Below are 70607 nucleotides of genomic sequence, written 5' to 3' on the forward strand. Positions count from 1 at the left end.
TAACTAAAAGAAGGATGTCCCAATCGACGATGCCACAACCAGATTTGCTTTTGTTTGTTATCAAAGGGATGTGTCACGCTGTTAGCCATGCCGGGACTGAAGTCATCGACATAATATAGCCCCCCTCTCTTAGTACCACGACCAAGAATCTCCTTATTGTGAATATCCTGAAGCAAACAAAAACTCGGGTAAATGAGTACACAACAATTCAATTGTTCAGTAAGCTGACTAACTGACAATAATTTAGTGGATAAAGATGGAACAAGTAAAGTATTAGACAGTGTGAGAGAGGATGAGAGTGCAACAGTGCCAGCCCCTGTCACAGGATAAGTAACACCATTGGCATTTGTAATACAGGTTCGTCGAGGTTGTGTAGTATTCAGAAAATCATCAGGATCAAACGTCATATGATCAGTTGCACCGGAATCAATTATCCAGCTCATGGAATCAATCTTATCGGAAGTATGGAATCCATAACCAGTACCATTACTGGTCATATTGCATTGTCCTCGATCTATAAGAGTAGCCCACCAATTGGGGTAGCCATGCGATTTAAAACAAGTCTCGCAAGTGTGTCGTGGATCACCACAATATGCGCAATCTAGTCCATGTGTCGGGGTCGTTAGTCTAGAAGTCATAATTTGTGCAGCGGAAGATGCATAGGATACTGGTTGAGTAGGAATTGGGATCGGAATCTGAGCCTGAGTCGGGGCCGGAGTCGGAGTCGAAATTGGGATCAGGGTCTGAATCAGAGACAAATTCGGGTTTGGGGTCATCATCGGAGTGGGGGTCGGGGTCGTCTTCGGAGTCGGGGTCGGGGTCGGGGTCGTCGTCGTCATAGTCGGGGTTGGGGTCGGGGTCGTCGTCGTCATAGTCGGGGTCGGGGTCGTCGTCGTCATAGTCAGGGTCGGGGTCGGGGTCGTCAAAAAAGGATCCTGATTCTGGATCGGGTTCAGGGTCAAAGTCTGCATCTGTAGGAGCGGAGCCATCTGGGCACTCAACTCAATGATGGTTGGTGGAGAATGAGAGAAGGAGTCGGTGGTGCTACCTCCATGAGGGTTGAAAAAATCATCAACCCCCATAGCAGCGGCGGGGGTTTGAAACTAGAGTCAGCAATTCCAAGATCGCCGCTCTGATACCATGCTAAAATATGAAAACTATGAGAGAATATTTGTTTGTGGGAATTTTCTGTGTATTCTTCTCCTTGTAGGAGGTCATATTTATAATACAACGAAACCTGAATGGGCAAGTAAATAATAAATTCCTAAATCTATTTGCAGTAGGAAATCAGGAATTAAAGTAAATCAATTACAATTATAATAGGAATTCTTAGTGTGTAAGGAAAGTAAGTCAATATCCACAAGTCACGCCAACAATACGCACCTAAAGATATATCCAAATCGATCAATGTGAACTGTTATATCACGAGCAGGCTTGCTATTTAATGTGTCTGGGCCTTGGCTGACAACTTCCTGGTTGTTGACAGCATTAATTCAGTATCATCACCCACAGAAGAATTTATATGTACACTTTCTTCTGGAAATTAATTACACATAACGACGGGCAAGCACAACGCCTCCAAAGCCCTCTTAGCATGGTCAGGTGGAAGTTCAGTAATGACCTTGCTGCAGAAAAGAGTTCAGTAGATGTACTCAGATCATCAACAGCACGGTACTAGATTGATCACGCAACGTCAGAAGATGCAGAAGATATAGTTTACCTTAAGGCTTCAACTAGATGCAACGAATCCTCAGCTGAACCATCCATGACAGATGAACTATAAGTATTAAAAATACATTACCTGTCTGAAGTACTTGAAGATGTTGAGGTAGTTTTAGAAGCCTATCCATAACCTGTTCAAACAAAAAATAAAAAACCCCAAAAAAGTGAGCATTATTAGATCATACCTTGGGAATTACTTCATTCTCAAATACTATATATCTTCTTTGAAAAGGATCACTCCTTCAAAGAAGATATATCAATCCTTGAATATTTCAGACGGTGCTTTTCAAGCCTGAACATTACTAGTATTAAAGAACTGGCTCAAGCTTTGGCCTCTCATTCTCCTTATGAAGTTCCAATATCTACCATTAAGATTAGACATCTGCATTGCCAGAATGCCAGGTCAGTTCTAAGTTCTGACTATTGATCAACTCCTTGCAGGTATACCCTTTAAATAGAATATTTAAAACGTATAGCCGCGCGGCTATACCCTATAAATAGAATATTTTAAACGTATAACCGTGCGGCTATACTATATAAATATAATATTTTAACAGTATAAAAAATTTTACGGTATAGCCGCGCGGCTATACTCTATAAATAGAATATTACAGTATAGCCGCGCGGCTGTACGTTACGAATTAATTTTTTTTACAGTATATCCGTACGGCTATACTCTATAAATAGAATATTTTAACAGTATCGCCGGTCAGCAATACTCTTTGAGTAGAAAGTTTTCAAAGTATGGCCACGCGGCTATACGCTATAAACAGAATATTTTAAAATTATAGATGAGCTGTTATACTTTGTAAATTTTTAACAGTATAGCCGGTCAGCTATACTCTTTAAATATAAGATTTTAACGGTATAGCCGCGCGGCTAGACTATTTAAATTAGAAAACAGGCATGTCTCGCACATCTTTCTTGTGGTTGTGACAGATTAGTGCAATAGAAGAATGTCCAAATGTAATGTAATGTGGTATTTCATTGCTTCCTCCATTAAGTTGGAGTTCAGTTGTAGGACAATTATTAACCATTTTCCCATAAACAAATCTATATACTATAAATAGAATATTTAAAAGTATAGCCGCGCGGCTATACCGTATTATGATAAGTGAGGAAATTAGTTCTCAAATTTTTTTGGTAGCCATTTTATTTATGTGACAAAAGGTATGAAAGAATCATTTCTTGGGAAAACCAGTAAATATAAGATTGATACAAACAGCAACAAAGCTAAACTATTAATAATCATGAGAACAATAATGATAACAAGTCTCTGGTAGTACGTATATTACATTCAGAATACAACATAAGCAAAAACACTTACTAGGAAAACAAGTGCATCAAGGATCTTGATTGAATGATGAATTTCAAACTCTCTCACAGATAGATATACAGTAAACATAAATAATGTGGACACAAAACAAAAACAAATAATGTGTGGAAAGGTTGTGCTTCACCTGGCCAGATTTCAATTAGGCTCAAACATCCTGGCCAGATTTCAATTAGCTTTACACGGTCGAATTCTGATCAGAAACATAACAACTGTGACTTCCATGATCGATTGCATTTATATACATGCTAAAGAACATGAACAAGTTGATATGTTGAATTGGAATGCAATGCTCAGCAAGCTTTCCTTCTTTTGAAGAAGTAAATCATAATTTAGATGAACGGCTAGATAGAGCATGACTAACGAGCTCCCTCCTCAAGATCTTTCCTGCTGGAGATTTTGGAATGGAGTTGATAAATGATACATGTCGAATCTTCTTGTAGGGTACAACCTGCAATAAGAAACCAACTTCAATGTGATGGCCTGTAACTTACAACTTCAAGAGAACTGGAACTTTGGAAGTATGGATGTTAATTATAAAAAGAATTTTGTAAGTATTCAGGAGCATACTTGTTTTGCAACAAAATCCATAACTGCAGCCTCATTGATATTGCTTCCAGGCTTTCTAACTACATAGGCCATGGGAATCTACCCTGCTTCAGAAACGCCAACGGGCAGAAATCAGAACTAGTATACCTTGAGGAGGTAAACAGATAAATGAAATATACTGCAAATTCTTTCAGAAACTATGATCTTCTACCATGTAACCATGACACTAACTATGCAAGAAAGTGGAGGCAAAAAACCAGATTTCTCATAAAGGCAAACTTATCGGCAAAATATCCGTCAAAATTTTCTTCAATGATCTCATAAGTTCTTGAATTTTTTTTGTTTTCCTATGGGCCAGTTTCTTTTCCCAGCTAAATACTTCTAAAAAATGTCAAAAGTGACAAATAAGAGATTAAAGTCGTCAATTGATAGATTGATGCCATAGAGCATGGAAAGAAACTAGCTTTTCACAAGCAAAGAATGTCATAGTATTAGTCTACTAGATACATACGGAATCACAGCAACATCGACAATGTCTGGATGGGATTGAAGTATAGGTTCCAACTCAGCTGGGGGTACCTGCAATTTGTTCCAGACATAGGGAGACCAAACAACACATTACTCAAATGGACTGATCAAATACTTATACAACCATCTTTGTTATGAGTTTAACTCTCAAAGGATCTCTCTTGCAATCACCAGATAGGCCTTGTACTTGATCAATTCCTTTAACCTGTCAACAATGTAGAGGAACCCCTCATCATCAAAGAAACAAAGATCACCGGTCTTCAACCACCCGTCTGAGTCCAAGGTCTCAGCAGTTGCCTTGTTAACAGTATAGCCGCGCGGCGATACTCGGTAAATAAAATATTTTAACATTATAGCCGAACGGCTAGACTCGGTAAATATATAACCGCTCGGCTATACCCTATACACGAACATTTAAAGAGTATAGCCGTCCGGATATACTCTATAAATATATACGAATTTGTTTAAGAAATATTACCATATATATTCCAATTACATGTTTCTTCCGTTTTTGTTTTTACCTTTCTCTTATTTGCAAAACGTTTGCTGGCACTTGTTAATTTACGCATTTCAGACTAGTTGTCTTGATCATCAATGGCAATTTCAGCTCTCTCTCCCTCTCTCTCTGTCTCTAGATGTAATTTTAGAACTAAAAATTTGGGAAAGAAAAATTATATTTAGAAAGACAACATAAGTACAGAAAAATCATATGCTTTTGGTTTTGGATCCATACATGAAGCAACAACTCTAGTGAAAAGAGAAACTCCAGGGGACCTGTCCCTTCAACCGGTGCAAAATGGAATCACAATCTGCGTTGTTTGGAGTGCTCCCGTCAACAGATTCTAACACAAAATGGCTACGTTTTTCAAGGGGTGATTTCCTTGACAGGTATCACAGTTGAATCACATAACGAAACACACTGAATTCAATATATAAGTTTAGCAAACCCTCTATAGTAGCTTTAATGAATTCAGATTAACATTTTAGAAGAGGGGTCAGTGAGTGAACTCACAGCCTACTTGCATCTGCACAGAGACTTCATTGTCCCAAGCACGACTTCACCAGAAACATTCAAAACACGGATTAGAATAAGGAAAGGAGATTAAGATATATTCAGCAAGTAATGTATTATGTAGTGTAGGAACAACACTAACAGATCAAATATGGCTTTAAATATTGGCCAAAGTCTTTGGATTGCATCTGCCACTGCTTCTGCATGATTAACATATCTGGAATTGATATTTACTAGCATGTTTAGCACATCCCAACAAAATAAAAAGAAATTGATCATACCTGTCTGAAGTAGTTGAGGATTTTGAGGTAGTAAAATTCGAATTGATGTAGAAAAGAAATTTGGACAACATCGTACCTTGGGCATTACTTCAGCTGCGACTGCTTAAACATAACTTGATATAGCCCGGATACCGCACAGCTAAATAGAATATTTAAAAAATATAGCGGTGCGGTTAGACTATAAAATTGGGATATACAAAATTATGATGTCACTGCTGTATTAGCTATAATAAATAATGGAAACAAGTTGTTCCCAATAATCAATGAGTGTGAGACAACCACGAGAATAGATAGATAAACTTTCCTACCAAAGTAGTTAACACATCCAGCAAGATGAAAAACTTGTGCTAAATGCAGAATCTTGAACAAGGTTTGATAATTGATACAGAATGAGTCAAAGGGAGAAACTGACAGTAAATTGTAGTAAAAGTTCTGTTAATTTAAGTTTCAGGTTCTGTTTTCAACTAAAATTCATTTTTACATAACCTCAACTAGCCAATACATACAATTACATCAACTCAACTATCTGCATCAAATTTTTATCCCCCAACAGTAGAATTACTCAGGTGGAAACATGAAGCTCACAAGCATAAAATGAAAAGGAAAGAAATTAAATAAGGGAGGTATGGGTATATATTGCCAAACTCACATTGATCTTCTGTATATATTCATCACGATACTGAAGCTTATGACCATGATACCTATCCACCAAGAAGAACCTCCGTATGCCATACTTTTAGGTTGTAAGAAATACAAACAAGACAAAATGGCAGTCACTAAGAGAATATTTAACGATACTCGTATACATTTAAAGGGTATAGCCGCGCGGCTCGACTCTAGAAATAGAATATTTTAAAAGTCTAGCCGGTCGGCTATACGCCATAAATAGAATATTTTAACAGTTTCGCCGGGCGGCTATACTCTATAAATAGAATATTATATTTAAAGATATTCGTATACATTTCAAGGGTATAGCCGAGCGGCTCGACTCTAGAAATAGAATATTTTAAAAGTACAGCCGCGCGGCTATACTCCATAAATATAATATTTTAACAGTACCGCCGCACGGCTATACTCTATAAATAGAATATTTAACAGTATGTTCGAACGGCTATTAAATAGAATATTTATCGAGTATCGCCGCCCGGCTATACTCTTTGACTAGAATATTTTAAACGGTATAGCCGAGCGGCGATACTATATAAATGGAATATTTTAAGAGTATAGCCAGGCGGCTATACGCTGTAAATATAATATTTTAACAGTATAGCCGCGCGGCGATACCCTTTAAATTATACGAAAAACTTGTAGGCTTCTATTTCTCTCAGTTCACCTGAAGACTTCGCCAAAAATTGAATGTCATGGAGGCGATATAGTTAGTACTAGTGGGCGTGAAGCAACTTCCAATAATGCATGTACAATCAACATTGATTCATCTGAACCTGAATACCAACTAATAAAAACAAATATATCAGAAACAGTTCAAGAGATGAAGTTCAAAATATTGTAGAAGTTTCTAGAACTGTATAAGCATTCAACATTTAATTTCTTGAACGGTTTCTGATTTATATAAACAATATTTAAATAGTCTAGCCGAGCGGCTATACGCAATGTATAGGAATTCTTTAAGAATTATTTTCATATTCCAATTACGTGTTTCTTCCGTTTTTGTTTTTTCATTTCTTTTGTTTGCAAAATGTGAGGTGAAAATTTAAAAATTCAAAAAAGGTGTTATGTTTTGAATCTGTTGCTAATTGAGTTTTTCCTTTTTTTTTTTTGGTAAAAAATATATTTGACAATCCCACATCTGAAGACACCGGGTATGAATTATATACTTGCTTTTTATAAAAAAAAGGATTTTATGGACAAAAGATTTTCTCAGCCCTATAAGGTATTGAGTGGTGAATTTGCTGAAGCTTCATGGCCAAGCTTGATTGCTTGATCCTCATATCAATGGGCTTTACCTTCCTTTTGTGCATTGGGCTACGATATAACTTGTAGGTGGCTCCATCCATATCACACCGAGTAGAATTCTATAAGCGCTCGCTATAGAATGATTCATTAAATTGAAAATAAGGGGTTCAGAAAACTGAAAATATGTTTGGTAACATATTTTGATTTCAGTTTTCATAAAAGTGAAATCTAGTTGTCAAAATCACCCTTATTTTTCAAAACAACTTGAAAGTGTTTTTTGTTTTTTGTTTTTTGCGTTATTTTTTCATTCACTAATTTTACATCACCGCACATGAAATGCACTCCAGTTACCAAAATTCGATATTTGGAATTAACTTAGACATGGCCACTCAATTCCTACGTTCAGCCACGGGACCTCCAAATCCAAAATTCACCCAATCTAATTCTAAAAAATTCATCAAAAAATACAACAAATTCTTTGTAACATGCACTTCTTGACTATTATTGATGATGCTTAAGTATATTATTAATGGAAGATAAAACCAGAAAACAACTCAACACTTCTTGGCAAATGCTAAACTCAAGCTGAATTTGTTTATAGAAGAGAAAAATAATTTAAACATTGCCAAGCTTAATTAATCATTTAATTGCCATACTAGTCTGAGTCGTTGAGATGCCTACTAGTTCTCTTTTGTTGCCTTTTTTTTTCTTTGGAAAGATGGTGAATTGACTAATTGGCATGTTGTAGCATGTACCAACTTTGACTGGGACCATAATTTCTTATCAAATACGCTACTAAATTTAGTCCCCCCCACCTCAAAATATTAGGACTAGATTACGAGTAGATTAAGACCTACATGGAGTGGTTAAAAATAGATATTAATAAATTAAAACAACTTTAAAATCTCATGATACATAATAATTTTGGTCTACGTAGTTGATTAATAAGAAATAGGATATCGAATTTAAGACCTCTTTCTACGTAGTCGGTCGTTATACCTACATGGAGTGGTTAAAAATAGATATTAATAAATCAAAACAACTTTAAAATCTCATGATACATAATAATTTTGGTCTACGTAGTTGATTAATAAGAAATAGGATATCGAATTTAAGACCTCTTTCTATGTAGTCGGTCGTTATAGTTTGTAGTTTTAATTTTTGTAATTTAACACATATGTAATTTACTAATTGTTGTAATATAACGATAACAGTTTAATTTATTTGTTTTTATTTTTGAATGGAGTTGGTATGAGGAGGGGACACGTATGAAAGGTAACACTAAGTAAATTACATATTTTAAATCGGAAAAATTAAAGCTTAAGAAGCAAAACCAAAATTTCAGCATATTTACTAGACAATTAATTGTCTCCATTTTGGGCCAATTCCAATTATACAGACTTAGCACTTGATGATCGGATATCTGACTGTGAAAGAAGAAAAACTATTTACTAGGGGGGCTAATGGTACTTTTGGACCACGGAGGCCAGGGTCAAGTCAAGTTCTCTATAGTCTTTACTTTTAAGAGATATTTAGTGATATACCCATTTCTAGCACTAATATTATAAATAAATCCTACACAATTGAATTTCTATAAACAAACCAAAAAAAAAACCAAAAAATGATAGCTGGCCTTATTGAATTTAATATTGATTATTAAATTACTTTGATGCCCTATTGAGTGTTTTGGGTATTTTTATGAGATTTTGGGGTTGGGTTTATTTTAAGAAATTGATGGCAGTTTTGTAATTTATAAGAAGTTAAAACTTTTTTGTTATGTTGTAAATGAGCTTTGGGTGTGTTTCTAAAGTCCATTTCATATATGGTATTTTTATAATTTGGGCCCCATATTGGGTATAATAGTGAATCTCCCAACTTTTAATTGGTTGGGCATGGTCAAAGTCTCAGAGCTCAAATGTCTTTCTGGGCCTAGTCATAGTATAGCCCATAAATAGGGCATATGCTATCCTCAACGACAACAGAAATACTTTCTTGTAACGGAAATAACACTGTTTTGCTATCATAAGTCAATAATGCAAGGGTAAACAGCTGAAAACCCACCTAAACTATAATGCTTGTCAAAATATCCACCCTGAATTGTTTTTTCAGCCAATTTAACCATCAGACTATTTTAAATGGTCAATTTACCCCCTACTGTTAGTTTCCATGTAGTTTTATCCAATTTTCTGTCTAAATGTCACATGTTAGGCACGTAATTCACTGTTTAATTAAAATTTAATTTTTTAAAGTTTAAAATAATAAAATGTTTAAAATTACAAAACTGAAAGAAAAAAAAAAACAAAACAAAACAAAACAAAAGGGAAGGCAATCAATGTCTTCCCCAGCCCATTCCTCCCAAGACTCTGTCTTCAATCCCACATCCACAAGGGTTTTCGAGTGAATGCCAATGGTTGGTTCGTGTAAATAAACATATAATCAGAATCAATATATGGTTTCATCTTCATAAGACCTACTTGTTCTTGATTGGGTCAATGGGATTTAGGGATTGCATTTCAGTGTTTAGGTATTCGGAGACTGGATGATTTTTATGGGTGATTGGGTTGTTTTTATTTGATTGTTGGTGTTGGCTGGTACTGCCCCCGTGCACTGGCTCAAGATGTAGACAGCGACACGTGAGAGGGATATGAGGTCGACGAACGTTGCGGCTAAGGTGACAACGGGATTGATGTGGCCACCGGAAATGGAATCAGATTCTTAAAAGAAAGTGAGAGGGAGAGAAGAATAAGAAGGAAAAATGAGAGAGAGAGAGAGAGAGAGAGAGAGAGAGAGAGAGGCATATATTAATTTCAAGTCGTGAGGGTTTAGGTATTCAATCCCGCCGCTAACTCTGATTCGATCCAGGTATTCAATCCCGCTGCTGACTCAAGTGCCCCAGCTTGAAATGGTCCCAAACCTCCTGTTCTACTTACAGACCGAAAAAGAATCTGAGAGAAGTGAGTCATCATTCCCAAGCTCCTTGATTGAGTATTCTAAAAAGAACAAAGAAATGATTTTACATTTTTTACAGGCCAAGATGAGGTCGATGAAGAGATGATGATCGCCATGGCTGACAAGGTGGCTGTCGATAGGGTATGGGGGATGGGGTGGGGAAGACGTTGATTGCTAGGGTTTTTTTAATTTTTTATTTTGTTGCTTTTTTAGTTTTTAAAGATTTAATTATTTTTAATGGAAAATTGGATGAAACTACATGGAAACTAACGGCAGGGAGTAAATTGACCATTTAAAATAGTCTGATGGTTAAATTGGCTGAAAAAATAATTCATGCTGAACATTTCGACAAGCGTTATAGTTCAGAGGGGTTTTTGGCAGTTTACCCTATTATTGCATATATAGAAAAAAGTTATCATGTGTGTCATTACATTATTGGCTGAGGATAGCAAAAAGTGTTATCCCTATTGCATGAAAGTCTTTCTCCAACGACATGCCTCTAACAAATCCTCCTATTATGTTTAAGAATAAGAAATTGCATTCATTCATAAAGTTGAACTGTTGGCTATTTATTTACTTGAAACTGGGAAGTCATAAATCAGGAAAGTCGTGAATAGAGAAGAGAATGAATTGGTAAGGGATCAACTATTACGGATTGTAATGTAGAATTCGTATAATTTTTTTTATTTCTTAGGCCATCCTCGATGGGGACCTTAAACAGGGCTCAACTTTGTGCAGAAAGACATCACCAATGGAAGATATTTAGGGCTCTATATCATAAAGTCTCACTGAAGCTGTCTTTAAATCTGTGGACTCTGATAGAGCCCCTAGAGCCCAAGTGGATCCCATATTTTGAAAAATTGCAGCATGCATCATGCTTTGTTTTATGTTTTATTTTATTTTATTTATTTATTAAAATGTTTTTTTTTCTAAAAGGCTTTGTCTACCCCTTTTGTTTTTTGTTTCATTTTTTCTTTTTCTTTTTTTGGTTTGATATTTCCTTCTCTCTCTCTTCTTTTTTTTTTTTTTGCTTTTTTCTTTCAATTATTATAATTTACCTTTAGTATTACTTTAACATCCCGCCCAAAAAATTAATTAATTTCCCTATTTTTTAAAGCAAACCTTTAAGGTTTCTTAGTGGTTTAGGGTTGACTTTTTGCTTCGGACTGGTTTTGGAAAATTTCTCGGTTCCATACGTAGTGCTCAAGCTTATGAGTTCGTAAACACGTAGTGGGCCCAAATTAGTTAAAACGAAAACGTTTTGATTTACGGAAGTGTAGTGGCATAATCGTGAATTTTTCGATGTTGGAATTTAAAACCCAGCTGGCCAATCAGATTTTAGCACCTCTCTCTCTCTCTCTCTCTCTCTCTCTCTCTCTCTCTCGTGTGAACAGTGGCAACGCCACTTCCAGTCACTTTTCCATTGTTGTCTGGCCACGGTTGGCGGTACAATCTTCACAACAATTGTTCCCCTCTTCCTCCTCCACAAAACCCATCCAAAATCCACCCTTGAAACCCAGTAGATAGCCGGGATTTTGGATCCAAAAACACAACCCAAAATAGTATTGTCGCCGGAAATTGCAGCGGCTACGCTAGCTGTATTCAGCCACCATCGACCTCCATTTTTGTCCCAAAACACTCATATCCTTCTTCAAAACCAAACCCGTAACCTTGTCGGATTGCTCAAATCAAAGTTGGAAAATTCCTAGGTTTCCGGAGAGAAAAAACCGATCGTTCGAGACCTTTAATGGCCAAATCGATCTTCGACACATGTATGAAACTTACTCCCCTTGTTGAGCTTGATCATTTGGTATAAGGCTTGATCGGCAGTTTGGAGTTTTCTGGTCACCGAAAATTTTCTCAAGCCACCCACCACTACGGGCGACACGTGGGCCACCTAATGATGGCCCATTTTGTCCTATAATTCTACCCTTGTCGTCCCGAGCACGATGGTATGTTCGGATTGGTGAGACTTCATTGTTTGACCAACGATCGAAGTTTCGCCTATTAGGTACCGTTTGTTCAGGAACTAACGAACCGATCCTTTAGGGTTTCACACACTTGGGGTTTCGGGAAAACTAGAATTCACTCTTAAGTCTGGTTTGGAACTATTGTTTTACTAATGGTTGATATCTTTCAAATAGGTTCGTAGACGCCATGTACCGCTTCGGATGCACCTAATCAGGGTTGAGCACACTTGGACCCACGGTGAGTGGACATTTGTTTTATAAATAATTTTCTTGCTATGATGATTTTATTAAATGATTTACTTATGGTTTTTACTTTCCAAATATATTATTTATGATTTATTATTCGATTTTGGTTTGAAATGATTATAAATGTTTATGTATGTTGTTAAATAACGTTAGTTTGGAAAGTTGAGAATGGTTTGAGAACTAGAATTGAGAAAGGATTTGGGAATTAGTTTTATGACACGTTCAAGAAAGGTTTTCAAATCCACCATAGGTACCTTAGCTGTTGCCTTTGGAAATATTGTTTCATCTTTCGGAATATTGGTTGCCTTCAGATGTTATGATGTCTACGGACATCCCAGTTGCCTTCGAAAATTTAAAATGTCTTCGGACTACTTGGTTGCCTTCGGATGAGTCTACGCATGTATGACATTGCCCCATGAGTCTCGGGGACACCCAAACTGTGTAGTGCTAGGATTTGCGTTTCGAGTTGACCTCATGTCCCCCGATTATGCTAGAATTTGCGTCTCAGGCTGACCTAGTATCCCCCGATTCTACTAGGATGTGCCACACATGTGGAGTGGTTAGTTCCACATATGTAGTACTTGGATTTGATGGATTACTATTGGAATTGACGGATTATATGGGGTACACCTAGGTGGAAAGTATTTTCAGTTTTGAGTTTTTTTTTAATTGAATTTGATGATTTTATCTCAGATTGTTTAAATTTTAGTTTTAATGTTCATTGTTGATTTATCTTTTCATGAGTTATGTATTTATGAAATCTGCCAGGTGTCGGATAGGCACATGGCTCGTAACGAGTTCCAAGGGGGAACTCGGGGCAGGTCCTATCAATTACTACTTCAATTTTTCTATGTTTCTTTTATTTTTTTAAATTATAAATTGGGTAGAAATGTTGATTTTTGATTTTTTTTTTAAAAATTGTAATTTACCTTTAGAATTACTACTCCAAATTTTGAATTTTTTTGTCCATTAAAAAAAACTAACATAAACATAAACATACAATAAAACAAACTAAGTTAATAACAACAAAAATTAACACGTAAAACATCATAAAAGCATTCATATAGAGCATCTGATGTAGAGCCCTCCGTTGTGGGAAAGATACTTTTAGAGCCCGGAATATTTCAACGGAGCTCTAAATGGGTCTCTATCCACCATTTTTAGAGCCCCATTTAGAGATTATGATTGGAGATTAAATACAAGAAAAGTCTGCATGCATGGGCTTAGTCAAATTGATTAAAGTTTATGTATTCCCCCACTATGCACCCGAGTTTGAATCTCCCTTCTCGTAATATTCTATAATTTCTCGTAGTGTAGAAAGTAAAATATCACTTGCATTAAAAAATATATATAAGAGAAGTGAAGAATTCCAATAATTCCAATAATCATAAGGGATAAGGAAAGAAACTATTGTAGTACAAAAGAAGCTATGGAAGCATGCTAAAGAAAAATGAATGATGAGGTCCCGATGGATAAAGGATGTTCATCGTTTCACATAGTTTCCTTCACAAATTTTTTGTTTATAACAAGACATTGCTTTACGCAATTGACTTATGAAGTGTGGGATTCATAACAAAATAAGATATGTCAGTTTATATTTTGATTCTTAACATCGTTGCTTTATGACTAGGATTATATTGTCTCAGGCATCTACTTAATTATATCGCATACAAAATATCTACTTAATTATATTTTATGTCCTTATCATGCATTAAACTATTTAACAATGATTTAAATCAAATACTTTCTTTTATTCATACTCTGCGTTTATATGTGATCTTTTTGTTGCATTGTACACACATCGTATGTAAGTGATGTTCTAGTCTTTCAATATTTAGATAAAAAAGTATATTATCCATATAATATATGTATAAACTCTTGGCCAAGAGAGCTCATGTTGCAAGTTGAACCTGGTCCCGTTAAAAGTTGAAAAAGGCAACAGCTGGCCATTGGCGATGTGATCAAAAGGAAGAAAATTGAAAGCGTAGGCTAAAAGAAGGGCATGGGCCAGCAAACACGCCAAGCAGCTCTCTGTAAAAGCACCCCAAATGTGAAAACACTCGTAAAGACTAGACATATATGTGGCCACTCCATATACAATAATCAGATATTGTCTTCTCTTTTTTTTTTCTTTTTTTTAATTTTTTTAACAAGCATCTGCCTTAAAAGGGGAACTTTTAGTAATAATCATGAAACAAGAGTAACGTAAAAGAGACATGATGAATAATATCAGGAGCACCGCATACCTGTTAAAAAAACTCATCACAAAAAAGAGCAAACTATGCAAGTCGATGGGCAACCCTATTTGCTTTGCTGGGCAAAAGGACAACCTTATGTCACCAATGACAAATCCTTCTAATTAGTATATTTAACCTTCACTTGATTAAAGAAAATTCTAATATCAAATCTGATCAAGTAGTACTATTGAACTCAACCAAATGGTGCCAGAATCACTATATATACCTCAGCTATGTTGGTCTCACTATATACATCCTAAATTTGTAGGTCTCATATGAAATATATATTGAATATTTGATATTTTGTGGGAGAGAGAGAGAGAGAGAGAGAGAGAGAGAGAGAGAGAGAGCATATATGTCGACGTGGAGGGGGCAGGTGTCCTCAAAGGGATTAAGATACGCTACTCTTAAAAGGAGTTCCCACTTTAAACTCTTGGTATTTCTTTAATAACTTTCACATTTCTGGTGGTTGAATTTGCCTGCCGTGGGCCAAAAGTACGTACCATTTCTTACTGTAAACGCTAATTCATACACCACCATCACAACAACACCACCAACAAAGTGTTTGATTTTGATGGAGCTGGTGGCTTTGTGAAGGGGGCCATGCCTGGAAAGCCAAGACTCTGCAAATCACAAATCAAAAGTATTTGATTAAAAATAAAATTAAAAATTAAAAAAAAATTCTAAAAGGAGGAGAGAAGAAGAAGACCGTATCAAAATCATAGACAGCGTGCTGGCCACTAAAACCCTTTATGCCACTATTGACCAAACCACCTTTCCATGAGATTCCCCAAACCCATCCCAACTCCATGGCCGTCCTAAGATTCTATGCCACCAATAAATTAGACAACGACCTTTTTTTAATTATAATTAATTAACCCATTAATTTATTTAACACGCTTCCATTTTTTTAATTAGCTTTTAATTATTTTTAGCTGATCTCACCTTGAACTAACTAAGACACCAAATACCAAACCACCCCATTTCAAATTATTTGTACTTTTGTCTTTTGATTGACTAATTGTGGGTTAAGCATAGAGACAACTTTAGTCAAAGTTAGACATTTGAATGATCTTGGATTAGCGGGAGTTGATTATGGATGATTTGAAAATAAACAAAATTAAATTAGGGCATTTGCCCACAAAGATGAAATTCAAAAATACAAAACCATCATTAAAACAACCTATTCAACTTTCAATAAAAATCAAGAAAGAAAAAAAAATCACAAATGATTAATAACCCATGAAAATTAATTTACTTAATTCTATTCAAGCCAAGCACTATTATCTCCCTCCCTCCCCTCTTTCAAACACAAGAGGACTCCTTACTCACAGACTCCATATTTCATGCACACGTGCCACAAAAAACCAATCACACGTGTGAAAATATATATGATCATCGATCACCGGCCACCGTCTATCAAGGCCTCCAAGCGCTGGCCCAAACCACTGGCTGATCCTTCCACGAAAGGAATATTCCAGCGCCTGCTTCCGAGCACTGTGTCATTGCCCAACCTTCCTTGTACCTCCTCAACAAGGCGCGTACGTCATCGCACACCTCATCACTAAACGTCACGGGGCTAAACCCGGCCCCATGCATTCGCCTTGACCAGCGAGTGGCGGTCTCGCGCCTTTCAACCGACTCTGACGGCGCGCAGGCCACCAAATCGACCACGGCTCGACCAGCTGCCCTCTCGAGCATCAACCGCTCGTTGCTGGTCCTGGCGAAGCTCTCGTCCAGCGCCTCGAAGTAAACCCTAAACCATCTCAAGCACTCTTGAAAGCCGTGGACAAAGTCAAGCCCGTCAACCCCAACGTCGAGATCAGCCTCCTCCTCCACGAGAGTGATGATCCTCGGTCTCAAGCTCCGGAACGCAGACACCAAATAATCACGCCGGTTTCCAACGGCTTGGATTGAGTGTAGAGTGCCAACACAGTTGACGGCCAGGGCCTCATCGTCTCTGATATCCAGCTCTGATAAATTCAGCTCGGAGAGATCGCCCGAGTGATGTACGGCGTTGAATTTGAAAGGCACGCCCATCAATCGGGCGAACTTCTCCATTCTGGCGCCAATTTCCTTCATTACTTTCTGCGCTGGTGCACCACCGGAGCCGTCACTGGCTCTGGTGGCGACCACAGTAGTGAGGCGCAAGTGCGGCGTCTCATCGGTTCGGGTGGCCAGGGCCTCGAGCAGCGTCGGCCACTGGGTGCAGTAAGTGTTGCTGATGTCGATTATGTGGAGCTTGGGCTCTCCATCGAAGGCTTCCATGATCGCCCCATTGCACGCCACGTGTCCGAAAGTGGTCCAAGGGCTGACCTCCTGGAACTTGAGCACCATTTTTCTGGTGGACTCGAAGGAGCATGTTTTCTCTGAGGCGGAGATTAGGGTTCGGTAGCAGCGGTCGCCGGAGTCGGTCATGCGGCTGAAAAGAGCCTGGAGGAAATAGGAGGTGAGCTTCTGGTCGGTGTCGCCGTACGGGCTGCCGAGCTCGTTGAGCATCCACATGAGCTGCTGGACGCGGGAGCTGTTCTTGTCGGCGATGGCCTTGGCGGTCTCCAAGAGGAGCTCCGGGGCCCACTTGCCGTTGGAGAGCTCGAAGTTGATGAGGGCGGGTGAGAAGGAGAAATCTGTGGGTGTGGGAGTGGTAGTGGTGGTGAGGAGAGGGTTTGGGGTTGGCGGGGTTGGGTGATTTGATGGGTAGTAGTGTTTGGAAGAAGACGAGGAGAAGTCTTCTTCATCCATGAAAAAGTTGAAGCATTCTTCGACGTCGTCGTTTTGGTGGGGGTAATTAGGGTGAAGGTTTTGATGAGAGGGGCTGAGGAAGGAGGATCTAGAGCTGCTGGAAGTAGTGGTGGTAGTTGTTGGTGTTGAGGTTCTGGTGGTGGTTGAGTTGTTGAAAGATTGATGGTGATCAGATTGGAGACTGACTAGTTTAAACAAGGTATCCATTTAACCTGCAAAGACCCACATCAATAAACTTAACTGAGAGAGAGAGAGAGAGAGAGAGAGAGAGAGAGAGAGAGAGAGAGAGAGAGAGAGAGAGAAAAGAGAAGGAGAGAGAGAGAGAGTGTGTATGTGCTTTGGGTTGTTCGGGGACAGCAGATAGATGGGTCTTTGTGTTTTTAACTGTAGGAGACTGGGGTATAGAAAATGATTAGGGTATCTTGAGGTTGGATTTTAGCTGGTTAATTTCAATAACATAGGTTATAGGTAGGAATGAGGAGGTTTTGTTGGATAAGTAGAAAGAATATTGGCACCAATAAACTAATATCCATGATAACATTAAAAAAAAATAACTAATTAGATTTGTAATTAAGTGTCTCACAACTTGACATGTTTTACTAATTAAGCTTTACATGAAATATCGGAAATTAGTATGATTAGTGCATTATCTTGCCAAGAGGTGGATGATGAAGGTAATTGGGGAATCTTAAGTGGGTAACATTTGCTTTGCTTTTCTTTTCTTTTGGTGTAATCGATGAGGAATATGTAGTGGGGTTGGTTTCTTTTATAGCTTGGCTTATTCCTCTTTATGGGTCTTTTTTTTTTATTTTCTTTTTTTAACATGTATGGATGGACCAATCCAAGACTGAGTTAAATTATACTTACAAGTTTTTGGGTTGAACATAGAATGTGGAATGGACTGAGCTATATTGTTGAGAAATAGAATTGCAATCTGACAAAAAGATGAAAAAAGTCTGAGAAAAAGTAAACAGGGTCTAGATCACCAAATTGCTAGTGGATTAGCTTTTCATTCTTTGACTCTCTCTCTCTCTCTCTCTCTCTCTCTCTCTCTCTCTCTCTCTCTGTGGATTGGAATAGTTTGAGTGGGAGCAGGCGTGCCAATTGGGTTTTGGGGGGAGAGAGATGGAGACATAAGTAAAGCTGCCGGCGTGCATCATCATCATCATCAAAGCCACCATCACGAACCTTCAAAAAAAAAATAATTAACCCACTCACACTCACATTTCCTTGCCCCCCAAGTTCTAAAAAGCCTTTCCCCCTTCAAACCCTGCCAAAACTCCCACCACTTTTTCCTTTCTTAGCTGTTACATTATCAGCCCCATACACCAATGTCTCATATCTTAATCTAGGTAATAACACCAAAATGTACCCTTCACCAAAATCCAGGGGGGCATGCCTAGCCTTCCACTTCTTTTCCCCCCTTTTCCTTTCTTTTTTTTTAGCCACTCATGATGAGATGTACATTTGATTGTTTATAAGCACACATGCTCTCTAATCTCACCCACCCCATAACACCACCAGGCTAGTTACAGCCCTGCTAGGCCTTTGATTTCTCTAGATTACCCAACCATCATTGTTCATAGATTTACTCATTGTATAGTTTGGTACAGTTCCAAAATCTCAAGAACAAAACCCGCTAGGCCAATCTGGTTCTTTATATACATACATTTATATACACACATATATATATATGATTGCAACCCAAGTCCCCAAGTCAAGTCCCATCTTGATTTTTTCATTGTCCTAACCTTGTTGTCTTCAAGCTCAAACATAATTCCTTCTAGAGAGAAAATCTTTGTCTCCTCTTGGCAAAATAGGCTAGCTAGTTCCTCAAGTAATATATATTAAAGATTAGGAAAATTATATAGTTCTTGTTCTTATGTCAATTGTCAAGGTGAGTTATAATTTTCATGTGTGGATTCTTCTTGTTCTTGGTTTTCTTTCATGAATCATTAGGAAAACTCCATGCTTGGACTCTTTGTCCCTTGTTGAGATTGAGAGTGGATTTAAGGAAGTTTTCTTGGGAGCCATCATCATTTTTAAACCATCTTGGCATCTTCCCCTTTGAGTGTGGCCAAAAGTCGAGAATTTGCCTTGGGAAAGCCACTCAATTCCCAAGAATTAACAGAAGATAATATTCCCTCTGAAGAATTCCAACCCCACTGGCAAACATATGGTAAAAAAAAATAAACAATGAACATGATTTAATATAGAATTTTCCATAAATAATTATTTATTTGCTTGGCCCATTATGGTATATTTCTCATCAGATAAATTAGTAAGGAGAGAAGGGAAGAAGACAAACTTTGAATTTGAAGGCTAAAATTAAGGGATGTTTTGTTTTAATTAGTATTATTTGTTATTATTACATGAATAATATAGATGAAATGTCACTGCCACAATAATAATGCAAAATTTGTTTCGGATTAGGATGGCGATGTGGCAACTTGTTATGTTCTTAGTCATGAGTTTAGAAAACCATTATCTTTTCTAGTCATTTTAAAAAAGAATTGAACGTAGATTATGTTTGTCATGACTCATGAGTTTATGGAAATTAAAAATAATTATAGCTCGTCGTCTGTCCATGGCAATGGCATGGACCACAGTTTAATTATCGTGCTAATTAAGGTGACGATTTACAATTAAGTGGCATGAGACAACTAGTTACCAAGTTGTTGTCATGACCATGTCTCGGCCTTTTTCCTAGTCATTCTTCGGAACTAAATATTTTAAGATATTATTATTCTTTTTCTTCTCTTTGTTGATGATGTTGAGCGACCCACTTGTCGGGAAATTGTTATCAAAATTGAGTTTGATTATTATTATGAAGTCATGTGGGTAGTAATTTAACTACATGATTAGTCTCTTGTCACGCGGTTCACGGCAAATGAATTTTTCGGTTGTTTCATAGACATTTATTTTTTTTATTAGAAGAAATTTAAAACTTAATGAAAACTAACACCAAAAATATCAAAAGAAAATAAATGAATGTTGCGACCGGAAAGAAAAAAAGATTACTTGTGTGTCGAGTCCAAATTAATTATGAAAACACAATTTGTATTAACTTGTTAGTTATGCATTAACAAACACAATCTCTTTTCCTTCTCTTTGTTGATGATGATTCTATGCTTGAAATACGATATCAAATTGCAGATATGCCTTGATGAATTCAAGTGCTTTTCATTATCTCTCTCAAGTTCTAATATATATCTTGAGCTCTGCAACTTTTATCATCAATTTATGGATTCGTAATTCTGAAAAGGAGATACTGTTTGAGCTCCATGTAGTGATTCAGAGATATGTTCCCTGCTTCTGCCCGCTGTCATCAGTAGAGAAGCAGCATGCATGTGCTTAATTATAGACCACCCTTCTCAAAAATATTTTAATATCCTAAAATCAATTAGTTCTTCTAGCCAGTTTTTTTATTTTCATTTTGGTTGTAGGTAATTTGTTGTAGCATAGCTGGGATGGTGTAATGAGTGGTTTTTTGAGAATGGAGAATTTGAACTTGAGAAATCTTTTTAAGACAAATTTGGGTGTAGTGACACACTGGTCTCTCTCTCTCTCTCTCTCTCTCTCTCTCTCTCTCTCTCTCTCTCTCTCTCTCTCTCTCTCTCTCTCTCTCTCTGGATGTAGATAATGCTCCAATTGAACACATAACAGAGAGAGGGAGGGAGAGAATTAAAACTCCTTAGACAAATTCCTAGTTTGATAAATATTTCAATTTTGATGGATGTGTTCATGATTTAAACAATGTCAATCCTGTAATTCAAAACTTCTGTTGTTGCTTTGAAGTACAATCGTAGACAGTTTTTATCCCTCCGCACGCTCCACATCTGCTCTTTTTATACCTCAAAAGAACAGATTACAATGCTCTTTCTATTTGCTCATCCAAAACATTATCTACATTTGGTACAATACAACATTTGGGACATTTACCAATTACCATGAAGAAAAATTATTGTAGTTTGTTGCGGAAACTCCCAATTTCCTTTTCTTTGTCGAAGCAAGCTCCGTCGAACCAGCATTAACTGCAGCAGATTCAGGTAGAGCACTCCTTGCTTTCAAGTACTTCCCAACACCACCACCACCAGCAGATCCAGATTCTACTGTTCCTGTAACCGGATTGCTATACCAAGACCCAATCTTGTCCTGAGAGTAACAACAAATTAGTTGCATTATTATTGTAAAAGAGGGAGTAACATATGATAAGCATAAGGACCAATTTAAGGATCTAATAACAAACCTTATCTTCATCCTCAGCTTTCTCCTCAGCTTTGGCCTCTTCTTCCTCTTCATCAGGCTCTGTGTAAGGATTAACAAAAATTGTGACACCTGTTATCTTAATTTCCTCCTGCACAAGACACAGCAGAAAAAGGGAAGTGAGGCCTGTGAATGCAAGAGCTTTAACATAGTTGAAACAATATTCAGCAAGTTGTATGTTGACCAACATGACTGAATGATTGAAACCCATGGAACTCTTTCAGCTACTACCGATAATAAGATGAAAATATATAGATATTTACACAGCTGTGTGCATAAACCCGTGCACGTTCAAAGACAGATACACAAATTAGGCAATGATGGAACTAGATTTGGACTATATATGTTATAAAATGGTATAGAGAACCTACAATCTTTTGTTGTGGCTTTCCATACCATCTATGCCAGTATAATTAAGACCAAGAGTGACAATTTAAGAGAGTCATTTTAAAACACGTATAGGTATCTAGTGTTGAACAAGAAAATAAATAATAAACTTACCAAAGGTTTGTCATTGTCATCAACAGGAACCTTTTCCATTGTTGCCAGTGTTGTCAAGCCACCAACGACTCCACCAAAAACCGTGTGCTTAAAGTTCAAATGATTTGCAGACTTGTAAAGGATGAAAAACTGGGAGCCATTAGTGTGGGGCCCACTGTTAGCCATACTGACAACACCCCTTCCAGAGTGAAGTAACTTGGAGTTCAATTCATCATTAAAAGGCTTTCCCCATATAGATTCTCCTCCTTTTCCAGTACCAGTAGGATCACCACCTTGAATCATAAAATTCCTATATAATAAAAGAGAATAATAGATAAAGCTGCGGTCATATTGATCAACAAAGGACAAAATACAGAACTTAAACTAGAACATTCCACCATACCTAATGCTTCTGTGAAAAGCTACTCCATTATAATAGCCACGTTCACAAAGAGTTATGAAGTTCTCGCAAGCCCTGGGGGTTATATCACAGTGTAGCTCAATGTTCAAATCACCATGTGTTGTATGTAGCTGTACATATCCTTTCTTTTTCGGATTCTTCTCAACTTTGACATATTCAAATTCATTTTCAGTAACAGGATCAAAGGCAGTAGAAGTGAAAGATCTCGAAGCAGCACCAGTGGTGAATTTGCTCTTTACCTGGAATTAATACTCGTGTTATAACAGACATATAGCACAGATAATTGATGCTGGAAGAACAGTATTCTATTAAAACTAGAACTGAATTCATTTTAACAATCATACTCGAACTCCTACCATTTAGAATTGGGTAGAAGAGATTATAAATAAAATTCACTGACCATCTTTGCATTCACTGGTGCCCTCTCACCAGCCTTGTGCATAGCTATTCGAGCTGCAGTTTTATCACTTGATGTGGCTTTTGCGGCAGCAGCACTTCTTCCATGCACTGAAGCAGAAGCAGCATCTACAATACTGTACGCCTGAGGAGCCTCCCCATTCGAATTTGATTTAGGATCCTCTTTAATACGTGATCTTGCAGCTAAAATGGCTTCAAGTGCAGCAGCCCGTTCATTTTGTGCCTTGCTGCCACCTCCTCCATGCAGAGCAGTTTGCCTTCCTTTTTCAGTTCCAAGCTCCTTGAGCATCTGCTTGATATCTCCAGTTACATTTATGTTATAGGTTGGGTCGGAACTCATTCTCTTGAATTCTGAAGAAAAGAAGTAAACAAAAAAACATTAATTACAACAAAAAGAATACCTCAGTTGACCCACAATGGTAATGAAGCCTCTAGCTCACCTTCATCATCAATTTTCAAACTATTTTTAACATGATCGAATTCCACAAGAACCTTGCTATCAAGTGCATTGGGATTCTGCAAAGACCATCCATAAAAATCTGTGAGATATTGAAACATAGAACAAAGACTAACAAGAGTTTTAGTACAACAAAACAGGATTTTTCAGAAACGTATCATGTACCTGAATGGTTATCAGATCTTGCCTAGAAAATGGTTCATCTGTGAGGAGCTCCTTCCAGTTCTTGGTCTTGATGTTTAGTTCTTTAACTGCCTACAAAGCAAAAGCAAAATGATTAAAGTCTACAAAACAGCTATATGTATGACATACACATAGAGAAAAATACATTAAGCAAGAGCAAGATAACAAACCTCATAGCAGAAGACATTTCCTGTTGTCTTCACAGCAACTATGTGTGTAAATTCAGTGAAAACTTTGTTTAAAACAGGGCACTGAAACTCTCCTGCACAAAAAGTGAGAAAAGGTTTACAATCATCTAAGACAAAATACCAAAACAAAGACTGAACTGCCAAACAGGATTATAAAACTGGTGAAGCGGACAAAAAAACCATCTAGCCAACATAGTCACATGTCTGTACAGAGAAAAACATATTTGGAAAATTATGCTGATCTCCAACTCACGGGTCTGAGATATGCAAAGAAATTTCCAGCACGACGTGATTCAAATTATGTACTTTAACAGACTTGGCCCCTCTTGAATGTCACACCTAAAAAATTTTAAGCTCGGGCTTGTTTCTTTTACAAGAAAAGCTCTCAACATAAGATTGAAAAAATGAACCTCAATCCACTATGATAGTTCCAGTTTAGATTGAATTCCAACTTCACCTAAGCTAAAGGCGGTCTTATCCCATATTTTCTTGCATCATGCATGAACCACTATCAACTCTATCATTGAGTGCATACTTCGTAAATATGTACTGAAAAGTAGAGTTAACAAGCACAAACCATCAGCATTCTTGTGGAACGTTAGTGGTATGAGCTCCTCCTGCTTCAATGGAGTTCCGGTGACGGGATGCTTTCCATACTTTCGGATATAGGGAATTATATTCCTGCACCCATTTCCCAAAATCCAAAAACAACATACATGTCACATTTAACCTCCAAAAAAAAATACCGCAAATGAAGTTTGAAACAATCACAAGGAAAAAAGAATCAGATGAACTCACAGTATATCGAAAACACTGCCGTCTGCCGTGCACACTGGGTCTTCAAAAGGCGTAAACGTAAGCCTTCATAAACAATTGAACAAAAGCACCAAACTTCAAAGAGGGCAATGAAAAAAAAAACAGAACTTTACATATTTACATATACAAATATACGAACTTATGAGAGAGAGAGAGAGAGAGAGAGAGAGAGAGAGAGAGAGAGAGAGAGAGAGAGAGAGAGAGAAAGTACGCGCAGCAATAGAACGGGAGGCGTTTGAAAGGAGTGGAGGTAGACTTGGCTTTGGCACCACCCCATTCGGTGGCCCACTCCGTCTTGGTGATGAACATTCGATCTTTGCTGTGCTGTTTCTTCCCCATTCTGTATTATCTGTACGGAAAATGACCTTACTGGGTTCAGATTTCTACTTAGGGTTTTCCTGATTGTCCCAATTGAATCACTGTGTTATCTCTGGGTAATCGCCACCAATCAGAATCTGAACTCCCCTAGGGTTTCTGTTTTGAAGCTGCAACTGAGGCGGTGTGGCGCAGCCTACGTCTATTTCCCAGATTGTGAAGAAAATCGTTTTGCCGTTGATGTTTCGCTGTTATGTTAAAAACTACGTCGTTTGGTGTTTTCCTTTTTGGTCGAATGTCGTTTCTTTTAAAAGATCAGTATTTTGGGTAAAAATAAGCATGTCGTATAACTAAGCCCATATTTTGACAGCCCAATGGGTCTAGGCTTATAAGCTCAAGACTAACCTGAAACCCAGAATTTGTATCAGTAGAAATGGGCGAGTTTAGCAGCAGCAGCAGTAGCGAGGGAGATGGAGATTCGGAGTGGAAGGCAGCCATCAACTCGGCGGCTGCTGGTGCCTCCTCTGTTATGTCTTCGTTTATGAATGGTTTTTCCGCTAATGAAAATGGTGGCGGCGGCGGCGGCGGTGGCGGAGATTACAACCAGAGTAAAACCCAGCAGCTGCCCAAGCACTACCAAATCAAGGTCAGCCTGCCCAATCAGTCCCCAAATTATATGCACTTTGTTTTTCATATATTTCAATTTAATGGGTTTGTAGTTTCTTTGTGAAATAAACATTTTGTGGGATAATAATTTGAAGTATATATATGTGTATATGTGTGCCTCTTTGTGGCCAATTTGTGCAAAACTAAAGTAGCAAGCTTGATGGCAGGCACAAAAACTTTTGGATGAAATCATAGGAAAGAGTTTGGAGATTGTGAATGATCCCCTCTTTCATTTACCAGATGATGAAGCTGTGGTTGATGAAGATGAAGGTTGTATTCGCTTGTTCAAAAATGCTCCCCCTGGGATAGTGTTTGATCATGTAGGTATGTAATTCCCATCAAATGTTTTATTTGTAAACAAGGGATTAGGAGATAATCATGATGTGTCCGCCTACTGCTTTATTATAGTTGAGATAATAGCTGAGTGAAACTGCCTGAATATGACCTGACCTTTTTTTTTCCTCTTCTTACTGAGGCCCCAAATATTCGATTTCTAGATTTGAGTAAAGAGTAATCTTGGAGCAGAAAACTGTTCTTATAAATGAAATGTAATTGGGTTTGTGATATCATCCAGTTACTGCTAATTTTTAGCCAAGTTGTGTCAGGATAGGATAATTTTTTCGTTTTAACGTGCCTTTTTTTAATGCTTGAATTGGAGAGTTGGCCTTTCTCTGGTGCCATCCTACTGATGTATTTCCACACTGCCTATTGCCAAACTGTTTGCATGATTAATTGAAAGTTATGCGAATGCTGTCAGATGAAAAACCATTGAGAAAGAGACCAAGAATTCTTCCTGGAAGAGAAATTAATGAGAAATCAAAGAAGGTTTGCTTATTTATCCATGAAATTTAGTTTGAGTCGGTGATTTCTTGTTTACACAATGGCTCCACTTTCCTTATCCATTTATGGTATTGTCTAAATGGATCGCAGTTTAGACGGCGACTCGAATCTGTTGTTGTTGATGGGAAAGACATAATGGCTGCAGCAAGAGACAGAAGCCTGAGATCATTGTCTAGGCTAGAAGCTAAAGATGAAGCAGCAAAAGCAGCAACCAAAAGAGAAGAGGAAAGAGTTGCTCAACTGAAGAAAATAAGGGGTGAAAAATGGCTACCTTGTATTGCCAGAGAAATGCAATTAAAACGTTGAAATACCTTGCTGGTTAACTTACTTTGATTTGTCGATTCTTGTATTGTCCTTCGCTTCGCTTCTTCTTCGTGTTTGATGAAGTAGAAATCCTAGACAAACATATGTAGACTAATTTTCACAAGCAATGTGGCATGATGTTTTGCTACCTGAGAATTCACGAGGTCCATTTGGCAAGTTGAGCTAGGCACGGTTGGATTTAGATTAGTTTTATCTCTAAATTCTAGTAAAATTAAGTCCAAAAGTCATTTTTAGCTCCTGTAATTTGAATTCCAAACAATTAAAGGATAATTCACAATTTTTTGTCAAATTACTGTAGTATAGAGGGGTATTTTGGTTCAATTTTACAGCCACTCCCATGACCACCTCGACAAACCCGACAAAGAGAGAGAGTTTTTTTTTGGGGGGGGGGGGGGGGGGGCGCGGCGCGGGGTGGGTATGGTCGTGGCTATAGGGTGGGGAGAGTTGAGTTAAGAGGAGGTTGGGTGGGGAGAGGGAGGGAGAAATTGAAAATGCTCGCACGCACATGACTTAAGGGTGTAACTGTAAGAGACCAAATTGAAATTACCCATACTAGCCTCTCTGCACGCGCTTCTGAGCCTGCGAGAGGTTTTTTTTTAAAAAATTTAAATTTATTTTAGAATTAAAAAAGATAATGGATAGTTGTGTTTCATAAAAATATAATCCATTATCTGAATTTTCTTTTAATTTTAATTTTTTTAATATGAAAAATTGTGAATTTACTATATTATCCTCATTTAATTAATAATTTTAATTCTTAATGTTTGCATTAACCAAGGGCATTTTCTGGTATTTTGAATGTTTCACCATTCTCTGCCTTTTACTTTATATATATAGATAATTATTCAGTTATTGGGAGGTACTAAGGCTCAAATAAATAAATAAAACTAACTTGCGATTAATCTGTTCATATGCAAGCCTAACATGTAAATGTGGACAAGCGTCGATTTGGATCAGCTTTATATTCAAATCCTAGTATCCAACAAAAAACAAATATTCAAACTCTTTAAAATTGAGGAAGCGCTCCTCCTCAAAATAAATAGAGTTTTGACACTTATCAAATTTCAAATTTTTTATATAAAAAAAAAAAGTTAAAGGAATTTAAAAGAAAAAATTAATTAGAGAAATATGACAAGTTTCAAAACTCTATTTGTTTTGAGGAAGGCTCATTCTAAGTTTTAAGGAACCAACTTTTTCATATTCAAATTCAAGTAAAATTATTTATTACGGAACAAATCTATTTGGGGTTATATTTTAATTAAAACGATCAGGTTAAAACAAACCAAATTAAATTGGCCAAAAAAATAAATAAATAAATAAAGTTATTATGTTGGGCGGTTTGTTAGGCCGGGTTGGGCCTAACACAAATCAATTCTTTGCATCTTTTCTATTGGAGAGCCTGTTAAATCCTTTTCATTGTTAGGCCCAACCGCAAATTTTTTTCTAATTAGTCCAATTTGAGAGTATGCTAAATCCTTTTTGTTGTATTTTTGCTGTGAAAGATTGGAAGGGGCGGGCGAACTGTCATTAGGGTTCGAACCTTAGACTAGTGATTTGCATTCTAATCCTATTTTAAAGGGTTTTTGGACTAGGGTTTGCTAAACTCTAAACTCAGAATCGACAGTCATTTTTAGGGTTTAGGATATACCAATTTAAATGCATTAAATGCAAAATCAAAAAGCTCAAAAAAAACAATTAAAAATTAATAGAACTTCATAAGCAAAGCAAGGCAACTGAAACGTCTTTTGCTCCTTCCTCTCCTAATTTTCAAGTAATCTGAGTTCTTTGTTTCTCTTTAGTTTGCGATTTAGATAGGGGTATTTTAAGAAATTGTCATTGACAAACATATCAAGTTTCTTTGTCACAGATATTGAGGTCTCAGCTTTTATTTTATTTATTGTCTGACATCTCATATCTACCGTGCATGGAATGGAAGTCCATGTTCTTTTTCTCTTGCTGCAGAGTGAAGGCCTCTCCTTGTGAAAATGGTTCGGACCCGTAAAGAGAGAATAGGAAAATAAAAAATAAAAAATAAAAAATTTGGGGTTAAATTGAGAGAAGATAATGGCCAGACATTTTGAAGAAGAAAATAAAAACTAAAAATAAAGAATATTCATTCCACCACAGCAACAAATCCAAATTATTTGAGACGATAAAATTTCATGTAATACTGTTGATCAGAGTCTGAAGCATGCAAAGAGCAATAAAAGGCAGCAAGGTTTGATTTAGTTGTGGAAGAATATGGTAAACCAGTTCTGAGTCTTTCGTAGAACAGGAGAGAGACAGAGACAGAGAGAGAGGAGTGAGAACGATAAATGTGTTTTAAGTTATCAAAGAAAAGTGACGACAACTCAAATTAATGTTTAATTTCTAAATCAGTTCTGATTCTGAGTCATTTATAAATCTCTAACATTTTAATTAACAAATGTCTAATTATTTAAGAAACATAATAATTAAAATATTACCTCATAAAAAAAAAAAGTTAACAGATTAAATAGAAAATGTAAATAAAAAAAATTCAAAAGACAGCCCAGCTAGTGTGGGAAGGAGGGATCGATGCAAGGGGTGGAATGAAGTAGGAGGTGAAGGCGAGATGGTGGGAGAAGAAGATAATGTACGTGTAGTAGAGGGTTTCCAATTTTCTTTATCCTTTTTCTTTTTTAAATAGCAATCAAAACATGAATTGGAATCGTGAAATTTTTGTTTCCTTTCCTGGTTAGGAAAGGATACAAAAGTCTCTATTTATACAGACGCACCAACACACAAACACAATCAACAAAAACCCTTCCTTTTACCAAAACACGCAAACACAATCAACAGAAACCCTTCCTTTCAAAAGCAATCTCTTCCGATCCCATGGCTTTTTACAAGTGTCTTTTTTTACTCTCTCTCATGTTTAGCTCAGTTTTCGTCACCATGTCACAACAAGCTTGCACACCCCATTCATTCAACCAAAAAACATTCGATGCATGCCAAACTCTACGAGTTTTGAACTCGACAATCCACTGGAGTTATTACCCATCCAAAGGCACCGTCGACGTGGCCTTCTCACAAGCCGTGTTGAGCGACTCCAGATGGGTTGCATGGGCCATAAACCCTACGTCGACAGGCATGGTGGGCTCGCAGGCAATCGTGGCTTTCAAGAGAAGCGACGGAACCATGTCCGTTTACTCGTCGGACATTAAAAGTTATGGAACACGTTTGGAGCAAGGAAATCTTAGCTTCCCTTTGTTTGATGTCTCCGCCATCTATGAGAACAACCAGATCGTCATCTTCGCCACCATAGGGCTTCCCAATAACGTCAGCGTCGTCAACCATGTTTGGCAGCAAGGACCTTTGTCCGGAAACACACCGCAGATGCACTCGGTTTCTGGACCAAACGTTCAGTCGTTTGGAACTCTGGATTTTCTTTCTGGGAAAGTGGAAACAATCGGGAGGGCCACAAGTTCCGTGTTCAAATTGAAGATTTCTCATGGAATTATTAATACCGTCAGTTGGGGCATACTGATGCCCATTGGGGCTATTGTGGCGAGGCATTTCAAGGCAGCTGATCCAGCATGGTTTCATGCTCATAGGGCGTGTCAAATGCTGGGATATTTTGGTGGGGTTGCTGGGTTGGCAACAGGTGTTTGGCTCGGCCATAAATCTTCAGGGATTGAATATAAAGGGCACCGATGCATAGGCATCACTCTTATGGCTCTAGCTACCCTTCAGGTGATTGTTGCTTTGTGCTTGAGGCCCAAGAAGACAGACAAGCGGAGGGTGTTTTGGAACTGGTTCCACTACCTGGTGGGTTATGGAACCATCGTTCTCGGCGTTGTCAACATCCTCAAGGGCTTTGATATACTGAAGCCTGGCAAAATTTGGAAAATTTCTTACCTTATCACCATCACAGTGATAGGTTGCATTGCCGTAATGTTGGAAGCATGGAAATGGCTTTCGCTTTGGAAAAGGAAGACGGCTCAATCTGCAGAGGAGAAAACGGATATGCCAATCGAAGTTATAGTTTTGTTCTTAATTTCTTTATGCATATTTTACTATTTAAAGTACAAATGAAAATAAATTGATATATATATATTATTGTTACCAACAACTATTTACGTGTATGTGCAAATAACCACTGAGCAACGGTTTACTTGTGTATGTCACTAAAAATTAGTAATTCAAGTTTAAAATACTCCCGTAATAATATTATTTGTTGCATCCTCTTGCTAAAGACAATGAGTCATCAATTTGACTATTCATATCAAATATCAGTAAGGTGCTTGTAACTTAGAAGTAAAATGAAAACAAGAATTTCTATTGTAACTGGCTACTTACCTTACGTTGTTCATTTTGGCTAATGTTTTCTATAGATAATCTTTCAATTATGACCTAAAGAATGAATAGTACTCGAACAACCAAATTAAATATTATTATTGTATAACTTACTAACTGATTAGCGCTTGAGCGCTCTTGTCTTACTTGTATATTCTCTATCTTTCTTAAGTCTAAAATTTTACATAAATAATCAATAAATAGGCTCCAATAAGGACACACTGATGAAGCTATCATCTTCCCCTAGTTCCCAACAGCCAGTTGAACTAATTTTGGAATTAGGCAAATTACATTTTGTCGTTTTGATTCACAATTATATGACAGTTCAGTTTATCGTTAGGCTTAGTTTGAAGGGGATCAACCTAAAATTATGTTCTAATCAAGCATCCACAAAAAGAGTCCAAAACAAACCACCTCTAGCAAAGGAAGGATGTTTTTTTATTTATTTAATTTGTTGTGACAATCTTAATTGTATATGCTAATATTATTTTGTTTCTTGTATACTTTATTTTTAAAATAAATTAGCATATATACCTATTCAAAAAAATATATATTAACAATATTGCATCATGTATGCGCAAGAACTCGTATAGAAATACCAAATGTGCAAAGAGAAAGACTCAAGCTGGGCCTTTAACCTTGCTTTTTTTTTAACCCCAAAAAAAAAAAAAAAAAAAAAAACTCCAGAACATAACACATACATGGCAAGTGGAGTTTAAGATTGAAAGACGTGAACATTAGTTGAAGATTGAAAGACACATACATGGCATGTGCAACTATATTAGTTATTTATATAACATCCATGTTTTTTTTTTTTTTTTGGTTTGCTTGTTTGTTGCGGTACGTTTGATTTTGATGAGATGTTAGTACGTATGACAAATGTTCTGGAGGTTCAAAGAAACAAGGTGATGATTAATGGATCGATTAATTACTTAATTTGATGGAAGGAAACTGATGTAGGCAAAAACGAGCAATTTCCTAATTGAATAAGAGAAAATAACATTCAAAGCCGTCTTGTGTTAATTCACAAAGTCACATTGGTTTTCCATGTTGTTATTAAAACTATTTGATCAATAGTTTATCACTTATTAAATGAGTCATTGATATAATTTCATATGATTTATCAAGTTTTTTATTTATGGGAAAAACTAAAGTTGTTGTTCAATTCGATTATTATGAGTGCATATATACATACGAGCATCATTTTATTGTATATGAATAATTTTATATATACAAATAAGGGGTACAAAAATTGAGTAGCAAATGATGTGACATATTCCACATTATCAATTTTATATATATATTTTTTATGAGTCATTAGTTTCTTTAGGCAAAATACTAAAAGTAGAGTTAATTTACCCTAATCACACCACCACAGTCTCCACCTATCACAACATCACCTACCCAGACCTTCCTGCTGCACCATCTTCTCACCACCATCATTAAGATCTAACCCACAAAAATGGCTCCTTGAATTTTAGTTCGTGAGGGTATTCATAATGGGCTCCCTAAATCACCTCCTTAGATAATTTTTAGGGAGGAATTGGAAAAATACTACTCCAACTATGTTTCATATATCCACCTCCTAAAATAAGGAGATCTCTAGGAGCTCCTAAATCTGAGGAGAGAGAAAGGTCTCCTAAGGGCTCCCTATAATTTAATGCTGCTTTATTTAATGAGTATTTCAAACCTTTAATATATCCTAACTATTCTTTATATTAATTTTTAATAGAGATTGACCAATTAAAAAATATTATATTATTTATGACTCCCTAAAATAGAGAGCATGATTGGAGTTTAAATTTTATAGAGAGCTCCTAAAATAACATTTATATATTTGTAGCTAAAATTTAACTAAAAAACAGAGAGCATGATTGTGAATGCTCTTACAAATTCCAAAATAAATTGAAGAAATTAAAAGTAAAAAAATTGAAAATATAGGCCGTTAATCATGATGGCGATGTAGAGTCTTGTAAAACACAATCAAAACTAAACCATGAATATGTTTCTTCTCTCTCCCGCAAAGCTCTCTGATCTTAGTCTGTGTTATAGCACGAACTTCTTTCACTTACAGTGAAAATTAAAATGTCATATATGTGCGCGTCAATGGTATCGTCAAGACTCATCCATAAAATAAGTCAGCACCTATTCAAAAACAATATTGCATATAGAAATACAAATATCATCGTATTAAAGTAACATTTTACCATATAGTTTACTTTGTTTTGTGCATGCGCAAGAAGGCGTATAGAAATACCAATATCATCTTATTAAAGTAATCATTTTACCAATTAGTTTATACCATGCAGAAAATGTGCTAATTGAAATAAAACTATCATTTCCACCAAGAAATGAAATTAACATGGGACCATTTCTTTACATGTGATAGCAGTTTATATACAATCTGACAATCAATTGCTTTAACATATAACATGTCTTTAAACATCGAACTCATACATACACCAAAATGATGTGAGTCATAAAGCTATAGCACAACATCAAACATCCAATTCACCAAAAATACTTAAATGTGTGAGATATTGGAAGCAATTAAAGAATAAATCTTAAACGGTTCAATATAAAGGGCACTGATGCATAGGCATCACTCTTGTTGTTCTAGCTACGCTTCAGGTGCTAGTTGCTTTATGCTTGAGGCCGAAGAAGACAGACGACAAGAAAGTCTTTTGGAATTGGAGCCTTCTGGAATTGGTTTCACTGCATGTTAGAGTCTTTCGACATACTGCAATCCAAAATGGCTTGGAAAATATCTTACCTTATCACCATCATAGTGATATGTTGTGTTGCCGAAAAATTGGAAGCTTAGACATGGATGCTTTTGACAAAGAAGACGGCTCATGCTGCGAGTAAGAAAGATGTCCCAAGTGAAGTTTAAGTCCAAATTTTTAGTTTTTATTAGATCTAGCTACTTGTGTATGTGTTAAAAATTACCAAACAACTAGTTATGCATGTATGTGGTAAACAATCACTACGTAATAGTATACACAATAAAAAATGACCAAAATAACAATTTACTGAATAACAAAAATTTACCAAGTGAATTTTAAAACCACAATTAAAGAATTTTGCCAATTTACCAATGGGGAGTTTTTTAAATTATTATCACTTGTTAACTGAAGCTCGCCCAGCCAACCCAATTGCAAGTCCCTCCTCCGCCCTCCAATCTCAAAAGCGCCAAGAGAAAGACTCAAGCTGGGCCTTTAGGTCAGGTCTTTTTGTTTAATTATTAAATTAGACTAACTAATTTGATTTAATGATTAGAAAATAAATTTTCACTTAAATGTCATATATAAGGCCCTTATTATAGAATTCTTATTCCCAGAGAGGCTACAATGAAGGGTAAAAGCAGGGTTTATAATGTGAGGTTCTTTAATAATCGTATGAACTAGTACATAATTATTATTGGACTGCTGAATTGAACCCCTTCATCATAACCCCTCACTTTTACCCTCATTGTAAAAGCTCCGGGTCTTTCTAATCTATTTTTGTGTTGTTGCTCTAGTGTAACATTTATTTTTTAATCAACAAAAAAAGAAGAAGCTGCAGAGCATAAGACGCACATGTCAGGTGGAGTTTAAGATTGAAAGACGTGGACATTAGTTTAAGACGTTGTGTTTATTTTATTTCCATGTTAGTAAATTTCGTTGGAGCTTTTGAACATACTCATTTTGTAATTTCAATGACCATATATAACATCCTTTTTTTTTTCTTCTTTGTTGCAGTACATTTTATTTTATGAGATGTTAATAAGTATGAATTTAGTTAAAGGTTAATTTCAGTTCGTTACTTTGCATGCAGTTGTACTTATAAGGCATATTTGTCTATACACTTTCAATTTTAATAATTAACTAGTCTCTTAGCACATGTTCACGCATGTGCCAATTGGTTTTTCTTTTTTATTTTTTATTTTATTTTTAGAATTAAGAAAAGATAACATGGGTAGTTATGTTCCATAAAAGTATGACTTATTATCTGATTTTGTTTTTAATTTTAATTTTTTTAATATGAAAAATTGTGAATTTACCACATTATCCTCATTTAATTAATAATTTCAATTCTTAATGTTTGAATTAACCAAATGCATTTTATGGTATTTTAAATATTTCATCATTCTCTATCTTTTGCTTTATATATATATAGATAATTAATTACCTCAAATTTGTTAATTTTTTTTAAATGTCGTTCTGGAATTAGGGTTTCAATCAACATTCTCGCTAGTTGTCTATGTGCTAGCCTTGGATCCCAGTTATTCGAGTAGTGCTATTTTCACCCACCTATCCTATTTTCCCACCCACCTTATCTTCCCACTCACCATGTAATTTTGAAAAAACACAATCCTATCTTTCCACCCACCATTATTCTTAAAATACCCTTTCAATATTAATTCAAGCAAATTCTCTTTTCTTGTTAACTTGTGAGTCATTTAAATTTAATCTAATGACTGAAAAGAGCAATTGTTTGCTCTAATTGAAGAGATTTGACGACCAAAACAAAACTAATAGAACATATTTTCAACATGAGCATCTGATTACATTGGGATTTGCTCCGTGGGAGGAGAAGACTTTTGCCATGTCGATCATTGGGATTTGCTAGCCTCCTACAAATGGGAAGGGTACATGATGACTGGAGTTTTTGATGAAGAATCCATCGTTTTGGCTCAAAACTTTTGGAGTTAGGGTTTTAGGATGGAGATAAAATAAGAGCTTGAGGGGTGCTTTGGATTTGACGTTTGATTTTTGTGCTTTGGATTTTTTTTTAACTTTTTTTAATTTTAAGTTTGAGACAATTGTTTTCTTTTTTAATCATTTTTCATAAGTTCTTAAAAGTCATTTTATGAAGGGGTAAATTTGTCTTTCAAATTTTGAAGATAAGGTGAGTAGAAAAATAAGACAGGTGGGTGGAAATTGCAGCACTCCACTTATTCACGTGATTCGAAGTCAGTTTGATGAAACATTATCTATTTTGAATTTGGTTCTATCCTAGAATTAGGATACACTGTCTGAAAATGCCTAACTTTAGAACACACGAAAAGGTGGGACACATGGTTGCTACAAGGTCATTAATAGATCGATTAATTACTTAATTTGATGGAAAGAAACTGATGTAGGCGCAATTTCCTATCCGAATCAAAGAAAATAACATTCAAAGTGTATTGTCTTAATTCACAAAGTCACATTGGTTTTCCATGCTGTTATTAAAACTACTATGATCAATAACATTCAAAGAAGATAACACATTTATAAATATCAATATCATCGTATTAAAGTATTTTATTTATTCTTCATTTTACCATTTAGTTTATACCTTTTAAATTCCAAAAGTGTGATAGACTAATTGAAATAAAACTATCATTTCCACCAAAAAATGAAATTAACATGGGAGCATTTCTTTACATGTGATAGCAGCTTATATATAATCCGAGAATCAATTATATTCAATCATCAAACTCATCCATACACCAAAATTATGTGGGTCATAATAAACCTATAGCACACCTTAAAACATGCAATTCACCCCAAACACTTAAATATGAAACACCAAATTCACCCAAAACACTTAAATGCGTGAGATATTGGAAGCAATTAAAACATGTAAATCTACATGACTTATATTATCACTATTATAATTATGGGTTGTGTTTAATGACAGAGCCAGCTAAGGCCCACAAGCGTCAGCTGACCCTCCTCCAATTTATGCAACAAATGAAAACATAAGAGAATGTAGAGAAGAATGAAGAAGGAAGCAGAAGAATGAAGAAGAAATTAGAAAGCAGAAGAATGAAGAAGAAATCAGAGAGCAGAATACTCATGTATTGATTATCTCGATTCTTGATTACAATGTAACAATACAGTTTATATAGCTAATAACAGACTTAGAAACTAATAACCAAAACTTTAACAAACTAACAGACTAGAACACGTGCCATCCATGTGCTCTGCTGATCTAGACAATATGGTTATCAACAAATGCATTTGTTGTGTGTTATATTTGATTTTTTTGGGTTTCTTTTAACTTTCTAACTCTAGTTAATTGTTATTCTTTACTTCTATAGTTTTTCCAATATTTATCTTTACTCCATTTTTCCTTTTTAACTTCAATCTTTTTATTCTTTCATTTATTGAGTTCTCTTACAGATTTTGTTATTGAATCGGTCATCAGTCAAGTAAATCTCCCAATACTAGCTATTCAGTTCTCTTTTGAGCAATGTATTATGATTTGATTCATGTCAAGTTATTTCTTTATAATTTATTGTACGATGCGAGTTATGATTTTGGAAGATAACAATTAAATTATACAATAAAATAAAAAAATATTATGTTAATGTTCACGACTTTCTCAGGCTAATAATGTTGACCCTTATTGAGAAAATTTCTAGCTACGTCAATAGTTGTGTTGTTGTGATATTGGAAGCATATAGATGGCTCTCTGTTTTGACAGGCTCAAGCTGAGGAGAAAACACATGTGCCAATTGAAGTTTGAGATATTGTAATGGATGTCCAAACATTCAACTCATTAGTAGGTCTAGTCCATGTTTGTTGATTCAATAGTTTTGTTATGCCTCTTTTGTTCCTAATTCACATTCTAAATTTCAACTTGTGTATAATTTTCTGCAACACGCATGTAACAATCAAATAAATTTATCAATAAACAATCTACCAATGTATGTGGTAAAAAATACCAAACTACTATTTACGCGTGCACGTGGTAAATAATCACTGAGCAACTGTGGCAGTCTACTTTTTGTATGTAATAAAAAGATTACCAAACAAAAAATTACCAAGTTTAATATACTCCCCCAGAGTAAAATCTCTAATGATAAAGTGCAAAACGTATATTCTATAACATAATATTTCTGTCCTGCATTAATACTAATATCAATAACTCAATTGTCGTCGATTTTAAGCATCTTGTTAACTAGAAGCTTGCATCCTACTAAATCGAACGGCGGCGGCCTGGCGGTTTGGCAGTGGGTAACAGAGAGAGCGAGAGAGATTTGGGCTTTTCATTGAAACTGTTCAGTTTTTCATTGGGCTTTTCCTTTTGCTAAGAGATTTCAATCAACAAATATACGTACAGTACAGGCAAAGTTTGGCGAGTACAGGCAAGCAGTGCAGCAGCTATGCAAAAATTATTCTACATGTTAAATCTCATTACACAATTACACAAATGAATACATGAACTCCTTCCCAAGTTCCACTGCTTTATTGCAATCTGGATGGTCTCGAAAGCCACATTGCACAAGGCAGCTTTCGAACCAAATAAAATTGATTAATCAATCGATTAATTAATTTGATGGATGGAACTGGAGTACGCAGGAAACGAGCAATTTCCTAACCGCAAGGAAGGAGAAACTCTTTAGTTTTATTTTTTGACTGGAAAAACTTAAGGGTTTTTTCGCAGGATGTTATGATACAGGTAGAAGCAGCCCTGGCGCCGAAGAACTGGAAGCCCTTGTCTTCTATTACGCCTGCAAATACCCCTTCTCCTCCAAGTATGCTATCACGGTTTCGGCCATCTCACCTGGGGGGACACAGTCCCTACCTTTCTGCTGCAATACTATCTGCAAGATGAAAGCATATTAGGAAAGAAAAAAACCAATTTAACACAAGGAATTAAAGGCTTGATTTCGTTCATAAACACAAAGTAATGCTGCCCTACACATATGTATGATTTCCTTTACAGACATACCTCACAATTTAATGGTGGCTCATATGGATCATCAACCCCTGTAAAACCTGCAGAATGCCAAACAAATCATTCACCATTTATATGATTGGTGAGAACTGATTTACTTGGGGTTCGGAAAAGAAATAACACAAAAATGATAGATCCATTTAGCACTGCATCGTCTTTAAACTTAAGCTCCTAGAGGATACCTTTGATTTTTCCAGCTCGGGCAAGCTTGTAAAGGCCCTTCGGGTCCCTATTCTCACACACATGGAGTGGCACGTCCATGAACACCTGAGAAATGTGAGGTTTGTCAGGTCATCACTGGAAACATAGGGCCTCTTGCCTTTTGTCACATTGTGGTGTTAATAGCAAACTAAATTCACTACCTATATTTTTGGATTGAATCCATTCCTCATATTAAAGACATCACATACCTCAATAAAATCCCCTTCAGGAAATAATGCACGGCAGACATCTCGGTCCTTTCTGTATGGAGATATTAAACTAGCAATACAAATGATGCCAGCATCCGCAAAGAGCCTAGCTACCTCAGCTTTTTTTTTTTGGGTGAAGAATTAAATCAGTAAAATAAAATATAAGAAAATAAATGGAAAAGTCAATAAATTATAACTACAAAAATACCCACCAATTCTTCGTATGTTCTCTGCACGATCTTCTGCTTTGAAACTAAGATCACGATTTAGACCATGCCGAACATTGTCACCATCAAGGATGTAGGTCAGCTTTCCTCTCATGTGCAAGCCTTGACTCAAAGCACATGCCACAGTGCTTTTTCCTAAAATTAGAGACCAGGATATGAGAGTGTGGGTTATAAGGTGAAGACTACAGAGTAACAAATTGAACAGGAAGAATCCGCAATCAGAGTCAAACAAAGTTGCACCAAAAGTCATAAGCAATACAAAAATGTCTATATCTAGAAGGTCTTCCAATTGATGGAGATGGTTAATGCGTTAGCTTTCTTCTTTCATAGTTCCTCCTTTATAGTGTACCATCCAGTAAACACTCTGATTGATCTTAAATATGACAATTAAATCATGCAAAATATCAACATGTATGTTTCCTTTGCTCATCCGGCCTTGAATAGTTTGTTTGAGCATCGTGTAAGGATGACATTCATAAATCAAGGAACAAATAATATTTTTATTAAAATGGGGACAAATATTTGTAATTATCTAATTAATACTATTTCAGATGCATTTATTAACTATTGTTTTGATATTCACGGATAGCTCCACCAACATAAAATCAGTAAAATGGGCCATGATGTGGCAACAGCAAGCTCAGTTGGACAAGGCTCTTCTCTGTTCAGATGTGAAATTAAAATAGCTCTAAGTCATAAGATTAATTGCTCGGTGTAAAAAAATTTACACAATATAAATTCCTGTTAAGTATGACAAGACTAAAAAACAAATGAAAAAGCTTATGATGCACTGTTCTATGAGTATACCATTTATCTGTATTCATAGTTGAATGTCAAGGATCCTGATAGAGACATGAATGAAGAATATTGAACCCTGTGAAAAGATGAGTTTGGGTCATGCATAAACAATTAAGGATGAAAAAGGTACAACTGACTTGGGCATGGATAACCTCAATTGTTTTGATCAATGAATTAGCACTTGAAGAGGCTATAACTTTTAGCCAAAAACAAAATTACAGGGTACTTAGTTGTGTTACATAATATTAATGTAATCAAGCTAAGGTATAATAACAATACTACAGCTAAGAAGCAGAAGAGATGGGTAGCAAAGGAAAGCACACAGAATGAGATCTGTAACTACTAAGTGATATCTTTCTAACCCATTGTGTGTGTTTGTGTTCGTGTGTGCGTGTGTATGAGAGAGAACGGGAGAAGTCTGCATTCATAGTATGTCAACTTCCTTTCTTTATCCTCTTTTGACATATTTCTTGAAAGGGAAAGCTGAGGTCAAATGATGGCACCACCTTTCATGTAGGTATCATCACCTTGCCTTCTGGTTATTGAGATGTATAATTCCAGAAGGGTTATACCAGCAGCATGATTACTGCTATGCAAGTATAACTACAAATCACAAATTCCCATATCAAAATATGCACACAAGAAAACAAAATTAAATAATTTTTGCTTGAGTTATTAAATAACAAAAGAGCTAAAAGTTCATGTGTGCATATACAATAACAATTACAGAGTTGCTAACGGAGATGCTGATTAGCCTTTCATATAGCAAAAGTGAATAGAAAGAAACAAACCTGAACCACTAAGACCAGTAATCCATATGACACAGCCTTTCTGCTGAAGTAAATGTTGCCTATCAAGTTTCTCCACTGGGCTTTTATGCCACACAATGTTTGTTGGATTCTCCATGGTTGACATCTGGCGCAGATTTCTACCTAGTTAGATGGTTGTTTCAATTAGAACCCTAAATCCATCCATTGAAGAACACTAGGTTCCCTGATAAACCATAGCTTAACTAACAACATTCTAGAACAATAACAATATTCATCCTCAAGGGCTGAGAATTTTGCTTCAGCTGAAGTTTAACACCCATATATTCAAAGTGTCAACAGCATATAAAATGATTAATTCTGCTCATAGCCTCCATAATCTAAAAGCACCGATCCTTAAATCAATTTTCTTTACGAGAATTGAAAAAAAAAAAAAACCTCAAATATTCACCAGATCTGTCATCAGAAAGCAGGTACTTTGACGCTCAAACAAATATGAACATTCAATATACCATATTCAATTCAAGGCCAATTTATAACCAACACAGCAAGAAACCCACAATAACTGAAAATAAATAAATAAATAAGCAAGGTTTTTAGGGTTACTGAATCATCAACCTTGTGCGACGGACTTGAAATGCTTTAATTGTGCTCAAAATGGGCCGCTGGTGGCACTGAGGAGAGTTGGCAGCATGAATGTTGTATACAGAAGATGAAGATACAAAGAGGGGTTGACCAAAGTAATGACAGTATGGCATAGGAGAAGAAGAAGAAGAAGAAAGTATAAACTAATCACTAATCACTAACAAGCACTAAGACTCAGCCCACCATAAAAACAAACTAAGTATGAGTCCATAACCAATCATTTAACCCACCTTCCTCGTCCATTTTATTCAAAAAAGTAATTTTTTTTATAAAAAAGTCAATTTTGCTGTTATAAGGGAATTTTGCTCTAGAATCTACTTTTCTCCCCCACCCAATTCTCACCCAAGGCTCAAGGCCAAAAAGAAAAAGTAATTTACGAAATACCAAACATATCTTTAAAGATTAAAGAAAACAGAGAGCCACATTCAAAACTCCTGAATCTAAATTGAAACAGCAAAATGCCCAAATTAAAAAAAATCCAAAAGGATAAATGTTGCTTCCACAATGCAAGCCAAACATTACAACTGGCATCAAATTTTAAGAAAAAACAGAGAGAATCTGAAATTGATGAGAGTGGTACCAGAAATGGCGGCGCAATCATTCCTCAGAGAAACGCTAGAGTCCTCCATTGCCTTAATCGGTCTCAAAAACCTGGATCCAATCGCATTGCTTCCCTTCACCCTTAAAAAACCTAGCTTCGCCCCCGACAACGACGGCACCGCCAACGGTCCAGATTCAGCGCCCCGCGGCGGGCCACAAATCAACGGTCGCGGTCCTTTCACCACCGCATTCATTAATTACCAAAACGCCAAGATCACAAGCAAGCAATTGCTCAAGAACCCGGCTTTTTAATTACGTATGTTTGTACTTTTGGATTTTTTTAGTGCTATGGTAAAATTAGAGAGCCGTGGAGGGCTCACATGGAGAGGGAGGTTGACTGGTTGTGCGCGATAGGAATTGGTTGGTTAGCGAGATAAGTATTGTTGAGACCAACGGCTCTGCTTCCATTTCTGAGCTTCTCTTCTCTACTTGTAGACAGGCTTGTAGGCGATGACACAGAGAGCTCAGAGAGAAACGCAGTTGCTGCACTGCAAGGTTTATCGAAAGAAGGAAGTGTAGCGCCACGCGCTCTTATATAGAGTGGTGCTATGCTTGAGACCAGTTATAATTCGCCACGTGTTTTTTTGCTGGCAAAGATTTTACACGTGTTGTTTTTTTGGAAGTCCACTGGGACTCCGTGGGTACACGTCCCTCCCGTATTCTTTGTCAGTTTTTAAGCTGTAAAAGTAAATGAACTAAAAAATTATACCTACTTACCCATAAATATTAAAATTAAATAATTGATATTAATGTGTGAGATAAAACATAATAGTAAATAATGACAACCAATGAGAAAATGCATATGTAAAAATAATGTTTTGTGATGGTTACCTAAATTAAATAATTTCTCACTTCTATTTGGTGAATAATTATTTCCAACTTTACCATCAAATGTCAGCCAGCAGCACCTTTAAAAAAGAAGAAAAAACACACGGCCAAGATCAATCACTTTCAGCCCTTACGTGTAGCCAAAAACAAGGCCCACCCCCGCCAATAATCTGTTTGTATTGTACGTGTAATATATTATCCAAAGCACACATCTGTTACGCACTGTCGCGCTCCTCCTATCCGCCGTCTGTGTGATCCAGCAGTTCGCATAGTCAGCGCCACCAATGATGTCGCACAATGTTGCGTACCCCAATATACCCCATAGTCATCGTCACTTGACTCACTTGACACTTGGTTCAGTTTTTTGTTGATTTATAATCAAAAGCAGATATGCATGGCCTCAATTGCAGAGGTTCGAAGTTTGTTGGATGTAGTTTGTGATTATGGGTAAGTCAAATTCCTAGCAGAGATTAATCTCATCTTTCGAGGACATCTCGTGATATTGACTAAAAAAAATACATAAATAAGACGTCGACCAAACTTATCCCTATCATAAGTGGCCCAAAACATTTGGCCCAAGTACCTCAAACTCAAATTGACATTTTTGTATGTTTGCGAGTTTGGTGGTAAGCCACCAGGTGTTGTTGGCTCTCTTATTGTGAATGTGATTAATCCAAACTAATCCTCTTATCCTATTCGTCAAACATGAATTATGGAGATAGTTTTACTTTCATGACTTATTTATTGGATATTATTTCACTCTTTTCCTATTTGTGTACTCGATTGTTTTTTAACTTTATGTCTTTTCTTTTGTTTGCTAGGTTCCTTAAGCATGAGAGTTTCAGTTGTAAGCTATGTGAGACGTCAATGAATAAAAAAAATGAAAATAACTATTCTTAAATCCCTATCAGGGTTTAAGTAAAGTTGTAGAGATCAAGGCTCCTCAATTAGCCTTCTTTCTAAGTTTTCTTTCATTATATTCAGCATACGTTTCTCAAGGGGAAAAAAAAAACCCAATACGTACCCCATTCCTCATTTTTATAAATCACATATTGACGCATTATAAATCTAACCATTCTTCATTTTCTCTCCTAAGAAATCCTAGCCGCTCTCTCCCTTTGTGAGTCCTAAAGGAAAACTCCATATAGGGGGAGGAGGAAGAAGCGACAATGCTTCTCCTCCTCCTCCTCTCTTCTCGTCTTTTTCTTTTAGGTTAGTGAATAAGTCCACTGGGGCGTTTTGAAAAAAAGTCCCTTGTGGTGGTTTCTTTTGAGCAATGGTTAGATTAAAGTTCTCTATCACTCATTTTAGTCTATGTTCTCAATCAAATCCTACTCCCAAAACCCGCCCCCTGAAGTCGCTCATGTTCTTTAAATTTAATTCTACATCGTCTTTGACAGAGGTTGCTTCAAATCACCCAATTATTCTTTGGCAAAGTTATTGTTTTCTTTTATTTGTTCGCTCTTATGCGCAGGTAGATCGTTGGAAATCATATTTTCCCCAGATCTGTTACGGATGCAGTGGTGGGTGAGGCCGCGACGATGCTTCATCAGGTGGTGGTGGTAGGGTTCGTCTAGGCTGATGGGTTATTTTAGAGTTTTGGTTATGTTGACTTTGTGGGCTTTGTTTGGGCTTATGATTAACTTGGTTCAGTTTTTTGTTTATTTATAATCAAAAGCAGACATTCGGCTTCAATAGTAGGGGTTCGAAACCCGTTGGATGTACTTTGTGGCTAAAGGCAAGTCAAACACACCTTTCGAGTGTTGGGACACCTCATGATATTTACCAAAAAATTAGACATGTATGGGACGTTGAACAAACTTGTCCCTATCATAAGTGGCACAAAACATTTGGCTCAAGTACCTTAAATTGACATTTTTGTATGTTTGCGAGTTTGGAAGTAATTGATGTAGAAGCCACTACATGTTGTTGGCTCTTTTTTTTTTGTGAATGTGATTAATCCAAACCAATACTCTTATCCTATTCGTCAAACATTAATTATGCAGATAGTTTCACTTTCACTATCATGACTTATTTATTGGATATTATTTCTCTCTTTTCCTATTTGTGTACGCAATTGCTGTTTAACTTTATGTCTTTTCTTTTATTTGTTAGGTTCCTTAGGCGTGGGAGTTTTAGTTGTAAGCTATGTGAGACGTCAATGAATAAAAAAATAAAAATACTGTAAGTTCTATCATGTATTTGAATCTCAAATACTAACCTTGATCAGAAATTGTGAATAAGGATCTTCTTCTCCTACTCGGCTCTTTTTCTCTATATTTGGATGGGGTGAGTTTTCTGTTATGAGTGTGTTTTAGCCGATAGGGAAGGGACCTTATTTATAAGCATCTGTTCCACTACCTTACCCATCAAGATGTACTCGAACAGATTCTGTTTGCTTAGGAATAGGATGTTTTTAATCCATATAGAATTAGGAATCCTTAAGATACTCCTATCTCAATGTAAACGCACTATTTGATTGACTATCCTACTGGTATTAGGATTAATACTTCCTTATCAATTAGAGCTCCTCCAAACCAGATATGATTAGAAGACCACAACTTAGACTAAGACACAAATTTGTCTTACAGTCTCCCACTTGGTCAAATAATCACTAAAGAAAACTCGCACTGATCACTTTCAGGCCTTGTGAAAGTATATCTAGATAAAATTTCCACTAAGCCATTATCAATGAAGAAAAATTATAATAGACTATCGAGACTTATTGATCATACAGTTATCAAAGTCTTTATAATCACACTTAAAACTCTTCATCAACACCACATAAGGCTTCGATCAAGATTAAAACTGTAGAATGTAGATGACCTTACTGACAGTGATTTAAACAAAGGTCATCTAATTCCTTTGTCCCTATAAATGACTACCAAGGTCTCAATTTGCATAACCCAAATAGCAAACTATCATGAATACAATCCTCTCATGGCTACTTTAAATGCATGCTATGCCATCCACATATATTCAAGTAATCACATGTGTATATAAACTAGATTGCATAAATATACTATATTTGAATCCTTAAACTGAAAATCATCCAAATTAAAACATCACTGTATGAATTTAAATATAAAATAGCAAAACTAGTTAAACTACCAAAACTTGATTAAAAAACTCCCACTGTTTTAGTCATCCAAATGAACTGTCAATCTCATGCTAATCACATGTCTGTGAAAAATAGCATTTGGTAACCCCTTAGTAAGTGGATCTGCAGCCATTTCATTTGTCCAAATGTGCTCCAACACAGTATGCCTATCTCTAATCTTTCTTTTGACAGCAAAGAATTTAACTTCCAGAATTCTTGATGCCTTCGTTCTTTTATTCCCTTTTACAAAAAGTTGTGCTGCACTGTTATCATTCCAAAGTTGTATAGGTCGTTGAATTGATTCAACCACACCCAAACTAGTGATAAAGTTCTTTAACCACATAGCTTGAGTGGTTGCTTCATAACAAGCCAGAAATTTTGCCAGCATATTCGATGCAACTGTGAGTGGCTGCTTGTTACTTCTCCATGATATTACTACTCCAGCAAATAGGAAAACATATCCTGGTGTAGATTTCAAGTCATCTTTGCAACCTGCAAAATTTGCATCAGCATAACCTTCTACTTCCAGTCTATCACTCCTTTTGTAAACCAACTTATAGTCATTTGTATTCTGCAAATATCTCATGACTCTTTTACCAGCAATCCAATGTGCTTGTCCAAGATTTGATTGAAATCTTCCCAATACACATACTAAAAAGGCAATATCAGGTCTGGTGCATACTTGTGCATACATGAGACTCCCCACTACATGAGACTCCCCACTAATGATGCATAAAGTTTTTCTGCCATCTTATGCTTTCCTTGATCAGTATTTGGTGCTTGATCAGTACTAAATTTATCTCCCTTCGAAATAGGGACATCTGACCCTACACATCCTTGCATGTTAAACCTTTTGAGTATCTTTTCTGTATAAGTCTTCTGTGATAATCCCAACAAATATCTCTTTCCATTTTTGCTAATTTTGATTCCCAAAACGTATGAGGCTTCTCCCAAATCTGTCATGTCGAAATGTTTAGCCAGGAATGCCTTGCAATTGTGTAACATGGACATGTTGGTGCAAGCTAGCAGAATGTCATCTACATAAAGAATCAGAATTATGAAGTAACTCCCACTCATCTTCATGTAAATGCACTCATCTAAGACATTCTCTGTAAAACCATATATTTTAACTACTTCATTGAATCTTATATGCCACTGTCTAGATGCTTGTTTTAGACCATAGATTAATTTACACAACTTGTGAACCAGATTTTCTCCCTTCTCTTGAATGAAACCTTTTGGTTGTTGCATATAAATTTCTTCCTCCAAGTTTCCATTCAAGAATGCAGTCTTAACATCCATTTGATGCAAGTGTAAATCAAAATGAGCTACTAGAGCCATGATCACTCAAAAAGAGTCTTTTGTTGATACAGGTGAATAGGTTTCACTGAAATCAATTCCTTCTTTCTGTCCCTTAGCAGCCAATCTAGCCTTATACATATCTATATGTCTCTTTGAATTTCTCTTTGTTTTGAACACCCACTTGTAGCCAATTGGTTTGCTCCCTTGTGGTAAAGGCATAAGTTCCCAAACTTCGTTCTTTTCCATGAAACCTAATTATGATTTCATAGTAGCCCACCAATTTTCATTTTTGTCACTCATCATTGCTTGCTTGAAGTTCATAGGATCCTCAATGTCATTCACATCATGCTCTGAGTCTTGAAGGTAAACATAATAATCATCATGTAAAGTACATTTCTTTGGTCTTTCTGACCTTCTTAGTCCTGCATTTGTCTTATTATTAGTGCCTTCTTGTGTTTGAACTGTATGTTGATTTTCAGGTAGTAAAACCTTATTTTTGTGAGTTTCTTCTTCAATTACCATAGGGTCTATATCAATTTGCCCTTCTTGGTTGTTTTGATTGCCATTCAAGTCAAAACTTGGTAAAACCAAAATGTCAATTTGCATTGTTTCCCCAGTTTCTGCAATACCTTCATCAAACTCAAAATTTTCATCTTCGATTGTCTCACTTTCAGATTCTATAAAAACTGCCCCTCTGAGTTTCTACAAATCTGGTAGTGTTTTTAGGACAATAGAATCTGTATCCTTTAATTCTATCTGGATATCCTATGAAATAACCACTTACAATTCTCGAATCCAGCTTCTTTTCCATAGGGTTATACAACTTTGCCTCTGCCTTGCAGCTCCATATTTTCAAATGTTTCAGTCTTGGTTTTTCTTATTCAAAACTTCATAAGGGATATTGTTGATACTCTTGGTTGGTACTCGATTGAGTATGTAATTTGCTGTTTTCAAAGCTTCTCCCCACAGAAAAATTGGTAAGTTTGTGCAACACATCATGCCCCTTATCACGTCCTTTGGAGTTCTGTTTCTCCCATATGCAATTCCATTTTGCTGTGGAGTCCCTGGATTAGTGTATTGAGCAATGATTCCTTCTTGCTGTAGAAACCTTGCAAAAGGACCAGGATTTCTCCTAATCTCATCGAATCTCCCATAGAACTCCCTTCCTCTGTCAGACTTTACAACTTTTATCTTTAGGTCTAGTTGGTTTTCCACTTCAGCTTTATAAATTTTGAACATGTCCAAAGCACTAGATTTTTCTTTTATCAGAAAAAACATATCCAAATCTCGAGTAGTCATCTGTAAAAGTGATGAAGTAGTTAATCCCTTAATGAGTTGGAGTTGGGAATGGTCCACATATGCCTGTATGGATTAATTCCAATACACTTTGACTTCCTACATCACCTTTCTTTCTTAGGTTGGTCAACTTTCCCTTTGTACATTCTGTACATATATCATCTGCATTATCATGATTCAATAGTGGTATAACTAATCCTTTGAAATATGTCCAAGTCTCTTATGCCACAGTTTAAATGATAATTTTTCGCATGGTTTGGATTGAACTTAGTTGATTTGCATAGTTTCTTTGCAGTTTAATCGAAACATACCATCCACAATACTTGCTTTTCTAATCGAACTTTTATTTCTGAAAATAGAACAACCAAAATCATCAAAGTTCAAAGTGAACTTTGACTTTACAAGCCTAGTAACTGAGATGAGATTCTTCCTCATTGAAGGAACATAAACCACATCTTCTAAATAAAAAACAAAACCAGAATCTAGTTTAATCCTAACTACTCCAATATTATCTACTTGCACTTTTTCTCCGTTGCCTACGAACACCTTCACTTCATCCTTGCTTGGCAGCCTCCTCTTTATGAACCCCTGCAAAGAATTAGTCACATGAATAGATGCACCACTGTCTAACCACCATGAATCATCAGTAAAATCAACTAAATTAGATTCAAAGCAAACCAAAACTTAATCACTTTTACCTTTAGTTTTCTATTTGTCCAACCATTTCTTATACCTTCTACATTCCTTCTTCATATGTCTGATTTTCTTATAGAAAAAGCATTTCAATCCCACTGGTTTCAGAGTATTTGGACTGTTATTATCCTTTTACTTTTCTTTCTCTTTTCCAGTAGCAATACCTTTGTTCCTATATTCCTTATTTTGCTTTGACTGCACCAGATTCACCATTTTTGCACCTCTTTCTCTTATTATATTGTGTTCTTGTTGAACACATATGGTGATAAGATCATCGAGTATCCAGCTTTCCTTTTAAGCAATGTAGGTATCTTTGAGAGACTTAAACTCCTTAGGCAGTGAATTTAAAGCAAGATGAACTTAGTTCCAAATCCTGCAACTTAGTTTCAATGTCAATCATATTCATGATATGAGCTCTCACACATCCTTGTCCATCATATCTCATATTAATCAATTGATTTAGTAAGGTACTTTTGACAGCTTTCTCAGACTTCTTGAATCTCTGTGCAATAGCTTCATAGTATTGTTTAGTATTCTCAGATTTGGGAATGCTTCCTTTCACAGATGATGTCATTGACCTCTGCATAATCATGCATGCTTATACGATTAGCCTTTTCCCACTTGGCATTTTTGGTTTTCACTGCTGTAGAAAGATCTGCAGTTGATTCTTGAATAGGTTCTTCTCTAAGCACATAGTCATAATCAAGAAAACCTAAAGAAATCTCCAGATCTTGCTTCCATTAAACTTTACTTAAACATTATCAATTCACACTTGTGGGTTGTGATTTGAACATGTTCCTAAATACTGGATTTTAAGTTTGAACAAACTTCCTGCACAAGTAGAACTTCTCATCTGTGGATTGAGAAGTCTTCTTGTTAGTCTGTTCAGTCCCTTCATCCATATTGTACCATCACATCTGTTATCAGTTTGTGTACTTACTATTTGTGGATAGAAGTAATCACAAAAGGCTACTAGTTGTGATGCAAGTATAGATCAATCTTTCAATTAAAAATTACTCTTGCAACAATTAAGCAGCTGTGGCTTACTTAATTTAAGCAATAATAATTCACAGTCTTTGATCAATAGCCTTTCAAGCATGATCGAGCAAAAATTCTTGATGCCTTTGATCACATAAGATATGCAATTGGTTACCATCACATAAGATATGCAATTGGTTAAAGTCTACATGCTTCATGCTAATTATAAAAATTTTATTTTAGCAGCAGTTTTTTTTATAAATCTGTGGGTTAGATTAGAGAACAAGACCTAATGCTCTGATACCATATGTAAGTTCTATCATGTCTTTGAATCTCAAATACTAACCTTGATCGGACATTGTGAATAAGGATCTTCTTCCCCTACTCCGCTCTTTTTCTCTATCTCTAAATGGGGTGAGTTTTCTGTTATGAGTGTGTTTTAGCCGATAGGGAAAGGACCTTATTTATAAGCATTTGTTCCATTACCCATTAAGGAGTACTTGAATAGATTCTGTTTGCTAAGGAATATGATGTTTTTAATCCATATAGAATTAGGAATCCTTAAAATACTCCTATCTCAATGTAAACGCACTATTTGATTGAGTATCCTATTGGTATTAGGATTAATACTTCCTGATCAATTAGAGCTCCTCTAAACTAGATATGATTAGAAAACCACAACTTAGACTAAGACACGAATTTGTCTTACAAATACCTATTCTTAAATCCCTATCAGGGTTTAAGTAAAGTTGTAGAGATCAAGGCTCCTCAATTAGCCTTCTTTCTAAGTTTTCTTTCATTATATTCAACATAGGCTTCTCAAGGGAAAAAAAAAACAAACAAATCCCGTACGTACCCCATTCCTCATTTTTATAAATCATAGATTGATGCATTTAGAAATGGCTCATTAAAAACATAAAGAAATATTTTGGGATATATACCAAAGTATGATTAGTGTGTGTTGAACCAAAAAAAATTCACAAAAAAAAAAAGGAAAGAAAAAGGATTGCATTTGTCTAAGCCCATGTCCAGCAAGCTTATCTAATATAGATGATAAGTGTTTAAAAAAAAAAAAGTAAAGCCAATGATCCAATAGGCTTTTCAAGTTTCAAAGCCAAGGGATAAAGCAATTCAAAGGTGGGTTGATCCCACGTGAAAATATCCTAAAGGAGTTTTAAAAAAATAGGAGTTTGACCAACCAATGAAAAATCTCAAGAGAGTTTGGTGGTTCCTGTTTTGATGGAGTGATTACTGCATGAAGAGTCCTCCACAAAAGTGATCTCTGATAGCTAGCCTACAAAAAGCATGGCTGTGAAAAAATTGGAGAGAGGCTTCAAAGAAAAATAAAAGCCTGCAAGGCCACAAAGGCAAAGAAGAAGAGCCGAAAGGTTGGGGGGAGGAGAGAGCCACTGAGAAGAGAAGGAGCAACAAGCACGATGTAAAGAAATTCATAGAATTTCTTCGTTATTTGTTCTTAAAGGCAGCAAGGCAGTGAGATTTCTCTCACAGATGCCTTGAGCATCCAAACCCATAAACAAACAGCCATGGAAGAATAGCCAATGATATGGGAGCCACTATGAAATCAAAAGCTAAGGGGAAGGCAGCCATGAGGTTGCAAAGAAAAAAAAAAGGAGAGTGCATGGCAGTATTGAAGAAAAAAAAGGGCAGAGTCGTGAGGCTGCGAAAAAAAAAAAAAGCTTCTGAAACAAGGTGAGCCACTTCGGTTCAACACCTTTATATGTTTGCATCTTCAACAAAGTTCCTCCCTGGAAGTCTCTTAGCTTGGGTATCAAACCCATAAACCAAATTATATGGATTATCAATCCATCATGGGTGGCAACCCATAATCAAACAAATGGATGGCAATCCATGCTTGGGTATAAAACCCGCAAGTCAATAATGCTCTGCCGAGCGAATCTCCATGCTCTGCCGAGTAAACCTCCGCACTTGGGTCTAAAACCCATAAACCAAATTATATGGATTATCAATCCATTTTGGGTGGCAACCCTTTAATCAATCAAATGGATGACAATCCGTGTGGGGTGGCAACCCTTGAATCAAAATTCTTAGATGTTCAATCCATCATTGGGTAATAAACCCTGAAATCAAAACATTGGGTTTTGCACCCCGAAAACGAAGCTTGAGTATTTCACCCTAAAAACAAATATCCTTAAAACAAGTTTGGGTGTTTCACCCTCAGTCAAGACTTTGGGTTTTACACCCCAAACAAATCTTGGATACAAAAAGACTGGAGGAGAAGCCATGCATAGCACACGCTTGCTTGAAGTCCTCATCTTGTGCTTGTCTGTATGCCAACTGTAGGGGCTTTTTTCTTCTGGCAGCTACAAATGAGCTGGGCTGCCGTAAAGAGCAAAATGGCTGAAATTTCCCCCTTGTGTTTGAGTTCAAAGATCAGACCCTAAAATATTTCAAAATGATAATAAAGCCTTAGGAAACACCCTGGTCATCTTCACCAACCAAAACAATGGCTGCTTACAGATGAATTCTTAGTGCTTACAGATAGAATCTTAGCTTGGCATGAGAGGCTTGTGGCATGAGAGCAAAATTGTCATGAGTTTAGCCTTAAAGGGAAAGAGCTGTGAGTTCCCATGAAAAACAGGGGCTCTAAGGAAAAGAAGGAAAGGATTATCAGAGGTTTTAGCTGAGAGAAGGAAACAAAGAGAAAATGGTGACTTGAGTGTTTTTCCGACAGCTTGACAGAGACTCTGTCAAGTGTTAGAACAGTTTGCCAAGAGAGAAAACTAAGGGAAAATGATGGGCTGAGCACAAAATTACTGGGTTTTAGGAGTAAGAGAGGAAGCTTGCTCTCTGGATGTGGTTGATGCTTGTTGGGTAGAAGGGCCCTCTTTTATAGCCGCTAGAAGCTGATATTTTCCAAGAAACCCTAATGGTTTCTATCTAATTTGGCCAAATCTCTCCATTCTTTTCTCCTCTCCTCCCTTGACTTTTCCCATCTTGGTGAAATTTTCTCAGTCTATTTGCACAAAATCAGGAATTTTGGGGAGCTCAAGGCCCTTTCCCGCAGCTGTTTTAGTGGTTCTTTCCTTCATCCCTCCTTCCATGGCTAGATCTGATCAAGGAAAGCAAATGGATATACATGCTGGTTCGAAGGGTGCCTCTCCTCCTGGTAGCTTGAGCGCTAATTTTCCTTGGTTTTTCGGATGTTTGTGCTTGGAACTTGTTCCTTCCCATGTGCTGGAGCCTTCCAACAACTTTGCATATGTAGACATCTTGCTCCCTTCGTGGCTTCAGTTTTTTCAGCAAGGGGCTGAGGCTTTTGCTGCTTCTCATTTGTAATTGTATGGGCCTTCTAAGATAGCAAGTCAACTTACCAAATAAATGGGGTAATCTCATCAAGTATTGGGCTATATCGGTTAATTTAATGGACCATTTTGGGCTGAGGTAATGGGCTATTTTGGCTTAGGTAATTGTCTATTTTTCTCCTTCGTGCTTACACACATATTTGGGCCTAAGAAAAGGCCTTGGGTTCTGAGGCTCCCAAACAACCCGGGACCTCCATTTCTTGACCCATCAATTGGCCTCATGACAACTTATTACCATCCATACCACAATCTACTCGAGCAAGTCCCGGGAATTTGAGTGGCTTGGGTCCATTTAGGCTTGTAGCGTGGTTGCGCGTGAAACAATAATTTCCTCTTTGGCGTGGCATGTTGCTTGGCACGCTCTAATTTTATTGTCCTAAGAGAGGGACACGGTGCTTATTTTAGCATGGGCTTGTATTTTATAACCTTACCCCAGTTCCTGACATGACAAATTATTTATTTAGCATGACACGTGGGTTGTGACTTGTATATGACTGGCCTTCATGTACTCTGATATGTGACTTTTCTTAATAAATTACCGTATTTGGGCCGAAAATTTATTTAGGCCCAACTATGAACTTTTTTGGGCCTCAACACCAACAAAACAAAAAAATGAGCAGCAGAGAAGAGAAAAAAAGGAGGCCACAAAAAGAAAAAGAAAAAAGTCAAAAACAACAACAACAAAGGAAAGGAAAAGTGGTTGTACGCCATTTTTTGTTTGGGCCGCTGGTTTGAAATAAGAAAGACACAGGCAAAAGAAAATATGGAAAAAAAAGAAAAAAAAGAAAAAGGAAAGGGAAAGCCACATGTCCTTTCGTTTATGGCCTAAGGAAAAAAAAAAATGAATAGCACGTTTGTTTGTCTTCGTTTTGGCTTTCTTTGCACGGGCTTGGTGCATGCAATGGACAAAAAAAAAAAGCATCGAAGGCCTGGCTTGGTGCTGCATATAGCAGCAACAAACAAAAAATAATAATAATAATAATAAGATAGCCATCACGAAGAAGAAAGAAAAGTCAGCAAAAGCTAAAATAAGAGGAGGCACATCTTTTTGGGGTCTAATCCTATTCGGAAAAGGGCCCGTTCTCTTTGTGCCTCTTGTCTTCAAATTCAACAAGGAACAATATGGCCTATCCATACTTCACTGGGCGAAGAATTTTTGTCCTTGGGTGTCTTGATCAAATTAAAAGACATCTATTTCTAGCACCAAGCTATGAAGGAACCAGCTGGAGAAAGGAAAGGCATTAACCGAAAATTAACTGGCACAATGTACACCTCTTTCATGGCCTGGCGGTCTCAAGGCAATATTCCAAGACTCGACAGTCTCAAATACAACGGGCTTGTCTCAGGCCCAACGGTTTTGTCCATTAAAAATCCAATTGGTGAATAATTGGGACAAAGTCCTGAATTCTCAAATTATGGATCAATCGGCTCAAATAAGAAAAGCCCCATTAATTCCCAATGAAGACCCAAGTGGTACAAAATCACACCAAATCTCAAGTGGTACAAAACCACGCAAATTAAACAATCAATTTGGAACTACGTCGGTTTGATCCCGTCAAGGGTACGTAGGCAGTTAACATCCCAATAGACGCAACCGCAATCAAATTTAAATCCTTGGTTTATCCTAACCAATTTCGCCAAAAACACTTTCCCAAGTGCAATTGTCAATTTTAGGAAAAATTAATGGAATAATCAAAATTACTCATTATTTTTCTTGGACATTGACAATAAAAAAAATAGTACAAAACCATCCAATTTTCTCATGGGTCATCTACCCATGAAAATTCCAATGAGATTAAATTTGAATCTCAAAACACAAACTCTCAATTAGTGGGCTACATTCATCCATTAATTCTCAATTTTCCTCATGGGTCATCTACCCATGAAAATTTCAATGAGATTAAAATCAAATCTCTCAAACACAAATTCTAAATTATTGGACCATACTTACCCATTAATTTCCAATTTTTCCCATAGGTCATCTACCTATGAACATCTCCAAACTGTCTCAAAGACACAATTCTCAATTAGTGGGCCACACTTACTCATTAATTTTCAAATTTTAGAACTATGCCAGTTTGATCCCATCAAGGGTACGTATGCAGTCTAGCATCCCAATAGACGCAACCGCAACCAAATTCTCACCAATCAAATCTCCACACAAATCAATTTCGAACTACATTGGTTTGATCACATTAAGGGTACGTAGGCAGTCTAGCATCTCAATAGACGCAGACGCAACCGCAATCAAATTTGAATCACTAGTTACATCAACCAAATTCCTACAAATCAAATATCCACCTTCACACAAATCAATTTGGAACTACGTCGGTTTGATTCCGTCAAGGGTACGTAGGCAGTCTATCATCCCACTAGATGCAACCGCAATCCAATTTGAATCCCTGGTTTACCCTAACCAAATTCATTCAAACACTTTCCCAAATGTCAATTGTAGAAATTTTGTGGGCTCATCAAAATTGCACATTATTTTTCTTGGACATTGACAAAAAGAAGAATGGTATAAAACTATCCAATTTTTCACATGAGTCATCTACCCATGCAAATTTCATTGAGATTAATTCAAATCTCTCGAACACAAATTCTCAATTAGTGGGCTACACACCCATTAATTTTCAATTTTTCTCATGGGTTATCTACCCATGAAAATTCCAATGAGATTAAATTCAAATATCTCAAACACAAATTCTCAATTAGTGGGCCACACTTACTCATTAATTTTCAATTTTTTCCATAGGTCATCTACTTATGAAAATCCCCAAATTGTCTCAAAGACACAAATTCTAAATTATTGGGCCACACTTACCCATTAATTTCTAATTTTTCTCATAGGTCATATACCTATGAAAATCTTCAAATCGTCTCAAAGACACAAATTCCAATTTATTGGGCCACACTTACCTATTAATTTCCAAATTTTGGAACTACGCTGATTTGATCTCATTAAGGATACGTAGGCAGTCTAGCATCTCAATAGACGCAACCGCAACCAAATTTGAATCACTGGTTACATCAACCAAATTCCCCCAAATCAAATTTCTATCTCCACACAAATCAATTCCGAACTACGTTGGTTTGATCCCTTCGAAAGGGTACGTAGGCAATCTAGAGATTCAATCTAGGTGCAACCATCTCAAACACAATTCCATATCAAATCCCTAGTTTATTCAGCTAGATTCACTCAAACACTCCTCAATACAATTCAAATCAAATTTCCCCTTTTACAATGAGTCATTTATTCATTGCGATTGTTTGAACTACGAGTGGCATGATTCCCGCAAAGGATACGTAGGCACCTTGAAGTTCGACTTAGGGACAGCCGCAAAACCAAAGACACACATTATGTTTCTTTATTATGGAATCAAAGGGTGTTCCCTTGAAGCAAGAAATTGTAATTAAGATACACTTTGTCTCGAATAGATCGAACCTAAAATAATAAAACCTCATTATTTAATTAATTATGGTGAAATTATGTTGGGAGGTTCACACATTTCCTTCAATAGTGTGTAAATAGGAAATGCTAATCCAAGGGAAATGAGCAGATATTAAGGACAAGTCCAGAAAGACCATTCGAAAGGAAAAAATTTAGAAAATGGTAAGGCTCAAGAAGAGATATGCATATAAATTGAGCTTCAAAAGGACCTAAAACCCCGAGAGGAAAAGTATCATGTATCATACAATAAAAATCCTAAAAGTATCAATAAAAATTCCCGAGAGGAAAAGTAGTCACGTATTATACAATAATTTCTCCGTGATCAGCTACGAAAAATGATAGGTAATTTACCGGATCCTAAACCCTATTGGATCACAATAGCTTCATCTTTATTATAGCCAATATCTCCTCCATACCTTATGATCTTGTCCTTGGAGGCAGCCTCTTTAGCAGAACCCGAAACCCTAAACGCCTTCTTCAATCCATTTATCAACCTCTCGCTGATTTTCTTCGTCGACCTCGGTGTCCCCTTACAAGAAGAAGACCAATTGCTAGTCCCTTCACTTCTCTCTGTTGATCCTTTACCAGAAAGAATCCGAAAACTAGCCGAAGAAGCAGATGCTTTGTCACCCTTTGTTATCTTATTGCTATTCTCGTGAGTGCCATAATGAAAGCTCGCAGACCTACGTCCGTCCTCTAATAATATACTATTTTCTTTCTTCTCGTGACATTCATCCAACAGCTTCTTCATGCCATTGAGCTCCTCCTCCAAGCTCTGTATCCTCGAGCTCGTGGCCGCCATTGTGGCCCTCAGCTGCGCGGATTGGCGGATCATTGTGTCGCGTTGGAGGAGAGAGCCTAGAGTCGTGGCCTCGCCGGTCGGCTCTATTGATTTTTTGTTGTCATGATGATCATGAGGTTGGATTTGGGTGTGATCAGCTGCTACTGCTGCTGCTGCTGCGGAGATAATGGTACGGCGAGTGTTGAGCTGCTCAATCAACATCGCTCGGACTATGAACCGTAGGGGCATTATGGGGTTTTGGACTGCATCCAGGAGGACTTGTGGTGAGAGCTTGCTACAGTCAATGGAGCTGCATATTTGAGTTTTCTCGTCCTCTGTAATTTTTTCATTGTATCTCTGTGAAGAAAAGAATCATATAAAATAACTTTAATTTGTTTCTTTTCATCTTGAATATATTAAAACATAAATAATCAAAAAGGAAAAAGAAAATAAGAGTACATGTCTAATGAAAAATTGTCCTATAAACAAGAATAACGTACAAAATTTTAATTATATAAAAAAAATTAAATAATAAACTATTGACAGAGGCTAATGACACTTGATTGCCTTACCACGATATAAAGATCTGCGAGCTTATAAACGACGTCGTGGTTCCCAAAACTGCGCTGAATGGCCTCGGCGACTATTTGAAAGTCCTCGGGACGCACCGTTATAACCTCGTTCAACCAATCAGCACCGCCGTCACCGTCATTTGACAGAGCGAAAGCCTCAATGCACCCACTCACAAGAAACGCCGCCGTTTCTGCTTCGGGAAGCAAGGATAGGCACGAACGGAAGACAACCGATGCGTAATCTCTATTAACGGCAACTACTTGACGGAAGTAGGTGTCCGTTAAGTGGAGCAAGTTGTCATCCCCGTCACAGTTACTCTCCGTCATCTCAAGCAATTCCGCTGCTGTCCTTAGAGCAGCGAGGTTTAACAGCGTTATGACGAGGTGGGCTCCGTAACAGAATTCGGCCACGAGAGTGAACGTTTCGGCCGAAATGTTTAGAGGCAGCGCGAAGTCCGATACGAAATCGGTTAGTTGACGTTTTAAATATGTGCTTCTTGATGTCAGGGCATCCTATGAATGAACAGAAAATGAGAAAAGCATTTATGGATGTCATTGAATGCAAAATAAGTAGCATTTTATACGTTTCTAAATTCAAATGGACAAGACATGAAAACCAAACAAAAACATTGACATACTATTATTATTTTAAATTCACTCGTATTATTAAATCGACCTGCCTGTTAATTAAACCATTTCAACTATAATGAATTGAAAGTTCTTAAGAAAATGTTTATTTTATATATATATATATATATGCATACAAATCCGAGTTCTCTACATTTAGAGACTATGCATTTACCCGCATTTCGCAAATGTAGAGAGTCGGAATCCTATAAGATACAACAACCACATAAAGGTATCAAAACTCCTCTTTCGGTACTTTGTTCTTCTTTAGGAAGCAGTTTGATTTTTTTATAAAATTTCAAACAGTTTTTGCAAGATTAATATATAAAGCAGCTTCGATATTCATGTCTATAAATCACATAAAATCAATGGAGGCTTATCTCTCGCCACTCTACCCCACAATGACTATAGTTTTTAGGTCAAGATTTCGATCCCAACGAATATAACCAAAGTACTTTAACTTTTGCACTGAAATTTCCCAATTTTAACAAACCAAATAGGCCAAACATCCCAATTTCAGATTCTAATTGTTCAACCTAGCAGGAGGACAATGTACCAAATATCCCACCCAATATAAACATAATTTCATCGTTCTCTCTCAAATGGCTGCCAAATTCTTTTCCTCTTTTATCCATCTCTCAAAATACAAAAAAAAAAACCCATGTAAAAAAAATTACAAAAGGCACACAAGATCAAAAGAAGAAGTATCAAACTTATAATTGACAAACCTTGTGTAGGTGGAAACATTTTCCCTGAACTCGAATCAATACTTCTGCTTTGTGCCCTGTTGCCCGAGACCTAAGAAAAACACAAAACTATATATATAAAAACTAGATTTTGAAAATATGTAAATAAAGGAAAAGAAGAGAGATGAAATACCATGATTCTACTCTAGAATGCAGAGGAGTGCAAGGAGAAGAGAGGGCTGGGGAGAGAGAAGGAGAGGCGGAGGAGAACTCATAGTCTTCTTCCTCATAGATGGTCTCAACAACCCCCAAGTTCCTCCAACCCCTCATATTGCCTTTAGCTACTCTTTCCTCTCTCTCTCTCTCTCTCTCTCTCTCCTTGAGAAACACAGTTTTGATTTTTGAACCCGTTTTTTATTGATGCAGCTTTAAATGCCATTAGGGTTTTTACCCTTTTTTTTTTGAAAGGGTGAAGAATTCCCTGCTGCTTCGTTAGAATTGAACATTTATGGCGTGCATGTGATCACTCATAAATGCATGCCAAATATTCATTCCTTTTCCTTCAATGCATTTTTATAAATAAATAAAAAATTAAAATGTTCGGTATGTAGTACGGTTTCAGACCGAAATTCTGTTTTGGTAGGAACGTTTGATTTAAGAAATATCTGATTTGGACACCCTTTTAAATTGCTCTATATCACTAGGAAATTCTTGAGGGCTTTCCTTCTACAGAAAGACTGGCTTATTGGGGCATGGGCATGGCATGTGGTGAAAGAAAGTTTCCCTGCGTTGCTTCGTGATCATGAAAACGTATATGGACTTTTGTATTCAAACAAATAATTACACATGTTGATAGTTTTTTTATAGTTTATTAAGTGACTCATTGCATGTGACATATGGCTATATCAGTTATTTATGCAATCAATCGAAATCGGGGAGATGAATTGGCTTACAAATCAATCGAAATTGGTTTGGAATTGGGCAACAAACCAATTTCTATGGGGGGCACGAGCCGAACTGCAAACAGATAAGTTTTCTTTTAGGATATCCACGAATTATAGCATGGAACATGCTTACATCTTTTATCAATGCATACCTTCATGCCGTTCTAAAGTTTATCGTAGAATCATAGTGTATATATTTATGCCGTAGATGAGAATGGGTTGTAATGATCCTTGATGGGTTGAATTTTGCACTAACGTCATTGATTCTTATATAGAATGTTCAAAAGGCATATTTATCAAGGCCAGCGAAGGGTTGTAATGATCCTTGATGAGAATGGTTTGTAATGATCCTTGATGGGTTTATGATGATGCTGGTCTTATGACTCATGAGCTTATGATATGTCTAGTGCGATTTTACAAACAGCTAATTTTTTTTATTGTTGGTGAAGCCATATATATGCTGCTCAATATCTAGATACTATTAAGCCTACGTACGTATTGATTCTTTACTGTGCATTGAAATTGATTTTTGTTGACGAAATTAACATTATTATTGTATGGTTAGAATTTGGCAGCCTGTTAACCTCTTGACTACATTTGCGTGGTGGGGGCAGCTACTGCACCACTCAAGATAAGCTATAAGCTTATTTCTTTATGGCAATTTATGAAGCCCAACTAACAACAAAATTAACATAAACAAAGGCTGAACGAGAGCCACAATGTGTTGTTAGTAAACACCATGCACTCTAAACCAATGGGGGGCATGCCAATACTCAACCCATGCTTGCGACTGAAAGTCAAATTCAAGTGGTCGAAGACCATAATTGTGAATGAAATTCAAATCCATGTGGTCGAGACCATGTTTGTGGCTGAAGGCCAAATTCATGTCGAAGACAAAACTTGGTGGAAGACCATACTTAAGGCTGAAACCTAAATCCATATAGAAGGCAAAACTCCAAGAAGACCATATTTGTGGTCGTAGGCCAGGCTCAAAATCATGGTCGAAGACCAAACTCTTGGCCAAAGATGATCAAGCTTAAGGTTGAAGACCACAGTCATTGCCTAAGGCCACCATATCTATGAAATTTCACATGCTCATGATCGAAGTGTTCTTCCCACAAAGAATATTTTCTCTCTTTACACCCTAGACACGTGTCTAGAGAGAGAAAATGGGGCATCTGTGAGAGCAAAAATTAAGGCCCAAGTAACAAACCACTTCTCATGAACTCTAAATCTGAGGAAGTTGAGAGAATCAAATAACATAATGTCCACTACCATAGAATATGGAGACAGGTATGGGATATGGGACTTGGAGTCTAAGGGTTTAGTGCATATAAAAGGCCAATTAATTTCCCAGCATAAGGAGAGAGAGGTATGATTGATTCTACTGCAGTATTCATGAACGAACACTGACTTGAGCATCGGAGTGTTTTCTTGCGGGTACCCCCCTCCTCACTCAATGGCGATAATCAAAGATAGTGTCCGACTTCTCAACATGAAAACCAAAAATTATTTGTTGGAAGATCCGAAATTTTCCACTGTAACATACACACAACATACCATCAACAGAAGCAAAAATATCAATACATAGAATAGAAAGGTTTGAACAATGGAAAATTGGCAAGAAACACACAATGGAAATTTTCAGTTAAGGCCACGTTTGGAAGGTGAAATTAAACACAACAAATTTTGGTTAAAATGGCGCCACGTCCTACGTTTTAGGGACGGACTATTCAATTGGACAAGTGCTCCACATACGTGTTCGAAACGACGGCCCAATAATATCTCACACCGTGTTCGAAACGAGGCTTAAGTGGGTCTATATGGGCCCAATAATACATCGTACCGTGTTCGAAACGAGGCTTAAGTGGGCTTTATACAGCCTTATAAGTAGAACCCATAGCCAAATGCGGGCCTCATGTTCATCCGGCCCAATATCACCAATTGCGACCAACGACGAACAAACAGAAAACCTACTAGAACGACGTCGTCTGCTCAAATCTTCCCTTTATAAAGACAGCCAGAAAAAACCCTAGCCAAACCCTAGGAGAGCGAAAATGAAGTACAATCCCCGCGTCACCAGCTCTAGGCGGAAGAACCGCAAGGCTCACTTCACCGCGCCGTCGAGCGTGAGGCGGGTGTTGATGAGCGCGCCCCTCTCCTCAGACCTCCGCGCCAAGCACAACGCCCGATCCATGCCGGTGCGCAAGGACGACGAGGTCCAGGTGGTGCGCGGGACCTACAAGGGTCGCGAAGGCAAGGTTGTCCAGGTGTATCGCCGAAAGTGGGTCATCCATATCGAGCGTATCACCAGAGAGAAGGTCAACGGTTCCACGGTCAACGTCGGCATCAACCCATCGAAGGTGGTCATCACCAAGCTCAGGATCGACAAGGACCGCAAGTCTCTGCTCGACCGCAAGGCCAAGGGTCGCGCCGCTGCGGACAAGGACAAGGGCACCAAGTTCACAGCTGAGGATATCATGCAGAACGTTGATTGATTTCATTTTGGTTTGTGTTTTTGTTAGTAAGATTAGCGACAGTCAAATGAGCTTTTATTGTAAGCACTTGAATTTTCATTATGCATTGATGGATTTGGCGTTTAATGATCTCTTTGAGGGTCTTTTGAGGCATGGATCTTGTCCTCTTTTTTTATGCTGTGCTATTCCTGGAAATAGTTTTTGGATTTATTTATTTATTTATGCCTATATTATATGCTTTCATTTTGATTTTGATTCTGATTTTGATTGATTGCTGGTTTGTGATTTGCCTATATTATATGCTTGGCATGTTCATATTATACACGTCTTGTGGCATGTTCCTATTACTGTCAAATGATGAGTGCTTTATGCTCTTGAAAATTAAAACAAAATTTGTGTTTGTGGTGAGCATTTCTTTATAGTCGTGGATTCGTTGTAGCTTCAAAATGATCTTGAATTAGCAAATCTTGGTACTTTATCAGCAGTCTGCATAAATAATTGCGTTTGCTTTTCGCAATCTATAAGTATTCACCTCTCTATCTCAATCTCACTCATCGATGCATCGTTGTATGTTTTGCCTTATGAAATTCGTTGTTTAGTTTTCACCTCTGGTATTGCGCTTGTATCATATAATATTTGGTTCCCTGTTGGATCATTTCCTTGCTGTTTTTTGAGATCCAAACTTGGTATGATATTCAGTTCCCTGTTGGATCAACTTTTTGTAGGATTATATTATTCTAGGCAAGTAACAGATCCTACTACTCATTTCTTTCTAGCTCGCTCGTTCAACCCTCTACTTAAATTTGTCTAGTTCACCCATCTCATTCTCCGTAGTTATGTCCCACTCTGCAAATCCCTTGCACTCAGTCTGCTAGGCACAACTTACGGCCGACAGCTAATCCGACTGTGTAGATGGCTCACGGCTGCCAATAAAATAAGATATATTATGAAATTTGAACATGCATTGAGCACGGCTATTTGCAACTCAACTCTCCCTAGCTATTCCGAACAAATTGATTTGAGTCTTCACCTAACACTTGAAACGATGACCACAAAGAGTTTAACTTGTATCAGTATCCTAGTTTATTTATTTATTCATTATTTTTGTGTTTTTTTAAGTATCCTAGTTGCTGATTCTTGCTTCTTAGCGTCGTGGCTGAGTTTGTTTATTGGTTCAGAATGTTGTTTTATGTCCAAACTTTGTTCCTCTCGTTCGACTTTTGGCATAGTTTCTTGTAGTAGCAATAGGCTAATGCCACTTATTTGAGATAAAGGCTTTATAAGAAACTAGAAAGAAACTACCCACAACTAGGGCAACGTATAGTTTGTTGGCAAGATCAATTTTGCATTTATAAAAACCATTGGAGTTACTTTCGGCAGGTGTATTCATTCAAACAGACAAGTAGCATATCACCTGGCACAACATATGTAAAAAAATTCTCTATCAATCAGAATTCTAAGGTTTCTCCATACAACGAAACTAGAATGTGCAACGCCTTGGCGACCTACAGTCATAAGCCAAAAGAATATAGAGAAAAAGAACAAAAGGGGACAACGGTAGAGCCCGAGCATCAAACAATCCATCCACAGTGATCAAGGACTAGGAAACATGTTTCTGTGGAAACTAATTATTAAGTGCTCCTCTCAAGAGCCAGCCAAAAAATTGAACCAGGTATTACGTTCCAGCAAGGCATCATTAACGCCTAAAAATCACGGCTTGAGGGCAATGGCCACTCCAAACCTGGGATTTTTGTCCAGGGCCTTGGTGTCGATCTCCCCAGATATTGTCACCAACGACTTTGGTATGACCTCATGCTGCAGGAGGGCCCCCAGCTTTCCATGATTGTTGAGCTTAGCTTTCACTACAGTCAGAAGATCAATAGCATATGACCCTCCCACTGTGAAAGTGTTCTCGTTTGTGGAAAACTTTCTAGTGATCTCTCCCACAGTAGCAGTCCTCTTCAACACATCCAGAAAATGCACATAAGATGCTCTTATACTGTCTCCCTTGTCACCCCTGAGAGAGAGAGAGAGGGAGAGAGGATATCAGAATATTAAGACTAGAAAAGTTCCTACCGTTCTAAATAGTTACAACAAAAGAGAAAGAAACAAAAATTGCTTACAATAACAGAGTTTAAACTATTGTCTTTGATTATGGTTATGGTACAAACACTTACAGAATTATTGAAGCAGACTGGTCTGGTTTGTTCACGCTAATTCCAGCAGTGTACTTTGTAAAGTTTCCAGAAGTAGTGTCATAACCCCCTTCTGCACCAAATGCAATGGTTGGGGTACCAATTGTGGCTGAAAAATCAATGGCTGGTGATTGATTCAAGGCAACGGCTGTAGTGAAGGTTGCATGGTCATGGAAGTACTGAACCTCCAACTACAAAATAAAGGCCAAGTAATTATTATATCATTAAGCACAATTCCCAATATAGAGATTTATTAGTCTAAAGATCCCAGATTTTATACCTTGCCAGAGTTATGATCAGGTATTTTGAATGAAGCAATAGTCTTTGTTGATGGGACAATCTCATTGATCGTGAAGGTTGTTGAGATCTGCCAAATCGAGAGAGAAAAGTGGACATGATTAAAACAACAAGAATATTGCTTGTAATATATTCAACAAACGACGCAACCCACATTTGATTCTGTGTCAACTTTGACATCAACCACAGTGTTCTTGTACTTGTATTGTGTCACGATGTCCCCAGTGGAAAGTCCTCCTTTCTTCACCGCTGTTGACGTGAGGGCCTAAAAGGGGCAAAAAGAAGAGGTTTGGAACATAAACTTATATTATGGCTCAAATAAAAAGGAATAAACTCACAAGACAACTTCCAGGAAGAGACACAAAAAACCAACACTACTATAATCTCAAGGTTTACTTGATCTAAAAGAGTTGTACTTTCCACTATTAATCAACCTGAATACTAAGCAGCCAACAGTTTTATTGCCAAACTAACATTCTAACTCAAGCTTTTGAAGCTTCAAAAGGGTAAACTTAGGAATTTAAATCTGACCAGCATGGATCTTGAAGCATAGTAGGAAATGAAAACTATGAGTTGTAAACATGAATTCAAATAATAACTGTAATGCTAATAATAATAACAAATGATGGACACAACTCAACATAAGAAATAAGATATCCCTTCCAGCTCGCTACACAAGAACTGTAAGGATTGACACTTCAGGTGTCCACTTTCATGAAGCAAATACCAAAAGTATAGAAGGTACTACGAGCTTAAGTTTTGAAGCTTCAAAACAATATGGCTTAAATATTAATCAGGGTGAATCTTAAAACATAGTTGTGAGATTTAGCTTTTAATATCATTTTAAATAGTAACTAACCATATTCTCTGCACACAAAAGTCTAAACCTATAATAGAATGAGAAAAATAAAATAGCTGCACAGGGAGCGACAACAAAGAGTAACATCTTCCAAAACCAGGCAATCCGCAGTTAACAACACTGCACATGCACACATGAATAGGAGGAAGATTGAGGCATTGTCATGAGAGTAAATGATATGTTTTTTTAACAAAAATCCCAAAAGAGAAGAACTTCAAGCACAAAACGCATGAAAACTTGACAACCCCTCCCCCAATCCATCCTCTCCAATTTTTCAGGAAAAACAAAGATAAGGACATACATAACTGTTCAACAGCAGAAAGGACAAATTGTACACCAAAATTTAGTATTCCAACCTCAAAAGAATTTCTAGATGCAACAACAGTTTAAACATACTTATCAAATGCTTATTAAGTGAAAGTTGCAAAGCAAAAAAAAAAAAACGTGAAATATAAAACATAACTTATAAACAATTATAATATAATATAAAAGTACTGAATGGGCATAACTGAGTTCCTTGGAGCACAGCTACAAATCACAGAATGACTCAATCATCAAATGCTTAAGACTCCATTTCGAACAAGATGATAAAAATAGCATACGATTGCCAATATCATCTAACTAAGGAAAAAGGAAAAAAAAACACCGATCCAAACCCTAAAATACGATCCAAAAGGTACATTTCTCAATTATTCAATTAGATATACACATTTTCTGTGCCAGTGAGGCTAAATACATATCAAATCAGAGCTTAGAGTGCCTACCACACCGGCATCGCTGTAGGTGGAGACGGTGAACTTCTGATCGGAGTTGTAGTCCTTCGTTAGAAGATCTGCAAACAAAGCCAAAACGCAGCGTTTTCAACAGAAAATTACGTAATCGAGTCAGCGCATAACAGTACAAAGACGAAGAGGAGAAGTGAGTGATCAGTAGAAAAACCGATTCTTTACCTTTGGCTTTTTTGCCGATGTCGGAGAAAAGTCCAGGTCCCTTGCTCATCGTTGCAGAGACGGACAGAGAGAAAGAGAGAGAGTCTGTAATTTTGGGGAAGAGAGAGAGAGAGAGAGGTGAGGAAGCGAAAATGAAAATGCGAAGAGCTTTGCTTTGTTTATTTTCGTGGTGGCAAGTTTGTGCTCTTATCAACGGTTGTCATTGTCTCCTGCTGCCACGTCTCTTTCCAACCGTTGGATTTCAATACTCCAAACCTCAGGTACTCCTTTCTGCTTCTTCTCTTCTTGATTTGTGGAATTAATTAGTTATTAATTTAGGGTCAAGAAATAAAAATCAATGATTTGATGATTAACTTAACAAAAAATTATCAGATGAATCACTAATAATTTAATTTTTCACAAAGAAACACACAGAAGTTAATTTTAAGAAAATTCGAGTCATAAATAGGTTAATTTTATGAAAAATATAAAATAGGGAAATTCATGGTACAATCTTCGTTGGGCTCACAGCCACATGAATGAAAAGCTAATCCAATTGAAAGCACTTTGGGCCTAAAAAGGAATTAAAGTCAAACTTTTCATCGGCCTGCTTGTAGAATTATAAAATGATACGATGGCAGAAGTTTTTGAATCAAATGAAGCAAAGCAATGCCTTATCAAACACGGCCATGTTCAAATTGAATTCCAATCCAAATAGGTCAAAGAGGATGTTTCTAAGGGAAAATAGGGATGTGGTGTTATTAATTATAGTGTTAAATACAAGTGAATGACATGATAAGTAATAAATAGATACATACACATGTTATAATATGAGTGAATTGATAACACTACGTGACGGTGTGACGGTCACACTGAATAATTTCTCGTTTCAAAGTTGCCTATTTAGCTAGCATGTCTAACTAACTACGAGTTGATATTTTAATTGTAAATTACACAAAGTTTGATGCTAAAGTAAGCATGAATCATGATTAATAATGTGTTAGGAGGATTATACACGTTTGAGAGATACCTCTTTTGTTTGTAGTTAATTGCATGCTATAGCTTGTACAACATTTCAAAGGTTTGACTTTGATCAATCTTATATGCATGCATAACAGGGAGTGGGAGATGCTGAAAAATTTCGGACCAAATTGCCTCAACATTTCGCATGACCTTTGGTGCAACTGCAACTTTGTGTTTGTGACTTGAAAAAGTTGAAACCAAGAATGATGACGTAGTCCTTGGGAAGGGGTTAGACTGTGGTTGCAGAAATTGCTGGTACTCTTCTTTTGCAAGGAATTAATATTAGAGATATTTAGTCATATATCTATTTTTTAATATTAAAATTATAAATAAATCATACACAATTTAATTTTTATAAAAAAAAATCCAAAAAAATAATTGATCATATTGAATTTAATTTTCATTATTAAATTACTTTGATACCCTATTGAATGTTTTGGGCTTTTTTATGAGGTTTTGGGGTTGGATTTGTTTTAAGAAATCAATTGTAGTTTTGTATTTAAAAGAAATTATAATCCTTTTTTGTTATGTTATAAATGGGCTTTGAATGTATTTCTAAAGTCCATTTCATATAGAGTTTTTTTAATAATTCGGGCTCCGTGAATCTCCCTTAAAATTATAATTGTTGCATCCCTTGAGGATATAAGAAATTAAGATGCGAACATGCGAACTCATGCTTCCTTCCAACACTAGCTAATAATTTATTTATTATTTTTAATTTTGAAAATGACTAAAACTTCTGAGTTATTTTATATGACTAATTTGTAGTCTCCTATCCTATTATAATCTTCATTTATACCGAGAAGCAAGCCATAGAAGATTATTATAAAGTGTATCCATGTGTGAAACATAAAAAGTCAGAAAACATCTACCATTCATTCAATTATATTACAATTGAAAATGACCATGTAGATGCCGCTCATCACTTACATTATAGTTTTAAAAAAAAGGCCATACAATTAATAAACACTTCAATGAAAATGCTTCCAAGTGACTAATACTTTGATTCATACTCACTTCGATTTTAAATTAATAAACATGTCATAAAAATTTCGAGGCAAAGTGACGGATAATGACACGTCATTAGTAAAGTTGGGAGACATAATACGTGCAACAGATAAATATAAAATTAGTGGGAGGCCTGTTGGGACGTGAGCATCCTATCTAAAAACTGTTGGAGAAGTTTCGGGCTTTTTTTTTTACTTTTATGACAAAAGAGGTTCGAGTCGTCCCTAAGTCTTGAGTTCAGATCTCCTGTTCCCAAGTTACCTGTCTCCTATCTAAAATTTTGACACTTGTCTATACCTTTAACAGTACACAAACACCGTCAACTCGTATAGAAAATATTGTAAAAATATCAAGAGAGACTTTAGAAAAAGCAAAAAAAAAAAAGAAATTTTTAACGAGCCAATATGGACAAAATGCCTTATTTATTTTTGAAATTTCTAAGAAATTTTTTATATTTGTTTGTCTTTGATTTGAAAGTTAAGAGATTTTTCTATTTTTTTTGTTAAAAAAATAAATCAATTTGTAACTAAAACTTAAATTTACTAAATAGTATTCAATAAGTGTCACAACGCTTCGTCTTCTCCCTCAACCATGACAGTATGAAAATTTTGGGAGGAAGTTGTGAGTCTGAACCGGAATCTGTTGAAATTGTTATTATAATAAAATAGTGTCTTTAATCTTTTGAGAGGAAGTTGTGGGTTTTCAATCTGACATGGTGAGATTTGGTTGTCCTTCTTCATCTTGCGATTTTGAAGAGAGTGAGAGAAAGTGATGGTGCCACTGCAACTGCCATATCTTCTATACGAGTTAACGGAGTCTGTGTACTGTTTAGCAGATCTCAACTCCTAAGTCTTGGTCATCTTTTCTGATATACGCGTTGCCAA

At 36.7% G+C, this 70607-nt stretch overlaps 8 protein-coding genes across 17 annotated transcripts; 3 read left to right on the forward strand and 5 right to left on the reverse strand.

The window, feature by feature from the left end:
- On the reverse strand, window positions 15824-19182 carry LOC18773735 (protein SHORT-ROOT). The gene has a single exon (XM_007204996.2). It carries the CDS (start codon window positions 17688-17690, stop codon window positions 16161-16163), a length of 1530 nt encoding a protein of 509 aa, XP_007205058.1. The 5' UTR covers window positions 17691-19182; the 3' UTR covers window positions 15824-16160.
- On the reverse strand, window positions 21194-25306 carry LOC18772058 (peptidyl-prolyl cis-trans isomerase CYP65). Its single transcript, XM_007207957.2, has 11 exons — window positions 24923-25306; window positions 24694-24756; window positions 24473-24576; window positions 23878-23969; window positions 23690-23779; window positions 23508-23583; window positions 23051-23418; window positions 22633-22889; window positions 22251-22539; window positions 21733-21840; window positions 21194-21638 (listed from the first exon to the last, which is right to left on the reverse strand). The coding sequence occupies exons 1-11, from the start codon at window positions 25048-25050 to the stop codon at window positions 21429-21431; spliced, it is 1785 nt and encodes a 594-aa protein (XP_007208019.1). The 5' UTR covers window positions 25051-25306; the 3' UTR covers window positions 21194-21428.
- LOC18774907 lies at window positions 25426-27008 on the forward strand. Of its 2 annotated transcripts, none has more exons than XM_007205789.2 (4): window positions 25426-25672; window positions 25860-26016; window positions 26432-26517; window positions 26623-27008. In XM_007205789.2, the coding sequence occupies exons 1-4, from the start codon at window positions 25460-25462 to the stop codon at window positions 26836-26838; spliced, it is 672 nt and encodes a 223-aa protein (XP_007205851.1). In that variant the 5' UTR covers window positions 25426-25459; the 3' UTR covers window positions 26839-27008. The 2 variants fall into 2 exon arrangements, with proteins under 2 accessions (XP_007205851.1, XP_020420815.1); XM_020565226.1 differs by having other exon boundaries at window positions 25427-25672; window positions 26450-26517.
- Window positions 29773-31229, forward strand: LOC18772793 (cytochrome b561 and DOMON domain-containing protein At5g47530). Its single transcript, XM_020565847.1, has 2 exons — window positions 29773-30855; window positions 31212-31229. Exons 1-2 carry the CDS (start codon window positions 29773-29775, stop codon window positions 31227-31229), a joined length of 1101 nt encoding a protein of 366 aa, XP_020421436.1.
- LOC18775126 (adenylyl-sulfate kinase 1, chloroplastic) lies at window positions 38192-42845 on the reverse strand. 9 transcript variants are annotated; one of them, XM_020566642.1, is made up of 8 exons: window positions 42314-42439; window positions 41113-41253; window positions 40828-40924; window positions 39509-39658; window positions 39297-39415; window positions 39069-39153; window positions 38881-38927; window positions 38192-38752 (listed from the first exon to the last, which is right to left on the reverse strand). In XM_020566642.1, the coding sequence occupies exons 1-8, from the start codon at window positions 42332-42334 to the stop codon at window positions 38654-38656; spliced, it is 759 nt and encodes a 252-aa protein (XP_020422231.1). In that variant the 5' UTR covers window positions 42335-42439; the 3' UTR covers window positions 38192-38653. The 9 variants fall into 9 exon arrangements, with proteins under 9 accessions (XP_020422231.1, XP_020422229.1, XP_020422227.1 ...); XM_020566640.1 differs by having other exon boundaries at window positions 41113-41249; window positions 42292-42439; XM_020566638.1 differs by lacking the exon at window positions 42314-42439 and adding an exon at window positions 41707-42262 and having other exon boundaries at window positions 41113-41236.
- Window positions 57506-60408, reverse strand: LOC18772635 (BTB/POZ domain-containing protein At3g49900). Its single transcript, XM_020565547.1, has 4 exons — window positions 60185-60408; window positions 60034-60103; window positions 58679-59191; window positions 57506-58463 (listed from the first exon to the last, which is right to left on the reverse strand). The coding sequence occupies exons 1-4, from the start codon at window positions 60319-60321 to the stop codon at window positions 57690-57692; spliced, it is 1494 nt and encodes a 497-aa protein (XP_020421136.1). The 5' UTR covers window positions 60322-60408; the 3' UTR covers window positions 57506-57689.
- Window positions 62828-63654, forward strand: LOC18774284 (60S ribosomal protein L26-1). Its single transcript, XM_007206044.2, has one exon. It carries the CDS (start codon window positions 62993-62995, stop codon window positions 63431-63433), a length of 441 nt encoding a protein of 146 aa, XP_007206106.1. The 5' UTR covers window positions 62828-62992; the 3' UTR covers window positions 63434-63654.
- LOC18773026 (mitochondrial outer membrane protein porin 2) lies at window positions 64761-67997 on the reverse strand. Its single transcript, XM_007205640.2, has 6 exons — window positions 67714-67997; window positions 67528-67595; window positions 66059-66169; window positions 65888-65974; window positions 65590-65798; window positions 64761-65429 (listed from the first exon to the last, which is right to left on the reverse strand). Exons 1-6 carry the CDS (start codon window positions 67760-67762, stop codon window positions 65123-65125), a joined length of 831 nt encoding a protein of 276 aa, XP_007205702.1. The 5' UTR covers window positions 67763-67997; the 3' UTR covers window positions 64761-65122.

The sequence above is a fragment of the Prunus persica genome, chromosome G6 (assembly GCF_000346465.2).
Source record: "Prunus persica cultivar Lovell chromosome G6, Prunus_persica_NCBIv2, whole genome shotgun sequence".
Lineage (NCBI taxonomy): Eukaryota > Viridiplantae > Streptophyta > Magnoliopsida > Rosales > Rosaceae > Prunus > Prunus persica.

Coding starts and splice junctions, on each gene's coding strand:
- LOC18773735 (XM_007204996.2), bottom strand. CDS start 17,690: ATGGATACCTTGTTTAAACTAGTCAGTCTCCAATCTGATCACCATCAA.
- LOC18772058 (XM_007207957.2), bottom strand. CDS start 25,050: ATGGGGAAGAAACAGCACAGCAAAGATCGAATGTTCATCACCAAGACG. Junction 24,577..24,693: donor GGCAGTGTTTTCGATATACT/GTGAGTTCATCT, acceptor AAATGGGTGCAG/GAATATAATTCCCTATATCC. Junction 23,970..24,472: donor GTTCCACAAGAATGCTGATG/GTTTGTGCTTGT, acceptor CTTTTTGTGCAG/GAGAGTTTCAGTGCCCTGTT.
- LOC18774907 (XM_007205789.2), top strand. CDS start 25,460: ATGGGCGAGTTTAGCAGCAGCAGCAGTAGCGAGGGAGATGGAGATTCG. Junction 26,017..26,431: donor GATAGTGTTTGATCATGTAG/GTATGTAATTCC, acceptor ATTAATTGAAAG/TTATGCGAATGCTGTCAGAT. Junction 26,518..26,622: donor TTAATGAGAAATCAAAGAAG/GTTTGCTTATTT, acceptor AATGGATCGCAG/TTTAGACGGCGACTCGAATC.
- LOC18772793 (XM_020565847.1), top strand. CDS start 29,773: ATGTCACAACAAGCTTGCACACCCCATTCATTCAACCAAAAAACATTC.
- LOC18775126 (XM_020566638.1), bottom strand. CDS start 41,846: ATGCCATACTGTCATTACTTTGGTCAACCCCTCTTTGTATCTTCATCT. Junction 40,925..41,112: donor TACTGGTCTTAGTGGTTCAG/GTTTGTTTCTTT, acceptor TGTGATTTGTAG/TTATACTTGCATAGCAGTAA. Junction 39,659..40,827: donor TGATGATACCTACATGAAAG/GTGGTGCCATCA, acceptor CTCTAATTTTAG/GAAAAAGCACTGTGGCATGT.
- LOC18772635 (XM_020565547.1), bottom strand. CDS start 60,321: ATGAGGGGTTGGAGGAACTTGGGGGTTGTTGAGACCATCTATGAGGAA. Junction 60,104..60,184: donor CATTCTAGAGTAGAATCATG/GTATTTCATCTC, acceptor TGTTTTTCTTAG/GTCTCGGGCAACAGGGCACA. Junction 58,464..58,678: donor TCGCAGATCTTTATATCGTG/GTAAGGCAATCA, acceptor TTTTCTTCACAG/AGATACAATGAAAAAATTAC.
- LOC18774284 (XM_007206044.2), top strand. CDS start 62,993: ATGAAGTACAATCCCCGCGTCACCAGCTCTAGGCGGAAGAACCGCAAG.
- LOC18773026 (XM_007205640.2), bottom strand. CDS start 67,762: ATGAGCAAGGGACCTGGACTTTTCTCCGACATCGGCAAAAAAGCCAAA. Junction 67,596..67,713: donor CATCGGCAAAAAAGCCAAAG/GTAAAGAATCGG, acceptor CTTTGTTTGCAG/ATCTTCTAACGAAGGACTAC. Junction 66,170..67,527: donor CCTACAGCGATGCCGGTGTG/GTAGGCACTCTA, acceptor TGCCCCTTTTAG/GCCCTCACGTCAACAGCGGT.